Source organism: Cupressus sempervirens, chromosome 9 (assembly GCF_028749045.1).
Source record: "Cupressus sempervirens isolate cs-2001-9-10 chromosome 9, ASM2874904v1, whole genome shotgun sequence".
Taxonomy (NCBI): Eukaryota; Viridiplantae; Streptophyta; class Pinopsida; order Cupressales; family Cupressaceae; genus Cupressus; species Cupressus sempervirens.
Genome location: NC_143126.1, coordinates 197,681,314 through 197,753,402, shown reverse-complemented (window position 1 = coordinate 197,753,402; position 72,089 = coordinate 197,681,314). Strand labels below are relative to the sequence as shown.

The window sequence follows — 72,089 nt, the reverse complement described above, 5'->3', positions numbered from 1 at the left end:
CTTATGGAAGGCTAAGATGCACTCAAAGGGGAGCACATGGATTGTGCTTGTTTAGCACCAATCAGGGAGTGACACAAGTCACAGGGTCATTGGGTAGAGGAAAGGGCAAGGATGAGTCAAAAAAGGTGGCTCAAGGTCTAAAATCTTCATAAAGACCCTCATAATGGCTTGTAAGAGCAATGAAAGGGCTTGGAAGAGTCATTTATGGCCTAGTGAGCTTCATAAAGTTTTATGGTTGGGATATTTTGAGGGAGATGAGAGGAATTTCAACTTGGGCTTGATTAGGAAGGTTTTAAGCTTGCTTAGGATTGTGCAGATGATTAGAGGATGGATTAAGATGGTTTAGGATTAGCTTAGGGATAGGCAAGTGGACGGAATTTAATGAGGGTGGGTGAAGGAGGAGATATTTGTTAACTTTGGCTTGGGTTAGTAAGTCTTAACCCATGTTTAGGGAATGTGACAAGGTTAGGAGGGGATTAGGATTAGGTTTAAAGACATCTTCTAGAAAAGTCTAGACTTTGGATGAGGATAAAGACTTTTTAGAATAGTCTAGAACTTTCTAGGATGAGGATGAAGACTTTCTAGAAGAGTCTAGAACTTCTTAGGATGAGGATAAATTAGATTTTTAGGAAATAAATAAAGTTTTATTTATTTCAAGGGTTTGGGTTGAGGAGATATTTATTTAAAAAAAATTAATAAACAAGAGGATTAATATTTAATCTTAATTAAATATTTTGAGTTGGGATTAGGGGTAGGAAATGATGGGATTAGCCTTTAATCAAAATTAAAGAAGGATTAAAAGATTTTGGAAGAGGTTAGTGGTCTTAAGGAAATTGGCCAAGTTTTGGGCAAAAAATAAATTAATTATTTATTTTGAGATTTTTGGTCAATTTATTAATTAAATAATTAATAAATAAGGAAATAATTTTTAAATAAGATTTAAACATTTTTGGGAGGGATTGCTTAATTAAATATTTTTAATTAAGATAAAGGGATTTAATGGCATAAAAATAAATAAATTAATTAATAAATGATGATGTCATCAGGAATTTTTTCAAAAAATAAAAATACTTTATTTTCTAAAGGATTTAGGTGTCTACAATAGGCACACCAAATATGATGTCATGTAGAATTTCCTATTGTTCTTTGCTACCACCAAATGCTCACACAAATTTTGGTTGAGAGTAGAAGCCCAATGCAGTGGCATCTCTACTTTCTTTATTGTTTCAATAAAGTGCACCATGAAGATGTTCAAGTATCTAGCCGTCAACAGACCCATAACCCTATTCAAGAATATGATCGAGTATCCAATATCCTCCTTCATATATCCTCTTTCCATGTATACTTTGCCAATTTTCTTTCCCAAAGGAGTCTTCTCTATAAGGTACGAAGATTGGATGATCTTAGAAGCCTCTTCAACATGTTCCCAATACCATATTTATGCCTACTCATAGGTTAACCTAATGAATTGCTCTGCCCATGGAAGATGGAATACCTTTTCAACATGCTTGGGTTTGAGATCTAGAATGATCTCTCCCATTATGCTCTTAACAACCCTCTCTTCAGGAATAAAATGTTCTGCAAGTGTCATAATAAGTTCTAAAGATTGCATCGATACTAGGTGTGATGCTACATTGACGAGCCTTGATTGAATTAGTGTAGAGATCATTTGAGAACTCTACATTAGTTTGTTGCATATCTTTTAAAATTCTCCCAAATTTGTATCCTTGATCTTAGAGTTATCATCTTGAAAGTGTGATTTTGTCAAAATGCCGTAGAACTTAAACACTACTGGTTTTGGTGCCATTTTCTTGCCAAAGGAAGATGAGGAAGATTCCATTGTATCTACACAAAAAGTACATCCATTAGTCTAAAATTGAAGGATAATGGATCAACAATGTCTTAAATCTGACTTGCAAAAACCCAAAAATGAGTTCACTCTGAAAATATGAAAAAAAAACCTAGTTTAACCTCTAAAAAGTAAGAAAAATATTATTTAAAAAAATGTGGTGCACCAGACGCACCAAGAAGGTGCACCTAATGCGCAACATTTTCTAGAGTGCATAAGTTTTTTGAAAAGTTTAAGGTGCGCATCAGTGCACCTGGTTAGGTGTGTTGATGCACACATAAAATTAGGTTTAATGCATTGTTGTGTGTTTTTTTATTTTTCTATGTTTTTAACTTTGTTTTAAAGAAATTGGGTGCACATCAATGCACTCAGGTGGGTGTGCTGATGTGCACCTATCTTAGCTTTGTTATTTTTTAGCTTTGTTTGCTTTATATGCTTCTTGGTGAATATGGTGTGCATCAGTGCACCTAGGGAGGTGTGTTGATGCACACCATTTAACATATTTGTGCTTGCATTTTGTAGGGTGTCAGGTAGAATGGCGCACCTCAGGGATGTGCAGTAGTGGTGTTGAAGTAGGAGATGCAACTCTAAGTGAGGTGGAAGAGAAACTAGCAAGGTGAGGAGGAAGGGGACCCCCAATCTTATCTAGACTTGAGGACTATTGGAACAACTACACATAAGTTGAGCACAATGCTAAATTTGTAATTTTTTGGTGTACTATTGCACCGAGGGAGGTGCACTTGGTGCACCAAAAACCTTTAAAATGACTTGTTCCTTTAAAATTTTGATTCCTCAACATCTGGGTTTCTCCATCAGGACCCAAGACATGAATTAGGGGACTAGGTAAGACTTCAAAATGACTCAAATCCCAGACTAGGGATTTGAAAAGCCCCAAAAAAAGAAGTGGGGGTCCCCATTTCTAATTGAAATGGGATGTGCATTGTGGAACCACAACAAATAGCCTCGACAAAAGGAAGAAATGACAAAGCCATTTCTTCATCAGTAAACATTTGTCTGACATGTGTCAAACACCAACTACATCTCAAATATTTCCAAGCATATTTTGAGTCACTTTACAATGAAAACCTCATAATCTCAAGCTCCAAGTTCAATGTGTGCTCCATGTATTCATTTTGTTTGACATCTCAGGACGTAATTTATCAAAAAAAATTGACAACTTGGAAACAATCTCCCACCCCATCTGGCTCATTCGTCAGGGATCTCCACAAAAGTTATTTGTCAATCATTTATCTAACCAGATGCGAGAATCATTTTGAGGGCTCTTAGTAGGTTGTCACTTTTCATTTGAATTTCTTGGCAATCTTTCATAATGTTGCATTTTGATTCTTCCATGAAGCAATGTTTTGGTATTGGATAACTTATTTTGAGTACATATCCAAATCATTAGATTACCTTTCTCAGACCTTTTAGAATCCTTCATTCTTAACACCGTTCTTTTCTTTTATATCTTCTTTCTATATCCTAACCATGCTTAAACTGTGTGGCCAAGACATTGGTGTCATTTTCTAGATCTGATCTTTTGCGAACATCCTTTGCATTCCTCTTTTAAGAACTTTTGGAAATTTCATGCCAAACAACAATCTTCACAACTCCTTCGAGAAGACCTTTCTATTTGAACCAGTGGGGCTTGAATCATCTCTTGTTATCTTCAACCTTTCTTTAACAACACCTAAGACAATTGATCTTTAAATTTGCAAAGTGTCAAGAACTTGTTGATCTATAATCCTGAATTGAAGATTGAAAGTCCCCTATTACGGCAAGTGACATTCATTCCTCAGTTGGTATAAGACACAAAAATCATCAAAAATGTTTTGACAAAGAAATACCTCTTCCTAAAATTGGAACCAAAAGAGTAGTTAGTAAGATATGCACGTGACTAAAAGAAAACATGCAACTAAAAAGCAAACATGCAGCTAAAAGAAACACACTTGCAAAAAAGAAATGTTTTTTTTTTTTTTTAACATCTTTGAGGCTTCAAAGTAATGTTTCAAGAATTGGCCATTGATTGGAAATAGAACCAATTCCCCTTGTAAGGAACTTAGCCTAAAAGTATTTTCTCTGAGAATTTTCACGATCTAATAGGGACCAATCCACAAGTGTTGAAACTTAGTGTGGTTGCTCGGCTTTCTTTCACCTTATCCCAAAGTAGAAAAAGGTCAAATATTTTGAAAGATTTTATTGTGGCCCTCTTGTTGAACCACCTCTTGACTTGATAGTTAGCCATGTGTTCCAAAGCAGCTTTTTGTTTTTCATCCATCTCTAAAAGATTCATCAATCTGATTTATACTCTATCAACATCTTTAGCATACCTACTCATGAATTTCAAAACAAGAATCTTGAGATTAAGAGGGAATACTGGCTCTTGTCCATAAACCAAAAAATATATGGAGATGTTCCCAAAGCATTCTTGACTCTTACTCGATCTATCCATAGAGCATATTTAAGTTCTGTATGCCAATCTTTAGGATTCTCCTTCAACAAACGTCTTATTATTGTGATCAAGTTTTTATTTGTAGATTCTGCTACACCATTCCCTTGTGGATAATAATTTGAAGAGAACTTGATAATAACCTGCTTTTCCAATGCCCATTGAGTTAAGAATACTGATGCAAAATTTGATCCATTATCGCACACTAGGGAGAACGGCATCCCAAATCCAGTAACAATGTGTTCTTCCAAGAATTTTTATACCACCTTGGTTGTGCAATTTTTGAATGTCTCTACATATGTCCAGTGCATACAATAATCAGTAGCTATGAGAATAAAAGTGTGTCTAGTTGACAATGGTGGATTGACTGAACCAATAAAATCTAGCCCCCACTTTGCGAAGGGGCATATCTCAAATACCAATTGTAATGGCATCATAGGATGTCTTTCTATGTTAGCACTAGTCTAAAAAATGTGACAAGTGCAAACGTGCTCAAAAGTATCTTTAAATATTGTAGGCCAAAAATAACTGGATCTTAAAATCATATGAGTAGTCACTTCTACTAAACCATACCCTGTACCATACTTATCGTGAAATTTTTCCAAAACTTCTTTTACTTCCTCACATCCCAAGCACTTCGGGTAGATTCCTTCATAGTTCCTTTTGTATAACTTTCTATCCTATAGCATATAGGATTTGCATTTCATTTTGAGTCCCCTATGTTGTGAACTATTCATCCAACTGGGGTACTAATTTTGAAAAATATAGTAAACAATATCCTGGTACCAAACATCTTTTATTACACCTTGATCAATATCAACTTAAGATATAACCATCTTCTTTTGATCTTCTATATCTGTTTCATTGTAAAACCTGAATTTCTTTTCATCTTCAATTTGGTTATCTGCTATTCTTTTTGATAATCCTTGACCTCTAACTAATCTCATAGGTTGGATCTCTAGATCAAATTCTTGTAGTATTACCATCAATTTCCCTCATCTTTCACCAAGTTCATTTTGCATCAATAATATCTTGACTGCTGGATCAGGTACAATCGCATATACCTTGCTTCTTAGTATGTAATGATGGAATTTCTTTACCACTTTGATTAAAGAAAAAGACTATTTATCAAGGTTGGAATAATTTAATGTAGCATTTTTTAGGGGACAACTCATGAAAACAATAGGTCTTTTGTCTTCTTTTTCTTTCTTCTACATAAGAATCCCAGCACATGAATGTTCTAAAGAAAAAGAGTATATTTTGAAAGGTAGTCCATAGTCTGGACTTACCAGTACTGGAGTCGTGGAAATGGCCACTTTGATATCCTCAAATGATTTCTTAATCTTTGGAACCCATTCTATTTTAGCCCCCTTTTTGAGTAAATCATTAAGGGGACAAACTATCTTTGCAAATTTGCTTATGAATTTTTGCACAAAATTTATCTTACCAAAGAAAGACTTAAGTTCTTTTTGACTATGAGGTGGTGATAACTTCATAATAGCTTTAATTCTATCAGTTTCAATGGAAATTCCTTCTTTAGAGATAATATGACCTAGGAGCTTTCCTTTAGTGACCCCAAACAAACATTTCTTGGGATTGAGAGATATGTTGTATTTATGACATTTGTTGAATACTTGTCTTAAATCAGCTATGTGAGTGCTTTGATCCTTTGAAAAGATAGTTAAGTCATCCATGTAGATAATTATACACTTGTTTATCAATCCCTTAAAAGCTTCATCCATGGCTCATTGAAATGTAGCCCCTACATTAATCAGTTCAAAAGGAATTCTTATGTAGGAAAAAGTTCCCCATTTAGTCGTAAAGGTTTTATTTAGTCTATCTTCTTCATCAACCATTACCTAATTATATCTAGAATATCGATCCAAGAAAGACATCATCTTTGAACCATTTACAATTTGCAAAACCTCATCTAGTGAGGGTAGAAGTTAGTTATCCTTTTGAGATGCAAGGTTCAAGTTACAAAAATCCATGCAAAGATGAATCTCTCTAGTCTTTTTCCATATAGGAACCAAATTAGCCACCCACATGGAATGGTGGATGGGGAAGATGATCTTGGCATTAAGTAACTTTTTAACTTCCTTCATTGTTATTGGTTCAATGATAATATTAATAGGTCTTTGCTTTTGACATAAATGCTTTGCATCTGGTTTCAATGGAATGTCATGCTTAATAATCTCAGGATCATATGTTTTTAGCTCTTCATAGCTCCAAGAAATGACATCATTATACTCTAAAAGTAATTTAAGCATGTCTTCCCTTTCTTGTGTATTGCATATTTTCGTGATCCTTACCATTCTAAGATCATCATCAGTACCTAAGTTGTAGGAGCCACATTCTTCAATTCCCTTTTCTTTGATCATTTTTCATTTAAGTGTTTATTCATAATGATCAAAAATGCATTCCAACTCAACCATCACCTTAGAAATAGTGTTCATCTTCAAATTTAGGATGTCATCTTCATCTTCAATTTTTTCATCTTCAGGTTTTTCATATGGAGTGTCATCAATCTCTTTCCCTTTAAAGTGGCTATTGTACATGATAAATTTGAGTATATGTTGATCACCTTGAAAGACTTGAAAGTTTGTGATATTGTCTAGAATTGATGGAGTAGTAACCAATTCAACTAAAAATCTTTTCAATTTCATTCTTTCAATTGGTTGTAATGCACTTGGTAAGATAGCGAGAGCGTCTGCTACCATGTTTTTTCTTCTTGGAATGGACTTTATGTTCAAAGCTTCAAAATCATCCATTAGATCCCATACTCTTTTCCTATAAGCCAGCAACCTCTTATCATTACAGGAGTATAATGATTTCACTTGTCGTATAACCAACTAAGAATTTCCTTCGATTATGAGAGTTGTAATTCCTTTCTCTAGTGCAAAAAGAAGTCCTTAGATCAATGCTTCATATTTTGTAGCATTATTAGTACATCTAAATTGTAATCAATATATTGCATAGAAATACTTACCTTTTGGGTTGATCAACTTAATACCTACGTTGGTTCCCAATTTGCATTTGGAACCATCAAAGCAAAGTGTCCAAATTGCTTATTTGTCCTTAGTTTCTCTTTCACTTAGGCCTAGAAGGATTGTCTCTCAGGTACCCATTGTAGTCTTTTGCGGGGTGGACTTAGTGATTTTCCATTGTTATTCTTTGATATCGAGAGTGTATGTTTTTCTTATTTGTCTTAAATTTTCCTATAAACTCTTTAATTTCATCAACTTTGGGCTTTGGATGGATGACTACTAAAGTCCATCCTTGACCTTTTTTGTAGCATCTTCTTTTTTGAATTTTGATCATTCCTAGTGGAGGGGAAGACAAACCTCCACCATCTAAAGAGCTATCACTATATGATAGATTCAAATTTTTAATTTCTTCTCCAATATTTTCAACAAATTTTAATATGTTTATAGGAATTTGATTTTCTATGAGTTGGTCTTTTGGAATGTCACCACTCTTTACTCCCATCATCTATGTTAATACCTTAGGAACTACTTCTTGACACAATGAGCATTGAAACTCTAAATAGCTAACTTTATGTAGTTGGAAAAATCCTAAGAGAAGTAGGATATTGGGGTCAGCTTCTTCTCCTAAACAGTGTAAATCAACCACCATGTTATCTATGAATTGTGTCACGATCTCATTCCTTGGGATTATAACCTTGGATTTTTCATCTTGATCATCTGATGTTTTGGTCAAAGTTGTGACAAATGCCATTAGTTTGTAAGAGCCCAAATTTGATTATAGGAATGCCACCTCATTCAGAGCATTATATTTCTTAATCATTATTTTTTAACTTTGGCTCTTCATCTATCTTGATTTGATTGTTCAACCCTTTCCATGGTAACCATAACTGATTGAAATCTGTAGAGAACCACCCTCTTAGGCATTTCATCCATTCTCTACTTAGCATTAATCCATATGTTTCTAGAATTTTGACCTCATGTATATCGATGACATCTTGAATTTGAGGGTTGACTATCAATTGTATCCAAACATCTTTTAACACACCAATGACTTTCACCTTTGTTTTATCTAGTTGTATCACTATCTTATTAGAAGGTTGAGGAGTGACTCCCAACCTTTGCGATATTGATAGTGGCATAACATTACACAAGGCTCCTAAATCAATTAAGCAATTGTGAAGATTCTTCCCATATATCCTGATGCTAAGCAGAAATGGGGGCACCACAACCTTTTCTTTAAACATAGTTGGCATTGCCTCCAAGGTGTTAACTTGTCAAGATACTATCTTTTAAGGTACAGTATTTGTATTATGGGGTACCTTTGTATGATCCACAGTTTTGATCAGCACTTCTCATTGTTGGGGACAGTTTTGCAGCATGTTGAACATAGACATGTTGGATTTTGTCATTTCAAATCTTCCAACACATTATACTTTTCAGTAGACCAAGCAGGAATTTTCAAAATTGTTGGTACATTCCCTTGGTTTTGATTTTGTTGTCCTTCATATGGTGGCCTGATTGGTACTAGATTGTTACTCGCTCTCAGATTAGGAGGAGTTGGTTGTAGTGCTAGAGGAATTTTTTCTATCATAGGTTCTTTTTTACTTCTCAAATTGTATGTATTTTGATTGTCGTTACGAAAAGAAAACATTTCTTCAGGCTAAAGGTCTAGTTCCTGGTTAAATGGAAATGAGAATTCTTTGTTGGTCGGTTGTTTTGCCTGTATGTTTTGGGTAGAATCATAAGATTCTCGTAGCATAGCATTAAACTATATAGGAGGGACATTATCATTTACTTGTGAATTCTTATTCAACTCTTGGTTTCCATTACAGAATGAATCATCATTGTGAGCCATATTTTGACCATCATCATATTGATTAATATCGGTATACTAAACATTATTGTTGTTGTTATCTACAGGAACACTTCCATTATTCAGACAAGTGTTCCATTTTTTATTCTGTCTTTGGAAGGCATTGTTATGATCAGGAGGATTGGCATTGTTTCCTCCATTGTTATTCCCATTATTGTTGTTTCCATTGTAATTCCTATTACAATTTTTGCAATAATTGTTTTTGTAAGGACCAACGTTGTTTCTTTGAAAGTTGCTATTTTGTCCTTATAAAAACCTTAAACAATTCAATCCATTGTTCATCTGTGACATGGTCTTTAACATTTGGCCAAATTTGAAGACAAAATTGTTGTCTATCACAGTGGAAACTACTACCTTTTGTTCAAAGAAAGTAGCTTTTGGAGGTTCATGCCCTAGATATGTTAAAGCGAGATTTTGTAGAGTAAGTGCCTACTATAATGGAACTGGATTCATAGGTATGACTTGGCTAGGCATAATGGGTGCTCTAACAGGGTATATTGGCATTATTGTAATAGCTTGAGCTAGAAGCATCAATCCTCCTACATTAGGATTGGCTTGCTTAGTGAAGGTAATTGCTTCTGAATGGACTTTATCTAATGTGTCAATATCTATTGCCGGAAATCTTCTTAGAAAAGTAGCAGTGAGATGGTCCATAGTGTTTAGATAAATATGAATAGCAACATCAATTGGTATAGTGTATGGCATTTCCAACTTGCGGTATGCCATGTGAAAGTGATTGTTAAAGCATGACACTATCTCATTTGGATTCTTTTTTATTGATATGAATTGTTGATGTATCACAACTAGATTGATGGAAGTTTTAAATTTTTCTAAGAAATTTTTTTTGAAAGTAGCCCAATCTCCAATACATCTAGGTGGTAGATTAACATACCAATTAAAGGAAGCTTCCTTAAAGATTAGGGGAATAAAAAAAGAACCACATTCTTGTTAGTAATCTACTTTTGATTGAAAAATTCTTTGAATACTTTGATGTGATCTTCAGCAGTTCATGTCTCTCCATAAATGAACCTTGGGCAAAACTTCCCAGGATTCTTAGGAAGATCATTGAGTACACCTGTTAAGTTGATTAGTGAGTCTATAGCATTTGCAAAAAAGGCCATTGGAGGATTTCATGGACCTAGAGGTGGTTGTTGTGGAGGTGGAACTGTTAGGATATTTGGCAGTCCACCAGGTCATTGTTGTGGAGGTGCAGTTGAAGAAGATGATGAAATGTTAAATGGAAGTGGTTGAATTCAAGGTATTCCTTTATCACTACAGGGCTTTCAAAAATGGCTAAGCTCAAGGAACTCATGTGCACTTGATGAAGATCTTAAAGCTCACTGAAATGGGGATTCTGGATCAAAATCCTCTAGTTTGCATCAACTCTAGAAAAACTACACCTCTATAGAAGTACACTTTCTCACAAAATGAGGCACACCTTATAATTTAGCGCACCAACACAACAAGGTGTAACAGTGCACCTAGTGCACCAGTGCACCAATGTACCTCAAAATCTCAGAAAGTCAAAAAAAAAAATTAGAACTTGTAAAAAGTGGAGAATTTTGAAGTTTTGGAAAAAAATTCATCTATTCCAAAAGTCAAGGGGCCCTCCTTCTAGTGCCACTTCTATTGAGTTGTCATTTTGCATGATGCTTAATGGTAGGAATCCTTTCATACTACTCTCTTGAAAAGTCGATCTTGGGGATCAACTCCAAGGTTCCAGGCAATCTTGCGACCTACTGGAATCTGCTCAATTGAAGATAAATGTGAGTGTTCATGATGAAGCCTTTAATGGTTCTGATAAATTTGGATAAAATGTGAAATTTGTTCACTGCTTCAAAAGAATAAAACACACAAAAGAACTCTTTTTTTTTTTGTTTTATGATGAATGCAATCTAACAATGCAACTATATGAATTCCTAAATTAACCAAGGGGTTAGTAAAGAAAATAAAAAAGATAGGGTGACAAGAAGTTTAAGTAAATAACTTGATAGTAAAATCCAAATGGACATAAACTATGGAAACAAGGCATCTACGAGTTAAGCCTTCAAAGAAATTGGTGGGTAACCAATGAAAATAGTAGTGCTTCCTTAATTCCACTGATGCAATCATTGATGGGAATTTAGCAACTGTAAGATGTTTCACCTTTCATCAAATAGCAAGGCCACAGAAAGTGTGCTCATGCAAGACAAAAAGCTATGTAGGAACAATATGATGATCTCTTCTCAAACTAAATATGTCAGCAAAATTCGTAAAACTCTAGCAAATGCTAGAATTAAAAGATCGCACAACTAGAAATAATCACAATAAACTTTTGGCTCAATCACATTCTATGAAGATACATTCACAAAATGTAACACACTTAGGCAAGAATCAAAACACTCCAAATGCGAGCACCAAAACCATATATTATTGCTGCATAACGGCAGCCTTGATTACATATTACAATCTTGTATTTATAAGAAATCTTCTCCTCAGCTTGTGTTGAGAGTGAGAGATATCTTTATGCAATCATATGCTTCTAAATTAATAAAACAAAACTAATTATGTACAAACTTGCTCTCTAACTGCTGCTAAGTAGGACTCCATCCATTTTATATCATTAATTGGATGCATGAGCCTTTACATGTCATAAAAAAAATCATGAGAAAATAAGAAGAAGAGATCCTTCAATTAACGTAGGAATGTTTGGAAGTTCCAAAAATAGAAGCTCCATCTTTACTAGGCATTTGTTGAAGTTAAACTATTGTCAGAATGCATTTTTGATGCATGGAAAGCTCTAATTTTGGAACTGGCAATTAACTATTGGTGCACCTCTGAGTTCTTCAAAATCTTTGAAAATAATATTGCAAAAAGCACAGCAACGCACCTAGCGCACCTTAGAGACCAAAAAAAATGCAAAATTTTACCAAGTGTCAAAATTGAAATTCTAGCATCTAGATTTTGTTCCCCTTTATCCTAGAGCTATGTATGCATATTTTCCCTTGAATTTCTCTCTTATCTTAGTGACTTGAGCTCCATCTAGAAAATCTAATGCTTCATATTTATCTTTTACTTTTTGCTTGAAGTTATCCACTTCTATATGGGTTTTTGCAAAATCCCTGAGTTTCCCATCAAGCTCCAATATGCCTCTTCCATCTGGAATGCTTGTTTGATATCATCATCATTGATAGCTTCTTCAAAAGTCCTTCAAAATCTTGCAACTGCTACCTCTACTAGAATTAGTTTCTCCCGCACATCATCCTCAAAAATGTTTAAACATGTATCGCTAAAATGTTTCTCATCTTCCAAAATTTTCTCTTGGGCTTGGCCCTTGATCCTGTGGATCTTCACGTGCAATGTTTCCATTACTTTATTACCATCCACAATTTTCTCTATCTAGTCATCTATTTATCCAACTTCTCAACTACATATACATCCATGAGCATCTGATACCTCTGGCTTTTAATTTCCTATAATGCCTACAAGTCTTTCCCCTAGGTATGCACTTCATCCATTAAACCAAAATCTTGATTCAAAATTACTCCTAACTTGACTACATTATCCTTCATGATGTGTAATAATTTAAGATTCCCTTGGATAATCAAAATGCCTTTTTCTTCAAAAATTTCCTGCCATTTTTGACAATCAATCAAAAATGGGTCCAATTGCACTGCTCCCCTATCCCTTCTCTGAATTGTTGCATTTAGAGTTTCTTCAAGGTTAATGGGATCCAAAGGGCCAACAACTTTGCTCAAATATCCCTTAAGGATCTTATTCTATCACTGAAGTGTTATCAATTCTGCCCCATCGAGTTCTAGGCTTTTGAAAACTTCCTTCATCCCCGTCATAACCATCAACTTTGTAGTTTCCAAGGTTGTCTTCCCAAGCATGACCTCCTGGATCTAATAATCCCTAGGATTCAATTCTTCAACATTTGATTCTATAAGAGGGATAGCCATGTGAGAAAAAAGGTCATTATTCTGATCACTCATGACAAAGGCTAGTGCTCGTGCATCCTTTGGAGGTGAATCAGGTTTCCTCAAAACTTCTATTAATTCCATTATATCCTCCTCTTCAGTAGTGAACTTTTGCTTCTTCCTTCTTATTACTTCTTTCTAAGTCATCTTGGAATATTTTGCATCGGGGATTTTCCTTTAAAGGATGAAGGAGTTTGTTTTGCAATGCCTTCCCCTTATCACTTCTTTCTAGAGGATTTGACTAGTTGAGGTTGATTGGTGAGTGTGTCTCTGATCTTGTCCCTTACCAACTTAGTACCGATGGGCATAAAGTCAAAATCTAACATCTTAAAGATATTAGTGCCCTCCACATCCTATTCATTTATCCATTGTTTCATTTCATCCTCTGATGTAGTGGCTTGCAAGGGTTCATTAGGGATAGATGACGGTGTGATCATGGAACTTTTCCTTCATTCCTGCTTTGTGGCTCTGGCTAGCCAAGTCCTCTGAGTCAAAGGTAGATCATCCTCTTCATCCTTATCACCCTCCTTTTTTGTCTCTTCTAGAATAGGTTCGAGAATTGATGGGAAAGGAATTACTTTCTTGATCACCTTTTGTCTCCTCTTTACTGGAGTCTTAATTTTCCTTCTTTTAGGTGCTAAGGGGGAGGCTTGCTCTATTTTTCTAGGTAGGGAAACCTCTTATATCTTAGTTTCTATTTCTTCTTGGCTTAGTATAGTTGGTGGCACTAGGGGATCATCTGGGGCTTGTGTAGCCTCTACATTTTTTGGCCCCTATATGTTTTCCTCTCCTTGTTGTAGAGGTGTTAGAATATCTCCCTCTTCAAGTTTGGCTCATTGGGGAGAATTCATTTTCCTCTTTCCCTTGCCTTTACCCTTTTGAGCTCTATAATAACCAACCAGCCTATCAAGTTGGTGCACTGTCTTTGGAATTACTAGTGACTAAGTCCTAAATGTAGGGATGGTGATCTTTTTCCCTCTACCTTTAGCTAGACGAGCTTGGATGTGAAAGATCACTGTCTCTGACATTGGATCAAGTTTGAATGGTTTCTTGATCCAATCCTATGCCAATTTAATGATGTGCCTTTCCCTATGATTAATGTTCAAGTTCTCTTCTTTTTCAACCTCGGCATTCATAATAGGTTGTTCACCAATATTGTCCCTATTGAACAATGGATCAAGAAACTCCTCTGAGTCTTGTTGCAGCATCCTCAACAGAATCTTTATCTTCAAAGCCTTTTCTACCAAATACAAAGTCATCCTACAATAGTCCCTAATAGGGACATCGTAGTCATTTTTTATATTCATCCAATTATCCTCAATAGCCTCTTCATGTTGGAATGTTTTACCCCCTAAATATTTCACTCTCTCAATATTTTCAAAATATGGATAAGGGGAATTATATTCTTCCAAGGGATATTGATCTCATTCACACTCAAAAGGTGGAATGTCTTGTCTCTGGTCCACCTGAATAGGTCCTATAGTCATAGTCCATGTCCAACATATCTCATGTTGCTTTCAAACTCTGCCATATGCAGACAAGAGTTGTCAGGAGATCTCCAGGATGACGAGTCTATCACTGGGATATCTAGGGAGCTTCTTAGGGTTAATAGCTATACTTGCTTTCCTCAAATATGTGAATGTATGGAACTGGATGTAGTCAGCTCTAACTAGTAAAATTTGTGCAGCTACCTCCTTTGATATTCTTTTTGCATAATCTCCTTCTATAAACTGAATTATGGCAAAGATGAAAGAATCGTTCACAATTCTATATTCTTTGCTTTGCTCTAAAAGCCTCTTCTTCACCAACTGAGGGTATACAATATAGGGCCATGTATTTGCACCTTGCATGTTGCCCCTTTTATAAAGCCCTAGATAATTTTTAACCCTTGTGACTAATAGGTACACCAAATATGATGTCATGTAGAATTTCTTATTTTTCTTTGCTACACCAATTGCTCACACAAATTGTGGCTAAAAGTAGAAGCCCAATCCATAAGCATCTCTGCTTTCTTTATTGTTTCAATAAAGTGCACCATGAAGATGTTCAAGTGTCCGACCACCTACAGACCCATAACCCTACTCAAGAGTATGATTGAGTATCCAATATCCTCCTTCATATATCCTCTTGTCATGTACACTTTGCTAGTTTTCTTTCCTAGAGGCACCTTCTCTATAAGGTATGAAAATCGGATGATCTCAGAAACCTCTTCAACATGTTCCTGATACCACCTTTCTACCTACTTATAGGTTAACCTAATGAATTGATCTCTCTGTGGAAGATGGAATACCTTTTCAATGTTCTTGGGTTAGAGATCTAGAATGATCTCTCCCATTATGCTCTTAACAACCCTCTCTTTAGGAACAAAATGTTCTGCAAGTGTCATAATAAGTTTTGAAGACTACACCAATACCGGGTGTGATGCTGCATTGACGAGCCCTAACCGGATTAATATGGAGACCATCTGAGACCTCTCCATTCATTTGTTGCATATCTTTAAAAATTCACCCAAATCTGTATGTCCCAAATCTATATCCATGATCTCTAAGTTATCATCTTGAAAGCATAATTTTGTCAGAATGCCTTGAAACTTAACAACTATTGGTTTTGGTGCCATTTCTCGCCAAGGGAAGATGAGGAAGACACCATTGTCTCTGCAAAAAAAGGTATGTCCATTACTCCAAAATTGAAGGGTAATGGATTAACAATGTCCTAAATCTGACTCTCACAAAACCCAAAAATGAGTTTGCTCTAAAAACACAAAAAAAAAACCTAGTTTAACCTCTAAAAAGCAAGAAAAAAAATTTAGAAAAAATGTGGTGCACCAGGAAGGTGTGCCTGATGTGCAACATTTTTTAGAGTGCATAATTTTTTTGAAAAGTTCAAGGTCCACATCAGTGCACATAAACTTAGGTTTAATGCCTTAATGTTTGTTTGTTTTTCTTTTTTTATGTTTTTTTAATTTGTTTTAAAGAAATTGGGTGCACATCACCACACCCGGGCAGGTGCACTGATGCACACCTGACTTAGCTTTGTTATTTTTTTAGCTTTGTTTGCTGTAGATGCTTCTTGGTGAATATGGTGCGCATTATCACACCTAGGGAAGTGCCCTGATGTGCACTATTTAACATATGTATGCTTGTGTTTTGTAGGGTGTCGGATGGAATGGCACACCTCAAGGATGCATAGTAGCGGTGTCAGAGTAGGAGATGTGACTCTAAGCAAGGTGGAAGAGAAACGAGCAAGGTGAGGAGGGAGGGGACCCCCCCCCCCCCTCTCTTATATAGACTTGAGGACTTTTGGCACAACTGCATAGGTGTGCCAACTATGCAGCTACACATAAGTTGTGCACAATGCTAAATTTGTAATTTTTTGGCACACTAATGCACCTAGGGAGGTGCACTTAGTGTGCCAAAGACCTTTAAAATGACTTGTTTCTTTAAAATTTTGATTCCTCAACATCTAGGTTTCTTTGTCAGGACTCAGGATGTGAACTAGGGGACTAAGTAAGACCTCAAAATCACTCAGACCTTGGACTAGGGATCCAATAACCTCCAAAAAAAAAAGTAGGGGGTCCCTATTTCTGATCAAAAAAGGGTGTGCATTTTGGAACCACAATAGTAAGGATAATTTAGTTTTCATATTGAAGAAAGTTTATATGGCTTGAAACAAGCACCTCGGCAATGGTATTTGAAATTTGATAGGTTTATGCAATAGCAAGGATATAGCAGGTGTCATTTAGATTATTGTGTTTATTTTAAGAGGTTGGATGATGAAAGCTACATTATTTTATATTTATATGTTGATGATATGCTTGTAGTTGGGTCTAACATGGATCATATTAAAGGGTTGAAATACAGTTAGCACATGCATTTGCTATGAAGGATTTGGGGGCAACAAAACAAATCCTTGGTATGAAGATCTGCAAATTTGCAAAGATATGAAGAATAGGAAATTAATGCTATCTTAGGTTGATTATGTTGAGAAGGTGTTGCAACATTTATCTATGGAGAATGCTAAAGCTGTCAGCACACCTTTACCTGGTCATTTGAAGTTGACTAAGGAAATGTGTTCCAAGACACAAGAAGAGGAGGATAAGATGTCCAAGATACCCTATGCTTTAGTTGTAGGAAGCTTGATGTATGCTATGGTATGTACTAGTTTAGATATTGCACATGTAGTGGAAGTCATTATTAGGTATATGAGTCATCCAAGAATTGAGCATTGGAATGGAGTCATCTAGATTCTCAGATATTTGAGAGGAACATCTAGCAAGTGTTTACACTTGAGGGGCTCTACTACTGATTTACAGGGCTATGTTGACTCAAATTTGGTAGGGGATATTGATACCAGGTAAAGTACTATAGGTTATGTATTTACAATTGGTGGGGCAGTGGTGAGCTGGGTTTCTAGGTTATAGAAGGTTAATGCTTTATCCACTACAGAGGCGAAGTATGTTACTACTACAAAGGCAACTAAGGAGATGATATGGCTTTAGTTCTTCTTGGAAGAATTGGGACATCCTTAGAAGGATAATTATTTGTTTACCAATAGTTAGAGTGTCATTCATCTTGTGAAGAATTTGGCTCTTCATTCAAAGACAAAACACATACAGTTGCAGTACCATTTCATTTGATCTATGTTGGATGATGGATAGTTAAAGTTGGACAAGATGCATATAGATGACAATCCAATAGATATGTTTACAAAGCTAGTGACAAGGGAGAAGTTGAAATCCTCTTTAGCTTCGGTTGGTCTTCTAGACTGAATAGGATGAAGTGAACAGCATAGTCCAAGGTGGTTTGATCCAGTGGGAGCCTCATGTGGGAGCAGTATTGCTACAAGATCAGTCTCCAAGTGGGAGATTGTTGTCTAGTGTGGAATATGATCAATCCCCAAGTGGGAGATTATTAGTTTGTGGTGACTGATCAGGGAAGTACTATACATACTTCATAAATTCTTTGGGGCTCAAGGCATCGCCCCCAAAAAAAAAAATGGGCCCTATTTTATGGTATTTTGCACTGACATGTAATTATTAATTATAACCCTAAAGCAATAAAAATGCTTGTGTAAAAGGGCTTTGGGTTAGGGATTATTTCAGAGTGGTGATGCAAAAATTGGTTCTTGCAGTGATATTGAGCTATAAGGAATTACGAATTGTAATCAAGTTGTAATCACTAGATCATAATAATATTGGACTTGTTTGGTAGATGTAGCTCAGGGTTTGGGTGAACCACGTTAAATCTTGGTATCTTGTGTTCTTTTCTGTGTGATCTACTAATATGATTTATATTTGCATGTAATTGTTATTTCTATCTGAGGTTTAATCCTAGCAATGATGAAGAGGACATTGATCCAAGCACCCACAACAGTGGAACCTCCATAAAGGAAAACTCTCTTTGGGACCAACTACAAAAGCCATGGAAAGGTATGCAAGGTAGTAATAGATTCTAGTTCTATTAAAAATCTTGTTTCTAAGGAAATGATAGATAGTTTGAATCTAGAAAGAATACCCTACCTTAACCCATCCCATGTATCTTGGCTAACAAAAGGGTAGCAAACACTAATAAATGAATAGGCTTGGCTAGATTTTCAAATAAAATATTATAAGGATAGAGTCCTTTGTGACATTGTAGATATGGACATTTTTTGCCTTTTTCTAGGTCATCCATGGCAGTATGACCTTAAGGCCAAACACAATGGTGTCAATAATAAATATCAAATCACCAAAGATGGTCATAAATACAATCTCCTTCCCAACCCTGACCCTCACCAAGAGAAACCCAAAGAATAGTTAGTTTTATGGCAAGTGAAAAAAAGATGTTAGAAACCATCCAAGACTCTTAGATAGGGTATGCCCCAGTCCTCAAATCTAGGATGAAAGAATCCGCACAAGAAGTGCCTAAAGAGGTAAAGGATATACTACAAAAATACAAAGGGATAGTTGTAGTAGATACTCCAAATGAACTCACACCATTAAGGGGAATCTCACATCAAATATACTTCATACCTGGTGCTTCTCTACCCAATAAAGTTGCATACAAACTCACCCCTAATCATAATGCAGAGTATCTAGACAAATCAGTGATCAATTATCTAAAGGACTAATACAAAAGAGTCTAATCCCTTATGGAATCCCTAGTGTTCTAGCCCCTAAGAAAGATGGCAAGTGGAGGTTATGAACTGACTCTAGGGAAATCAACAAAATAACCATCAGGTATAGATTCCCTATACCAAGGATTAAAGATCTTCTAGACAACTTGAAGGAGCATGTTATGTTTCCAAGATAGACCTTAAAGCAGGCTATCACCAGATAAGAATAAGGCCAGGAGATGAGTTGAAAATTGCATTTAAAACCACTGAGAGGATTTATGAATGGCTTGTCATGCCATTTGACCTTAGCAATGCCCCAATCACATTCATAAGGTCGATGAATGAAGTGCTTCATGACTTCATCGAAAAGTTTTTAGTGGTCCATTTAGATGATATATTGATTTTCAACAGAACCAAAGAGGAAGATATGAAACATTTGGAGCAAGTCTTTAGAAGGTTACATGAGAAGAAACTTGCAATAAATATTGGAAAATGTGCATTTATGCAAATAGAGTTGAAATTCTTGGGATTTTTCATCTCAAAGGGAACTTTGAAAATGGATCTTGAAAAGGTAGAGGTTATCATCAATTGGTCAACACCTAAGACATCTAGAGAAGTCAATAGTTTCCACGGTTTGGCAACATTTTACAAAAGATTGTCAAAAAATTTAGTCATATATGTGCACCTTTACTTGATACCATCAATGGTGGTAGAAAAGTAAAATTTTAGTGGACTACATAAGCTGATGAGGAATTTGAATATTTGAAGGGAAGAGTGGCACAATATCCTATTTTGGCTTTTCTTGCCTTCAACAAATTATTCATTGTTGAAATTGATGTTAGTAACCTAGCCATAGGTGTAGTTCTCAATCAAGAGGGAAGACCAATTACATTTTTCTCTGAAAAACTAAATGATGTAAAGAAAAAGTTAGCACATATGACCTAGAACTCTATGCAATGGTCTAGGCCCTAAAGAAATGGAGGCACTACTTGCTTCCTAAAGAATTTATTGTCTACATAGATAATCATGTTCTGAGTTTCCTTAATAGCAAAGATAAACTAAGTTGCAAGCACATGAAGTGGTTGAAAAACTCTAAGCCTTGACATTATCAATCAAGCACAAGAATGGAACATCAAATAAGGTAGTAGATGTACTTAGCAGAAGAGTGGGATTGGTTGAAGAAGTTCAGATATAGAGTATGGGGATTGATGCCCTTAAGCACTTGTACAAGGATGTTCCAAATTTTGGTGACATCTATAAGGTTTTCTCTAATTCTTCTTATATTTACAATGCTACTTATTTTGAATATTTATTGTAGAATGGTCTCTTATTCAAAGGGGGATAGCTCTGTATAACCAAGTGTTCTATGAGAGAAAATCTTATCAGAGAAAAGCATTGTGGCACTCTAGGGGGTCACTTTGGAATTGATAAGACCTTAGAACTCCTAAGAAGGAACTATCATTGGCCTAAACTCCATATTGAGGTCAGGAAGTTTGTGGAGATGTGTACAATCTGTCAAAGAGTCAAAGGAGTGAAAACAAACCAAGGTCTCTACCAGCCCTTACCAATTCCAACAAAGCCATGGGACAATGTGAGTATAAATTTTGTCTTGGGACTCCCAAGGACAAGACAAGGTTTTGATAGAATTTTTTTTATTGTTGATAGATTTATAAAAGTGGCTCAATGTGTTCCTTCTAAGAGCTCAAATGATGCTTCACATATTGCTAACCTATTCTTTAAGGAAGTGATCAGAATTCATGGATTTCCAACATCCATTATCTAAGATAGAGATTTAAATTTTAAGGTCATTTTTGGAGGACCTTTTGGAAAAAGTTGGGAACAAATCTCTCTTTCAATTCTGCCTGCCATCCTAAAATAGATGGGAAGAATAAATTTGTTAGCAATTATTTGGGCAAACTTCTAAGGTGCCTAAAAAAATAGCATGGACAGTCTTGGGATGCTATCATTCCACAAGCAGAATTTGCTTTCAATGATTCAGTCAATAGATCAACAGGACAAACACTATTCCAAGTAAACTATGGAGTTCACCCTAGAGGAGTTATGGAGTTGAGAGACTTACTAAATGACTTCAAGATCAGTGATCAAGATAAAGAACTACCCACATGGATCAAATAGATTCATGATCAAGTTGAGGATACCTTAAACCAAAATAATGCTAAGTACATGGCACAAGTAAAAAAAAAGAAAAGATAGATTTCTTTCAATGTAGGAGATCAAGTTTGGGCACATCTTAACAAGGCAAGGCTACCAAGAGGACATACCAAGTTGTAGATAAGAAAATTTAGGCCATGTCAGATATTGCACAAATTTGGAGAAAATGCTTATGAAATCGCATTGCCTCTTAACATATCAATTTATCCTATCTTTAATATTACTGATCTCACCATTTCCAAATGTGATGCAAGTCCTAATGATGTCATGTAGGATACTGATGAGATTCAGGCAGAATAGATCAAGGATCTACCACTTAACCAGCCACTTCAGTTGGAGAAGATTTTGGATTCTAAGGTGATCAAGAAGACAAAGAAGAAGACCTATACCAACTATTTTTTCAAATGGAAGAGTCTCCCAGAAATTGATACTACATGGATGAGTGAGGAATGCATAGCAAAACATGGCACCTCTGTTCAAAAATTGCTCTCAAGTGGGACTTGAGTTTTCAAAGCATGGCAGTATGATGCAAGAGCACCTATCTCCTCTAAATAGGGCATCAAACCTTACCAAGGTCTTCATCAAACTAAACCCAAGGGTATTCATACCTAAGGGTCATACATAACATTTTCTAGATAGTTTAGTTGCTAATAAAGCCTAAAATGTAAGGCCAAGTCACCATTTGGTGTTTTATAAACCAATGGTTTTGACTATGGTCCATAGGCACATCTTATTCCTAGGTTAGGGTAGGTGTGTTTAAATGTTAGTTTTAATATTTTTAATCCTCAATATCCTTTAGAAAGGTCCTAGCAAGGGAAAAGTGTGCTTAAGACATACTTTGCAAAAAAGTTACATTTTGCATAAAAAGTTGCTTGACAATTTTTACAAAAAGTTGTCAAATTTTGTAATTCGAACTCCCAATGGTCACAATCCTTGAAATTTTGTTGGAATAGTTGGTAAATTTCTTCAAATATCCCTTATAGGCAGGTGGAAGAAAGAGAATCATACTTGAGCATTTTTCATTAATAAAAATCCCTAATTTTGTTTGTAAAATGCTACAATTCAATAGTGTATGGATTGGTATGGATTGGCACATGTGAATATTTGTCTGAGTTGGATCCCTAGTTAAGTCAGAAGATAAATTCACTTGATTTGAGGCCTTCAAGTTTCCTGAATCAAAATATATTAAAGGATCTCTGACTGGTGCACCAAATTGTTGTTTCAATTCGCAGTTTTTACAAAAAATGTTGTAAATTGCAATTCCACCCTTGAAATTCTTTGTTTCTCTAGGGTATGCAAGTGAGGACCATGTAATTTAAGATTCCAAAATCTTGGAACACGGGGATTGGATCTACTATTTTTGCACTCAAGCCCTAGCCCAAACATCTCTATGTGTTTGGTAATGTCTAAAGTGAATTAAAGTAGCAATAGCACTTCGAGTGTATATAAAACTAAAAAAATGGTGGATTGTGGTCTCGTATTGATCCCTTCAAGTATTCTAGAGGGTCTCATAGCCTAAGAAATTTCCTAGTTAGTAATTCCTATTACCATTTTTTATCATTGTGTAAAAATGGGTAGAAACATTGACCAGTATTTTCTCTAGGGTGGTAGCCTCAATTCACATTCTTCCATTGGTTTATTAAATTCCATGCATGCATGAAGGGGATATGTAAAAAAAATTATCATGTTTTATCTTTTATATCCCTAGGTTTTCTAACTTTTTGAATCTACATGTCTTATGTTTACAACCAAGCTTTATTAAAAGCTTTTAAGCTTTTGTGGGTCCTTGATCTTTCAAAAAATCAAGGGGCATCATTATATCACTTTATGGAGTTTCAAGGTCATCACTTATAGTGACATAATGACAAGAAGACACCTACTTTGTTGGACTTGTTTCAATCATGTGCCGCAGTGTAAGGGTGTCAGAATGAGTTGACGTAAGGAAAGGTTTTGATTTCTTTTTATCGTCTGATAATCCCAAGATCAACAGATGTCATTATATTTCTATTGAAAGCTACAAGATTATTATCCATAGCGACAAGGTGACGATACGACACATGGATAGGGTAGGACCAGCTCATGAGAGAAGTTACAAAGAGGTGTTGTCAGTATGAGGCTCCAACTATCAAGTTTCTATTCGATGCAGATATGGACAAAGGGAGAAAAAAGGTGTTTTTTTGGCTATTTGATCATCTATAGATCAATAGATATTGTTATGTTGTTATTGAAAAGTGCAAGAATTTTAGCCATAGTGACATAATGATGATGCAACATGTGTCCCAATGGCCCATCGGGTTCATAATATATCTTTTTTTGTTCCACCGTCAGATTGAAAATAGATCAATGGATTTCATTATGTCACTATTGAAAGCTACAAGAATTTTAGCCATAGAAACATAATGATAGTACGACGAGTGTCCTTTTTTAATCAGAGAATGGCCCATTTTCAAGCAAGTTTGAGGTTGAACCAATCAGGTGTTGACATGTGGCATATTCTAGTGATGAAAGAAAGGTCAATAGAAGTGGTAGGGATTCTTCTCCAGTGTATCATGAAATCATAACATTGTATCATTACATGTCAACCTTGGTCAACATAAAAATATAGCTTCGAGGATGTGAAAGGTGGCGAGTCCAGCCTATTAAAGAATGACACGTAGACCCCACTTGGAAGTCAGTAGATTTTTGACCCTAGGGTGGTAGAAATATTGATATAAAGAAAAAAAAAAAGAGTAGGATGTAGGTCAGCATTGAATAGAGGACTGAGTTGGTGACTCAAGCAGCACAATTTTAATGGAGATCGGATTTTAGTTGGAGTAAGGGTATGGTGGAAATCAAATAAAATTAGTTTCGTGGAACATCCACCAAGAAAGATGTAAATTCTTTAAAGGTAGTTGCAAATGTTTAGACTATATCGACAGAGGCAGTTGAAGAATTTGATAACTAAAGGAAAAAAAAGGGAAAATGAGCTAAAGACCCTCTTGTAGCAAGTATCACCTAGAAAACTTCATGATCATCTTCCTAGTTTTACAGAAATGCAGAGAAGGTAGAGTGTAAATTTAGAATGTAACTTTTTGAAATATCTCTAACTCTTCCAATAATCTTTTGACATGTGCCATCACATCTAAAGCTTGTTGCAATCTTTCTCTATATAAGGATTTCTAAGATGTGGAAAAGGGGTTAAAAATTTTGAATTTTTATGTAGAATAGTGTTGTTGATATTTCTTAAGAATTCTTGATGCTTTCGCTTTAGATGATTTGACTTCATAGTTAGCCTAGATGAATGTTCTGGAACTAGCTTTGAAGTTTAAATAAAGGAATAGTTTGAAAGCCCTCTTATTGTCTCATTTTGTTGTTTAAAGCAATGATCTAATATAAAAAAAATTATTTATCTTTAATCCCTAAGTTCTATGTCTCGGTGTTTATCTGTAAGTGAGGTTTGGAGTATTCATATAGGTTGCAAGTTGTGATGTTATGCTTTCTTTCAAGTTTTTTTGGAATTGTGAATGTTATCATTACCTTGAGCATCTTATCTAAAATATATCCTTCTTGTGAAACATTTATGTATGGATGTTTTGAGGTCAATATTGTGCTCATCTTAATTTTTTAGAAGTTTTTCATCGTGTTAGGCCAGCAATACTTTCATCTTAATATTCAGTGTATCGCCTTAGTTTACCTTTCAACATTTACTTTCAAGCAATCCTTCTATCCCTTTGGCTCTCAAGTTTAATTTTCCTAGCTAAAGAAGAAAATAGGTGAAGCATCATAAGGAATCAGCCTATAACCCATAGATTTTCTCCTAACCTTGGTACACCCACTACCCAAGAGTGTTTCCATGTGACTCGAAGTGACTAAATTGTAGAATTTAGTCAAAGCACAACTTTTAGAGATAACAATTCCGGCACACCCAATGGGACTAAGAAAAGTGCTTTTAGTCTTTTCTCCATACCTTCTTGTTGTTTTTGGTGTGTACAATAGTAAATTAACCTATTCAAAGGTAAAGAATATACAATTCTGGTGACTCTAACTATGGAAAGAAAGATTAGTGCATATGATTTATGAGAAAAGTGCAAACAAGAAGTAGTTCTACAAGTTTTAAATATAAAGAGTTGTCCCCACCTAGAAGGAGAGGTAAAATAGCTAAGAGAATCTGGGGTACCCTTGTTCATACAAGAAGTGCCAAATCTACTCCCCTACCAACAATTTATGTCATTATTGCAAAGAAAATCGTTGTTCCAAAGAGAAGAATTTTTCAAGCACCAATGGCAAGGTAGTTTTTTTTATTCCTTTCAATCAAGGGAGTCCACTACTTTTTTCTCAATATCATGATATTCCTCAAGCTTCTTTGAAGAGTTTACCAAACTTCACTAGAGAAGGCTAAATAATGACATTTGAGCATATCATAGATGTTGCAACATTATGTAATGTACATCATGTCACTAAGGAAGATGTTGTGAAGCTTCTTGTAGCCTCATTCAAAGGAAAAGCTTTACAATGATTTTGAAGCCTTGTTGTGGATTCAATCAATTCCTAGGATGCATTGGGATATGTCTTGACAAGGCATTTTGAAGACAAGATAGATTTTTTGTCTCTTGTTGAATAACTCACAACCATTAAGCATGCTCCTCATGAGCAGATGATGGACTTCAACTATAAATTGCAAAGAACCTGGAGCAAGATACCAATTTAGGTAAGGCCTTTAAAACAACATATTTTTCTATATTATTTGAGAAGCTTAAATAGTGATATCTCTGTCATGATACAATCTATGGGGGTTTCTCATTACCACAAGGTTATGGCATTGTTATAAGAGCTGAGAATAGTCTTATTCAAGAAGGTAACATTGCCCCTATGTCTCCAATACCCATATATCCAAATATCTAGACTAATACACCTCTAGTTGTACCACCTTTTAATCCATTACCGATTATTCCAAGCCAAGAAGTCACAGTTACAGGCCCTTCATCAAAATTGCAAGAGCTAAGAGATGATCAAAAAAGGATGGAAATCCTCATGCAAAACCTTACCAATGAGTTAGCTAATATTAAGAAATGAGGTTTTCAAGCTAGTCAGTTCCCAAATCAACCTGCCCAATAGCAATTCCAAAGTCAATATCCACATAATAGATAGAATAATAACCAAAGACCTTTTAGACCTTATAACCCTAATCCTTTGAATACTACTCCTCCTCTAAATACTATTAGAGATATGGTCCCTACTCAAAATAACCTAGTAGGAGATCATGAATGGTGTTACCCTTGTAATTAGCAACATAACTAGGCTACATGCTCCAATAGAGTGATGAATCAATCCTTAATGGTTCAAGGTGCTTCTAGTTCACAACCTCCATCCGATATTGATGTTGACAGATAACTAGAGGTTCCTTCTATGGATTCTACATTCATGAATTGGCAAGAAGAAGAACATTGTGGTGGTGCTTGCACTAGATGAAAGAATAGATCCCTACATAGTGACGTAGGGACACGTAAGGATGTATCAACCAAGAATTCATCCTCACTTCAGGGACAGAAAGAGAAACAAAGAAATCCTCTTATTACCACTCAAGAGTAGTCACAACAACAAGTCCATCATGTCATCCCTAAAATCCAAGCAAAGATGCATGCTACTATGCCATTTAATATTGTGGAAAACATGAAAAGGATGGGAATCACCATGTCTATGTGGGATTCTCTAGCTATTCCAGGACAAGTTGACTTGATGAAGGAGGCCTTGGTAGCGGATATTCCAAATCAAGTTGCTAATGAGCCTCATAGGGCTATATTCACAAATCAAGGAGTTTTTACTCAAGATAGCAGCAAGAAAGGAAAGCAAATCCAAGGTAAGGATGTAAAACCTCCACCATTTTATGTTTCATTGATTATTGGAAATAATTTGGTTCATAATTGCATGGTTGATAGTGGAGCCACAAGCTTTGTTATGCCCAAGAAGATAGCAGACTAGCTAGGTTTAAAGTATGAGCCCTTATAGAAAGGTGTAGTCTAACTAGATGGTTCATGTGTTAACACATTAGGGCTTATAAAGAATGCAAGTTTAACACTCCATGCATGTCTTATTTTCTATATTCCCCAAGATATCTTTGTGATAGATTTGCCTCCATATTTTTCCCTTTGCTTTTCAAGGGAATTTGTAACCAAGATAGGAGGTTATTTATCTATAGATTGGTCACACATGCTATTTAGGACTAGATATGGAACCAAAGTAACAATTAGATCTGAGTTACTTGCAAAATACCACATTGAACCTTACACACCCAGTGTGATCAATGTCAATTGTATTGCACTTGATTAAGAAAAGGACCTTGTTACCCAAGATACAAATACCCAAGTTGATAGTGTCCCTGATGTCTTGCTAAATGAGTGGGAAATAGAAAATATCTCAACAAAGGGAACAAATGATGTTACCATTGAAGATATTATAGAGGTTATTCTAGGAAATTATGTCTTCCAAGAAGTTGGACTAGTAATACTAAACCTTGTCAAAGATATAATTGATCTTGCTGAGCAGCAAAATGAAGTTTGGGAGTTATGCTTTGATGGCTCTAGGAGAAAGAATGGTTTGAGTGGGGGAGCAATTTTGATTTCACCTCATAAGGATAAATATTATGCATCTTTTCATTTTAGTTTTTCATGCACAAGCAATACATCTGAATATGAGGGGCTAATTCAGGGATTGGAACGGGCCAGAATGAGAGGTGTCAAATGCATAAAAGTATCTAGAGATAGTGAGTTGGTTGTTGACCAGGTGAGAGGGTTGCACATGACCAAAAATGACAAGTTAAAAAGCTACACACAAAGAGTTTGGGACATCATTGATGATTTTGATACTTTTAACATAGTTGCTATCCCTAGAAGATTAAATCAGCATACTAATAGATTAGTTGTTGTAGGAGCAGAATTTGATATAATTGAAGATATTAGCAAAGGATATGTACAAAAGCATATCAAAGTTGTGGTTAGACCCTCTATACCTGACAATGATGTTTATTGGAAAGTTTTTGACAATGATGAACAAATTTTGAATTTTCTGCTTGAAGAGGACATGCATTCACCTTTCAATCAACGTAAAGTGAAAGGATAATATGGTGATCATATTATACAACTGAGTTCCAATAAACTGCCCAAGGGGTTGGTTACTCTAGAGTCTATCTTTAACACTGATGACCAAGTCAAGAAGAATAAAACTAGCTTGGTGGTTTAGCAACATAACTATGAAGATCTTGAGATTGCAAAGGGGAAGAATTTAAATTTTGGAAAAACAATTCCTGCTAAAGAAAGGTAATCTTATATCCATCTTTTTCAAGAGTTCAATGATGTTTTCGCTTGGGGATATGCAAATATCAAGGGGTTTGATCCACACCTTGCCCAACATTCTATTGAGTTAGAACCCAATTCCAAACCCATAAGGTAGAAACAAAGGCTAGTCAACCCAAAGCTAGAACCCTTAATGCAAAAGGAGGTTTTCAGGCTCATTGAGAGAAGAATAATATTTCCTATCAAATACACAAGCTTGGTGTCAAATTTGGTTCCTATCAAAAAAAGGAATGGGGAGCTGAAATTATGTGTTGACTTTAGAGACCTCAATAGAGTGTCATTGAAGGATCATCACCCTTTTCCATCTATGGAACAAATGCTCCAATATTTTTTAGGTTCTAAGAGGTTTTCACTTCTTGATGGATATTTTGGCTATAATCAAGTTTTAGTGAAAGAGGAAGACTAGTTCAAAACTACATTCACCATGAAGTGGGGTACCATGGCATATAAAAGGATGCCTTTTGGCTTGTCTAATGCAGGGGAAACTTTCCAAAAAACCATACAAATGGCTTTTCAATAATTTGATATACAAATTTGTGTTGATCTATCTGGATGATATCACAATTTTCTCCAAATATGTTATAGATCACATTGAACATCTGAGGCAAATCTTAGAGAGATGCAAAGAGCTTGGCAAATCTCTCAATCCAAAGAAATGTGCATTTTTTGTGCATGAAGGAAAACTATTGGGATATGGTGTACCTAAGCAAGGCATCACCATTGATCCTAAAAGGGTTGTAGCCATTATGGAGTTGTCTTTGCCACATCATAAAAAGAGATTGCAAAGTTTCATTGGGAGAATCAACTTTTTCAGACGTTAAATCCCAGGTATTGCTAACTTACTGAAGTCATTGACCTCAATGCTTAAAATAAAAATATATTGTTTGTAGTTGGTCAAAAGAAGCCAAACATAGTTTTGAAGCAATAAAAGAGCATTGTTAGCTACTCCTACTTTGGCGAATCCTAACTTTTCAAAAGACTTTGTATTGTGTACATATGGTAGTATGGATACAATCTCTGTAGTGATGTATCAACATAATGATCAGGTTTAGAACAACCAGTTGCTTTCTTCGATAAGGGTTTAGAAGAATATGAACAAAGATACAATTTCATTGAGAAACATGTGCTTGTTGTGGTAAAAAGCCTCAAAAAGTTCAAATGCTTGGTGCTTAATAGCAAGATCCATCTTATGGTAGCTCATCCTAGTGTGAAGGAATTCTTGTTAAGCATGGACCTCGACGAGAAAAGGACTGGTTGGATAACTCAAGTTATGGAATATGATGTAGATATTCAATGACCAAGCTTGTTAGAGGTAAGTTCTTATGTAAGAAATTAGCTAATGAGAAGACTCATGCTACAGATGATATAGCAAAAATTGTCTTAGCTAATCAAGATATTCCCCAACAAGATTAATCAGAAAGCTAGCTAAAAGATACGGTTCATTTCTTACAAACTAGAGAATGTCCTCCATTACTTGACAAAGCCAAGAGAAGGTATTTTGGGTTTCAATCTATACACATATTATTTGATGGTCTTTTGTTTAGGAAATATATGAATGGAGTTCTCCCCAGGTGTATTGACAATGATCATACCAATAAGTTTCTGGAGCAATTCCATGATGCAAGAAGTCACTTTTCTCCAAAGAAAATAGCCTATAAAATCATGAGGGATGGATATTTTTAGCCCAACCTATTCAAGGATGCTCATACCTGGGAAAGAAAATGCAAACAATGTGCATTTACTTCTAAAAAGGAATGGTTGGCAGCCTTACCCCTGCATCCTATTCAGATTGACCAGCCATTTATGAAATGGGTATCAATTTTGTGGGCCCTATTAATCCAAATTCTAGTGTTGGACATAAATGGATCTATATTACTACAGACTATTTCATGCATTGGATAGAAGAAATGGCTCTAAAGGAGGCCAATGAAACCGCTATTTTGAGTTTCTATGATGATTTGATTTGTAGGTTTGGAGTTCCTAACTCTATTATATCAAATAATTCCTTGGCATTTGTGGGGACAAGGATAACTGAATGGGCCTTGAAAAATGGAGTATACCTCAATAGTTCATCAAACTATTATCCCCAAGGCAATGGCCTAGTTGAGAGTACTAATAAACACTTGTTGAGGATTTTGAAAAGAACTTTAGCAGAGAAAAAATTTCATTGGCATTCCAAGTTGAGACAAGCCTTATGGCTTGATAGAATCACTCCCAAACATATTCTTGGCAATTCACCTTATGTTTTGGTATATGAGAAACAAGAAAAGTTTCCTATTTATGTAGAGTTCCCTTCATTAGAGTTAGTTGGTCATCTAATTCTTTTTGAAGAAGATGATCGATTGAAGCTGAGGTATGCTAAGTTACTAGGGCTCAAAGAAGAGAGGAATAAATCATTGCAAATAATGGAATACCAACAGATCCAACCAAGAAGGTGCTTGACAAGAAATCCAAGCTCAAATTTTTTAAAGAAGGAAATTTGGTTCTATACTAGGATGTTTTAAAAAGTAGACTTGGCCACCATAACAAGTTTGATCACATGTGGACTAGGCCATTCATGATTTTAGAATGCAAAGAACACAATGACTACTAGCTATCAACTATGGAGGGAGAAGTTCTACTAATCCCTATGAATAGGATACACATCAAGCTTTGATTCAAGGTATGATCTGTGGGATATTTCTTATATATATCTATCCCACTTTCATGTTCCCTAAGTGTTGTTCTAGCACGGGTTTGTTTAGTTTTAGTTTTTCCTACTTTCAGTAAAGTTCCTAAGTTCCAACAAACTAGCAAGTAAAGTATGTTGCATGCAAGCTAGTGTAGGGATGCTCTTTTGCCACCATTTTTATCATCATACATGACCCAACTGCATATATCTGAGCATGAGCAACTAGTTTTGAAACCCATTTTCATTCCTGAGTAGACTTTGTGCCCAATAGATTGTCTAAGGCTACTAGTTTGATGTCTAGCAGGCAGCCATATCATAGAAGTCGCAAAAAGTGTTACTATTTTTTATCATTGTGCAAAAATGGGTAGAAACATTGACTCGTCTTTTCTCTAGGGTGGTAACCTCAATCCATGTTATTCCATTGGCTCATTAAATTTCATGCATGCATGAAGGGGATACAAAAAAATGTTTGACAATGTTTTATCTTTTATATCCCTAGGTTTTCTATCCTTTTGAATCCACATTTCTTATGTTTACGACCAAGCTTTATTAAAACCTTTTAAGCTTCTATAGGTTATATTTTAAGTCACAAAGTCAAAAATCATGACAGCCCTTGATCTTTCAATAGATCAAGGGTTGTTGTTATGTCGCTTTGCGGAGTTGCAAGGTCATTACTTATACTGACATAACGACAAGCAGACACCTATCTTGTGGGACCTGTTTCAATTGTGAGTCGCAAATGAAGAGGTGTCAAAATGAGTTGGCATAAGGCAAGGTTTTGATTGGTCAAGGTACTAACAAGGATGATAAACTAAGGTTTTCTTTTAGTCATCTAATTATCCCAAGATCAACAAATGTCATTATATCGCTATTGAAAGCTGCAAGATTGTTATCCATAGTGACAAAGTGATGATGTGACATGTGGATAGAGTAGGACCAGCTCATGAGAGAAGTTGTAGAAGGGGTGTTGTTAGTATGAGGCTCCAACTATCAAGTTTCTATTCGATGCAAATATGGACAAAGGGAGGAAAAAGGTGTTTTGTTTAGTCATCCTATCATCCCTAGATCAATGGATGTTGTTATGTCACTATTGAAAGTTGCAAGAATTTTAGCCATGGCAACGTAACAATGATGCAACAGGTGTCCCAACAGGCCCATCGAGTTCATAATATGTTTTTTTTTGTTCCACCGTCACATTGAAGATAGATCAATAGATGTCATTATGTCGCTATCAAAACCTACAAGAATTTTAGCCATAGCAACATAATGACAATACAATATGTGTCCTAGTTGAATCAGAGGATGGCCCACTTTCAAGAAAGTTTGAGGTTGAACCAATCAGGTGTTGACATGTGGCATATTTTTGGGATGAATGAAAGGTCAGCAGAAGTGGTAGGGTTTCTTCTCTAGTGTATCGTGAAATTGTAACATCGTATCATTGCAAGTCAACCTTGGTCAACATGGAAATATAGGTTTGAGGATGTGAAAGGTGGTGAGTCCAAACTATTAAATAATGTCACATAGATTGCACTTGGCAGTCAACTGAGTTTTGACTCTAGGGTGGTAGAAATATTGATATAAAGGAAAAAATAGAGCAAGATGCAGGTTGGCACTGAATAGAGGAATGAGTTGGTGACTCGAGCAACACGGTTTTAAGGGAGATCAAATTTTCAATTGGAGTAAGGGTATGGTGGAAATCAGATAAAATCAATTTTGTGGAATAGCCACCAAGAAAGATTTAAATTCTTTAAAGGCAGATGCAGATGTTAAGACTACGCTGGCGGAGGCAGTTGAAGAATTTGATAATTAAAGGCAACAAAAAGAAAAATGAGTTAAAGGTCCTCCTACAGCAAGTACCACCTAGCGAACTTCATGATCATCTTCTTGGTTTTACTCAAATGTATAGAAGGTAGAGTGTAAATGTAGAATGTAACTTTCTGAAATATCTCTGACTCTTCTAATAATCTTTTAACATGTGCCCTCACATCTAAAGCTTGTTGCAATCCTTCTCTATATAAGGATTTCCAAGATGTGGAAAAGGAGCTGAAATTTTTGAAGTTTTATGCAGAATTGTGTTGTCGAGATTTCTTAAGAATCCTTCATGCTTTCTCTACAGATGACTTTACTTCACAGTCAGTCTAGATGAATGTTGTGGAACTACCTTTGAAGCTTAAATAAAGGAATAGTTTGGAAGCCCTTCTTGTTTTCTCATTTTGTTGTTTAAAGCACTAATCTAATATAAATTTTGTGATTGATCTTTAATCCCTGAGTTTTGTGTCTCGGTCTTTCTGTAAGTGAGGTTTAGAGTATTCATATAGGTTGCAAGTCGTGATGTTCAGCTTTCTTTCAAGGTTTGTGGAATTGTGAATGTTATCATTCCCTTTAGCATCTTGTTTGAAATATATCCTTCTTGTGAAACATTTATGTATGAATTTTTTGAGGTCAATATTGTGCTCATCTTAACTATTCAGAAGTGTTTCATCGTGTTAGGCCAAAAATACTTTCATCTTAATTTTTGGTGTATCACCTTAGTTTACCTTTTAGCATTTACTTTCCAGCAATCCTTCTATCCCTTTCCCTCTCAAGTTTAATTTTCTTCTCTAAAGAAGAAAATAGGTGAAGCATCATAAGGAACTGGCCTATAACCTAAAGATTTGCTCCTAACCTTGGTAAACCTAGTCAATATGCCTAAATGTGGAAAGTTTCTACATTTTTGGTAAAGCAAATACCTAATAAGTCTAGAGTCTAAAAGTTTGGAATCTAAAGCTTTGTCCCAACAGATATCCATATATGTGAAATTTTTTTTGGATCCTTTGGAACATTTTCAAACTAAATCCCTTTTTCCTCGTTGACAGGGCTAGTTGGGGCTCCTGGGCCTAATAGGAAATATTGCAATTTTTGGTCTTTGGGAACAAGTTAGTCTAACCAAACCCACCAATTTGAGTTTGTTGGATGATAAGGAACCTTTCCAATCCCCTATAACCTCCTAGGTTCCATTCTCAAGAAAAAACCTACTATTTAGAGTTGTTGTGCTTTAGGACCTAGTTATGAAACTTTGGGTACCTAGGTCATGTATGTGAGTATGTGTGTTGTAAAGGTGTAGAGCCCTCCCTTGACTTTACTTTGGAGTGTTTGAAGTGTATCAAGGTCTCTCTCTCTCTCTCTCTCTCTCTCTCTCTCTCTCTCTCTCTCTCTCTCTCTCTCTCTCTCTCTCTCTCTCCCCCCCACCCCCTACTCTCACATCCCTACTCTCTCTCTACCCCTATCCCACCCTCTCCCATCCCCTAATCTCTCTCTCTCTCTCTCTCTCTCTCTCTCTCCCTCTCCCTCTCTCCCTCTCACATCCCCTATTCTCTCTTCCTTCCTCTCCCACCCCCTACTCTCTCCCCCTATCCCACCCTCTCCCATCCCCTAGTCTCTCTCTCCATTTTTCCCTCTGTCTCTTGTTATCCCACCCTCTCTCTCTCTCTCTCTCTCTCTCTCTCTCTCTCTCTCTCTCTCTCTCTCTCTCTCTCTCTCTCTCTCTCTCTCTCTCTCTCCCACCCCCTATTCTCTCCCCCCCATCCAAACCTCTCTCATCCCCTAGTCTATCTCTCTCCATTTTTCCCTCTATCTCTTGCTATCCCACCCTCTCCCATCCCCTACTCTCTCTCCCTCCCCCTCGCCCTCCCTCTCCCTATCCCTATCCCTATCTCGCCCCTCTCTCTCTATCCTACCCTCTCCCATCTCATAGTCTCTCTTTCTCTCCCCCTATCCCACCCTCTCTCTCTCTATCCCACCCTCTCCCATCCCCTACTCTCTCTCTCTCTCCCCTACTCTCCCATTCCCTACTCTCTCTCTCCCTATATCCCACCCTCTCCCATTCTCTACTCTCTCTCTCTCTCTCTCTCTCTCTCTCTCGCTATCCCACCCTCTCCCATCCCCTACTGTCTCTCTCTATCCCTATCCCTATCCCACCCTCTCCCATCCCCTACTCTCTCTCTCTCCCCCTCTCCCCCTCTCTCTCTCTCCCTCTCTCTCTCTCCCACCTCTACTCTCTCCCTCCCCATATCCCACTGTCTCCCATTCTCCCATCCCTTACTCTCTCTCTCTCTCTCCCCCCCCCCTCTCCCTCTCTCCATCTCTCCCCCTATCTGACCCTCTCCCCTCTCTGTCCCACCCTCTCTATCTATCACACCCTCTCTCTTGCTATCCCACCCTCTCCCATCCTCTCTCTCTCTCTCTATCTCGATCTCTATCTATCTCTCTCCCCCTGATCCCCTCTCTCTCTTCCCCTACTCTCCCATCCTCTCTCTCTCTCTCTCTCCCACCCTCTCTCATCCCCTCTAATCTCTCTCTCTCCCCCTACCCCACCCCCTATCTCACTCTCTCTCTATCTCTATCTAACCATCTCTCTCTATCCCACCCTCTCCCATCCCCTACTCTCTCTCTCTCTCTCTCTCTCTCTCTCTCTCTCTCTCTCTCTCCCACCCCCTACTCTCCCATCCCCTCCTCTCTCTCCCCTTATCCCACCCTCTCTCATCCCCTACTCTCTCTCTCTCTCTCTCTCTCTCTCTCTCTCTCTCTCTCTCTCTCTCTCCCTCTCCCTCTATCTCTCACTATCGCACCCTCTCCCATTCCCTCCCCTCTCTCTCCCCTTATCCCACCCTCTCCCATCCCCTAGTCTCTCTCTCCATTTCTCCCTCTATCTCTCACTATCCCACCCTCTCCCATCCTCTCTCTCTCTCTCTCTCTCTCTCTCTCTCTCTCTCTCTCTCTCCCTCCCTCCCTCCCTCCCCTCCCTACTCTCTCTCTCCCCCTATCCCACTGTCTCCCATCCCATAGTCTATCTCTCTCTCCATTTCTCCCTCTATCTCTCACCATCTCATCCCCTACTCTCTCTCTCTCTCTCTCCCCCTACCCTCTCTCTCTATCCCACCCTCTCGCATCCCCTCTAGTCTCTCTCTCCCCCTATCCCACCCTCTCCCCTTTCTATCCCACCCTCTCTCTCTCTCTCTATCCCATCTCCTACTCTCTCCCTCTCCCACCCCCTACTCTCCCATCCCCTACTCTCTCTATCTCTCTACTTATCCCACCCTCTCCCATTCCCTACTCTCTCTCTCTCTCTCTCTCTCTCTCTCTCTCTCTCTCTCTATGTCTCCCTCTATCTCTTGTTGTCCCACCATCTCCCATCCCCTACTCTCTCTCTCCTTCTCTCTCCCTCCCTCTCCCACCACCTACTCTCTCATCCCTTGCTCTCTATATCTCTCTCTCTGACCCCCTACTCTCTCCCCCCTATCCCACCCTCTCCCATCCCGTACTCTCTCTCTCTCTCCATTTCTCTCTCTGTCTCTTGCAATCTTGCCTCTCCCATTCTCTCTCTCTCTCTCTCTCTCTCTCTCTCTCTCTCTCTCTCTCTCTCTCTCACACACACACACACACACACACCATTTCTCCCTTCGTCACCCTCTCCCATCTCCTACTCTCTCCCCATCCTCTACTCTCTCTCTTTCACTCTCTACCCTCTCTCCCTCTCTCCTTCCCTCTCTATTGAAATTCATACTTACAAAGTGTGTGTGCACTATAGCTCGTACGTGCTATAGTACATCAACAATATAGTGTGTGTGCACTATAGAGCGTATGCACTATAGTATGTTAGAGCTATTTAAGCCTGAATTCGAAAATACTTTAAATAGCACATGCACGTTATTTAAAGCTTTGGATTCTACCAAGCCTAAGGCTTGGATTTTCTTTGGGGATCCAACCCAAAGGTTTGGAGTCTCTAAACTGGTCTGAGACGTGTTTTGCAGCAAGCATACAAAAAATGATTGATTTTTCTTGTGTGCTCTCCTTCAAGTTTCCTCCCGGTTGAGCATTGATGATATTAGGCTACATGATATTGTAGATCTCTATGTTAGCTATATAACCATATAATTTATTTTGAATTTGAACTATTTCAAGCCTTTCAACTATAATTTCTTTTGAACATATGTCCATTTTCTCTCAAAAACCAACATGTATTAATTGAGGTGTAGATTTTAGCTCATTCATTGAATTTTCCAACAACTTAATTTTTTAGAAACTACACTCCATTCTACACACTTTGAAAAAAAGAAGTTTCTATTTTAGATTAGTTTTCAATTATTTCTATGGGGAGCACACAGATATTTCATGTTTTTGGGATGTTTCCAATTACAAAATTCATTGAAAAAATACAAATTATTAAATTATACAAAAAATTCAGGATAAACTGCACAGTGTTAGGTAACTTTTGACCAGAGAGATTAAAGAATTTCAAAAATAAAAAGTTAAAATTTTTGGGGTGGCATACTTTGCACTATGTTATGTTTTTTTCTGAAAAACAATACCACTTTTTGTGGGCCTCTTTTTTGAGGACCTAAAACTAAACCATTTTTAGAAAAAAAAAAATAGTAGTTTAGAAACTAAATTCAAAAGACTACTACTTTTGTTTTTGTCATATCTTAAAATTTTGAGCATAACTATCTTCAAATTCTTGTCGAAGTTGAAAAATTGTTGATTTTAGAAAAAAAGAAAAAAGTGGCCACTTATACCCCTCTTTTGGCACAACTTGGTGCACTTACCCTTATACATTTTTATTCTGTATCACAGGTTACAACTACCTTGGAAATCTTAAAGGAAAGATTTATCTCTATGCTCAAACATGGAGCCATGGTCATATTCAAAAAATATATCTGGTCCTCTATTGGAATGGAGGACCTTGCTCATGAAAGCAATGTTACAAACAATTTTAGTCTTTATATGCATGATAGATCCAGAAGTACTCAAGAGGACAATAGCTTGGGAGATGGAAAATCTGAAGACAAACAATATGTTGAAGAAGACAAGACCGGTACAGGGAGTTTGTAGTCCTTTTTTGTTACAATATGTATTTGGTGATCATAGTTTTATAGTTTTGTATCTATCATTTTTTCTCAATCTATTGTAATTAAACTATTTCTCGATTATGATCAACATTTTTCCTATGTTTCGTTGACCCTTTGTAATGGTAGCTCTCTGCTAATAAACTTAATATATTATTGATGAACTACTTTTATATATATATATATATATTTCTTTTTTTTTTTTTTTTGTTAACTTATATTTATATTTATTTATAATATAATATAGATTTATTTTAAATATTTTAAAATGATAAGTTTATGAATATTTCTAAATTCATATTAAAATAGTTTAAAAACTACAAATATGCATATCTTATCATTTAAAGATATCCTAAATGGTTTTATTTTTAATCGTAAATAGTAAATTGTCTATCATAAACTTTAATACAATCCAAAAGTGAAAAATGGTCATCAAATTTTAAGATTGATGAAAGGCTTTAAAATGACCAAACCATAATCAAAAGTCATATGAGTGAGTACTGGTGACTTTCTAATGTGATCACTTACACATTTAGCTGACTAATAATTTCACAATTCACAAAAATCAAAATCATTCTATTTACCAAAATAATCTATGAACTCTCAAATACAATAGCATTTATCAATCAAATCTACAATATAAATTGTTCTACTTAATCTTACATATAATGATGTTAAAGGAGATGAATGTGAGGTGGTCTAAAAGCATTATTTTAAAACATTCTCTTGGAAATGTTCACCCAAAAAAAATAGTAGTTTTTTCACAAATGGACCAATTTGTAACGAGAAAGAAAAAATAATCAACTGTGATCAATTATTAGTACATATGCTATCATTTTTTGAATTTTTTTATCAACAATAATTGAAAGATCTATAACAATGAAGTGGCAGACACTCCACTAAATCTTAAATAAACATCTATACATAAAAAAGGGACAGACTAATCTCCAGACAAAATGCACCAATGACAAAATAAAGTCGCTTTTTTTTCCAGATTTAACAAACTATGCAGATCATGAAGATCAAATGCTGAAATTTTCGAAGAAATATCATAATGTTTTCGATTTTTTTAAAATTGATCAACTGTATCATCCTAAAAAAAATGGATCACTTCCCCAAATAAACGTTTTGTTTTATTTTTTTCCGTATCTAAACATTTCAACAGTCTCCTATCAAATCAGCAAACTAAAAGGCGCCCCTTACCGTGATGATGCTTGTGGAATCACATGAGCGAGCTCTTGTCGTAACCATAGCCTCCTCACTCCCTTTAGCTTATTACCTAAACAATAATAAAAAGATGTTCGAAATGATATTATGGAAACCCAATCTTTCCGTATAAGTAAAGGCATTATCATGAAATCGAGGGGTCATACTTGATCTTATAACTCCAAAGTACCTCAAAAGCCTCAATTCAATCCAAGGACATGGCATGATAACGTGATAAAAGAATTGGATCCCACTCAACAACTGACTTCCCTTCTAAACTAGGGCGTCTTCTGCCTATCTGTCTTTTCCACATGATTGTTTAGGAGCATCCACTCATGTATCATCAATGCTGTAATAAGTTTAAGTGTAGTCTAAGGGAATAGGCATGTGGAATAATTACAGAGCATTTTCTATTCGCCTGAGAATTCACATGAATCATAGAATATAACAGGGAATATTGATGAAAACAATTATATAACATCAGGTTACTGTCTGAGTACTTACTTATAAAAGATAATCTGAGTTTGAATATTAAAAAATTTATATATTGTCAGTCTTTGTTAATAAATTAACAAAAAAAAATTGGGTTCAATTATAAAGATTATTAGTTTGCTTTTTGGATTAGATTCTGAACAATTTTTATGGTCAATGTTTAGGATCCTTCTTGGTGATCTATCATCAAAATTCAAAAAGAAAAGAAAAGGTGGAAATAGAAGATAGAATGCCAAACAGGGATATCCTTATTCTTGGTCCACATGTCTTCCAATTCTCATCCTTCTTTTGCTCAATTCCCTGTCTGCAATCTATCTCATTTTCCTTCTTTAACATTTGCTATATCACTAGATCAGTAAGTGTGATCGGAAAAATTAATTGTACAAATTATTCACACAATCAAATTTAAAAAACACACTAATACTGATCTGATAACTCAAAAAATAGTCTTTAAAAAATTAACATAAGACGGACAATGGACACAAAACCCAAGTTCAAATACTTTTTTATACTGATTTTAACCACGTAAGCAACGTCCTTACAAAATACCGTTCAAATATGCACCACCCCGTGATCGTCAGGAATATACACATTATATATATTCACTACTACTAAACAGGACAGCGGACACTCCAAACACTCGAATCATTTTCCATTCAATTGCTGTGAAAATTACTGTGCTCCTCACCTCTTTTCTTTTGTCTCACCCTGTAATTTGAAAATGGGTTTCTGTCAGCTGACAGATTCCAGACACGTGATTCCCACCCCCTTTTGCACACTAGTAGTTTTGTTTTCTACATATATGGAATGATGCCAAACTGAAGGCACAATACACGCAGTTAAACAGTTAATAGGTATTCAAAAATGCGCGGCGGGGGCTCGATCCTGCGACAGTTCAGTGCCCATAGAAGCTCTGCAAAAGGCTCTCAGAAGGAATGGGAGAACACAGATTCGAATTCCAGGAAGAGGGTAATTGTGGCAGTCGATGGATCTAAAGAAGCCAAGCATGCTCTTTTATGGGCCCTCTCCCACGTTGTCAATTCATGTGATGTAATCACTCTCTTGAACGTTTTGGATATTCAATACAATCCCAACTTTACTTGCAGAGGTCGGGAAAAGAAAATTCACATTTTTTTTGTTTATACAAGTGATTTTGTATTTGACTTGCTTGAATGCTGTAATGGATGTTTGAATATATGTTTCTGAGTTGGTTTGGTTTTTGTTTTGTCAGATGGGTTTTCTGATGTGATTGATCATGCTCAACATAAGAGGCTGATTGACGCAAGAGAGTCTGAGCTCGCCAAGTCCTTCAAGGGTCTTTGTAAATCCTACAGACCACAGGTATATGGCCTGATTTTTCTACATTTTTATTTGGCATGTGGGAAGGTTTTTAACATTTTTGTTTTGAGGAAGGGGGGAACTACAGTTGAATGGAGTTAAGCTTGTTTTTCAAAATGAACGATGTTGGTGATCCCCTTGTCCAAACACGGAATGCTAGGTCGCTTAGTTATTATTGGATATGGCTTTTGATATCTTTGAAGAAAGGGATGGTGCTGTCTGCTTTTTATTTTTATTTTTTACTCTTTTTCGCAAATATGAAATATCTAAATAATGGTGTTTTCAGTCTCACACAATACAGAAGCTAATTCTGTTTGGAAGTCATTTTCTGAACAACATTTTAGTTGTTGGAATTTAGGGCTATTCTTGAACATTATCCATTAAGAAAAAAATTAAGCTTGAAAAAAAAACAACTTTGACTATTTAATACTTTTAATCTAAGAATCAAGTTTTAATGTGTGATGTTTAAACGACCTGAAATTGACTATGGACTCAAAAAATATATGCACCATATAAAACAGCACAGATTCATTGATGCATAGTCAGATTTTACATGCACATTTTCAACTATTTAATGCTTTTAACCTAAGAATCAAGTTTTAATGTGTGATGTTTACCATCTGAAATTGACTAGCTCGGCTCAAAAATATATACACCATGTAAAACAGCACAGATTCATTGATGCATAGTCAAATTATAAATGCACATTTTCTATAGAGAGCACTCTTTGTCCGGTTGAGATGGTTCCTCGGTTTTGTTCTTGCTAAATTCTTATATGAAACCTAGTTTATTTTGGCCACCTTCCACGGTGAGAAAATAACTGCAGCTATAGTTAACAGCTCAGAAGAAATGAATTACTAATTGACAGTCTTTGTAATGCAACACAATACAACGGACGAGAATTTTACGAGTATTCACCAGCACAATATGTGACGTCTCCTGGTACTTTGTGAGTGCGCACGGTTTAAATTATATTGATATATAGTTCACCATCCTTCAGAGAAATCCTAGATTTTGCTCCAAGTATTTGATTTTATTTTCATGCCAAAAGTTAGTTTATAGCATTAATGCTAATAGGAAATTTTCTTCGTGACATTTTCTTAATACTTATTGCCATTTCAGAAAGTTCTGGCGGGTACTTTTGGGTACATTTGTTTATTGGACTTGTTTTTGTTGCATTTTACCACGTGTACAGGTTTGTCTACCATTAATCCCGACTTGAAGGAAATGAAGGTTTTCTACTCTGCCTACGCAAAGCATTTTAATCGTCACTGTAGACATGACAGAAAATTTTCATGACAACTAGCAGTTGAAGGTAGAAATTGCCACCAAAAATAACTCGAATCTCGGACCACATGGAAGTGTATTTGTTGCTACTGTAACCCTATCGATCCAGTCCTGCACGATGAATAGTTGCAAATATTTGTTAATCGAGACACAATCAAGACGAAAAATTGAAGTGTGTTAATATTAACAGCTTAGGCAACAAATGTAGCTTCTTTACTACAGATAGGCCAAATTAATTGCGGAAAAAATTTATTACTAACCAAAGATAACTACAATAGCAGCTTCCTATGGTTCTTACTTAACATCATTATGACCTTGCACACTGGTAAAATATTCATACTAAACAGTTTCTAAAGTCATAACAATAGGGAACGGCTACCCTCAGACTAGTGTTAAATAGTCTTTAAGTCCTCTATATACAAGTGAAATACACTTAAAAGAAGTGCATATAAGTTGCACCGTAGACGGAACAGGCTACTGTGCAACTTATATACGGTACAACTTATATGCACCCAAACTAGTGTTAAATAGTCTTAATTCCTCTATATACAAGTGAAATACACTCAAAAGAGGTGCATATAAGTTGCACTGTAGACGGAACAGGACTAGTATTAAATAGTCTTTAAGTTCTCTATATATATGTGAAATACACTCAAAAGAGGTGCATATAAGTTACACCACAGGCTACCGTGCAACTTATATGCACCCAGACTAGTGTTAAATAGTCTTGAGTCTTCTGTATAGAAGTGAAATACACTCAAAAGAGGTACATATAAGATGCTTAACAATAGTGCGTGATTTAAAATGTTCATGAGAAAAAAGAAAACAGTTGAAATCAGAAGCTCAAACAACATAAGCTTTAAATAGTTCTCAGAATTTTTCAAACAAGCATGGGAAAGGATTGGATGATGATGATGACACTGCCATTATTTTTATATCAAGTGGCTGATAAACACAATTGTATGAATGGATACAAAATCTGTTGCCATGGGTTTTTTTTCTAACATTTGTTAAATACCAAAGCAATCAAACCAGTTAGGGACGGATTAACTACAACCATTTTGGGCTAGCCAATAAGACTGACTTTCATGATCAATCATCTCAAATTACTTACAATAACTTTGTAATCATTTGGACAGGCTGAAGTTGAAATCCTGGTGACACAAGGAGACAGAGCAACTACAATAGTTCGCCTAGCAAAGAAGTTAGAAGCTTCTCTTTTGGTGTTGGGTCAGACAAGGCCTTCACTATTTGAGAGGTATGCTTAAACATCATTAGGTCATTGCAGGAAACCAAGAAATAAGGATGACATGTTTGAAAATGATGCAGGATATTTGGACGGAAGAAAGGAAGCCTGGTCCAGTACTGTATAGACAATGCAGAGTGCCTGACAATTGCTGTGAGGAAAAAGAGTAAGAGAAGTGGAGGATATATCATTAATAGCCGCAGCCAGAGAAATTTCTGGCTTTTGGCTTGAAAGCAAGCAGTCACATTATGGTCACGGTATATATAAAATTGATGACTGATTGTGCAATGTAAAAGCATTTTTGGACTTAGCAATGTAAAAAGTACTTGCGTTGAAATGCCTCAAAGAAAATGTTCTTAACCATTCATTGTTAGATTGAAATTTTAATGGTTACATGCTTGGAAGAGATAACAACTATTCAGTCGATGTGAATCTTATGTTTGCAGTAGTTATACTAAATCTTTAAGAAGGTGATGTAATATGAAAATGCGAGGCCTTTACGAAGTGTTCTCAATTTTGTTTAATAGAAATTTGGCGAACAGGTCTGAAATTTATAAGGGCAAATAGTAACAGCTAAACAAAACCGTATACTATTCATATACAGAAAATTTGAGCGGCAATAGGCCATCCAGAGTAGGGTGGACAGTGTTACTAGACCCCAAATTACCTCTCATTGAGACCTTGAAATCAAATAAACACAATAGAGTCAGAGAAAGCATGAAGAAATGTCGCCTAGAAATTTGTTTCGACTGGTTTTCTACAAAAACATGTTTTTCAATTCTACCAAAAGCAAGGGTTCACCAGGATTGGTATTCCCGAATCCTGTTTACATGGAACACCCTGCCAAATATTTGAATGAAAGCCTTCTAAAGTGATGAAATATATGTTTACACGTGACAGCTTACATGTGTCTTATGTGGCAATGCATCCAACATGCAGTTGATGCCAAGAATCTGAGGAAAGAATCATCTCTCCAGATGGTCTTAAAGTTAAATGGCATTAAGAAATTTGCATACAAATTTGGCTGGAGTGGTTTTCTTTAAAAATGTGTTTGTTTTGCTTCAACGTGATTAATATTGCTTGCATTAACCCTCTCGCAAATATTTGAGTTCTAATATATAGATTGTACACTTGAAATCAAGAAATGTAATACCATTCATTTCTGAAGTAATGATTTCTCAGCCTACAAACAACAAATAATTACGGAATGTTATTATTGAAAAATTTCACCCAAAATTTTAGAAAGTTTTTTTGAGAAAATAGAATGCCTCACATTCTATCAAAAAAACAAGTAGCACGATATCTCTTTCTTTCACTGTAAATGTGTAATTCAAAATTAGCAAAACTGTTATCCAGGTAATGATTCCCATCTCCAAATGAAAAAAATATTTTAAGGATGTTAATATAAAAAATAACGGACTATTTGTCCATACGCACGTACATTCCTCAAACCTGCATGCTCCATGGCTTCAACAATAATGACACGAGTACTTCAATACTACACATGTTATAACATCTATCAATTTCTGAAGTAGTGACCCCACATCTAGAAAACAATACAATAATGCTTTAATGTTGGCTAAAAGTTAAAAGAGTTTTGAGTGTTGTCCAGAATTTTGCATATCTAAAGCGCATAGCAGACATGAAGGACACAATATAAAATATATTGCGAGATACAAAAGGGTAGGTAAAAGGCAAAATATACAGTGATCGCCAGAGGCAGATACATAAATATCATATTTGGTTATCATTACTCAACATAATTTGATTAGCATAGCTGATATAAACTACCAAGCTGGAGGGGTATCCAGCACAACACAATTATACAGAGTTCCTGGCATATATCAAAGTAAACAAAGTTTTTAACATATCATCCATGGAATTTTCTGATTTTTCATTGTCATGTCCATATTTCAATCTCAAATAATTTAAACCAAACATGTTCCTTAATGGCACTGGAGAAGAGCAGGCCCAAGTTTTCACTTAAAAGCAACAGGTGTCCGCCAATCTCTCACATTGCATCTTGGTGGATAATTAGAACTCATTACTTAGGTTATATTTTATACATTCCATGGTCCTCGATATGATCAAGATTCAAATTGGATGTTAGGTGTTATCTTTAGCTCTAATGTTAAGTTGCGCTTCCCCGCCATTACCCAGCAAATGCTTACCATCAAGCTTTGAAAAGCATGGAGATGAGTGTGGATGTTAATGCTTTTGAGGTTAGTACAAGCATTAACATTTAAGAATAAATTGAGAAAGCAGATCACTAAAGTATTCGCAAGATTAGATCTGAGTAAAAATTTACCCAACCAACCCTTAGCTAAATCTTCCATAACTATGTTTTATTCTCTCCAAGGTAATGGTGGAAAAATGTAATATTTGTGTCACGTGTTGCTTGGACAGCAGCAGATGATGATATTGATAAATTATTATCGCTTGCATGTAATAAGCCCAGTTTTATATTTGGTTCTAAAATCCATCTATAGTGAAACAATTTCTGCACAAAAGAACCACATAATTGCCATGTTCATTTCAGATTAATATGAAACAGTGGCAGATAATTTTACTACAAAACCTTTGCATCAGACATCTAGCGCCCATCCAAACATTCCATGGAAATTCAACAGTTTTCACTCTTGGACGAAAAGGAATTGGGAAACAATTCCTTCATCTCACTTCATTTGACATCTCCTGCTCTCTCATCCTGATGATGGATCACGTAGTGTGATTCGAAACGTTGATGACAAAAATCTCCACACAATCTAATCCAGAAAACTGATCAACATAACTAAAATGGATTGTGGAAATCTGATCGCATTAAGTGTTACAATTACTATTAGTCCCAAACAAGCTGAAACTAGCCCAACTTTGGGCATATACAATTTGTAAACAGTCTGGAATATCCCTTGCCATAAAGAATTAATTTAAGTTCAAGAGCATAATTAATCTCTTCAAAAAAGCCACTTAGTCAGTGCAACACTTAATCTTTTAAATATGAAAGCCCGTAGAGGTGTTGAAACTTTTTTTATCACAATAAACCCACTGTAATTATAACTCGGAGATGATATCTGGGGAGAAACTAAGAACTTGAACAATAACAACAGGCGTGCATTTACATGGCCATATCTAAGACATACTATGCCACAGCTTTGACAAGTTCACTCATTAGTAGTGCATATTATTTCTATAAATTTCAAGAGACAGTTACTAATCCCTTGTTAATTTAAGCTCAAAATGGCGTACTCACTATTAATTTAGCTAGTCTATATGATTCAAAAATGTGGAAGAAAATATAGATGTGCACTTCAGCCAGGACATTGTCACCATTCCTGTGATAATACTGTATTCTCCCACAGCTAGGAATGGCTGTAAACTGGTTCAGAACTTCAGACTATACTCACCATATCCCTGTGTGTGATTCTAAGGTAACGTGGAAATGAGGGTCTCATCAGACCACCAAATCTATCAGCCATATATATAAAAGTTCACACAATAACACAAGAACTTGCAACTTTTTAAAATCAGAGTATAAATTTACACTTGCTTAAGGGCACAACTGCGTATGCATAACAGAGAAGACATTCACCGACAAAATTTCCTCCTTTTTCAATCTTAGTCCTTGATCTTGTCCTTCTAAAAGATTTTTTTTCCATCCTTTACATGTCTTCTACAATCCAACACATCAGAATATTCAATTGTTATAACCAGCTATTTTAATCACTGCTTAATGACACAAGTAAGATTTCCTTTACAATTTCAAGAATTCAGACTAATTTTGGAGCATGTCATAATTTCCAGGTCTCAAAACCTTATTGGCTTCCAGCATGGTTTCAAACTAAGGACAAAAGGCTAAAATTCAAATTTTCTTGCAACGCATTTGTTGTGCCATCCTTAAAATCTTCCACTGATATTTTTTTCAAAGGTTGTGAGTTGGCCGATGCATTCCATAAGGTTTTGACAACCATGTAAAGCGCCAATGAGGTTGTGACCATAGTTTGAAGACTCCAGGGTCTCATCACTACTGACAAGCCCCGTGGCTTGCTAGTTGTCTTGAGAACCGAGACCAAATCCAAAGCTCGCATGTTTTTAGGAAGGACTCTAGGTGCCTGCTGAAAACACCGAAACAGATTTAAAATCCCTTTTTTATTTTTTCTTTGCCATCTCCTAAGTCGAACCTATTTTTTGTTGCCAAGTCCAGACCAAGCCCAAGTTTTCAAACTTTGGTTGTAACAACCTCGTTATGAGCCAGCATTAGTTTTGGAACCAACTTCAAATACTGATTCTGTTGTAATCTTCATGATGATTTTGTTGCTGATGCTGCCAAGAAGTCCTCTGCTTCACTTTCTGGGGTGGTTATGTAAAGTCTTCTGGCTTCCAAAAACATTGTGAGAACCTTGGAAGAGACTGCCAATCATTTTGAAACCACAATTGACCTCCAACACCACCTTCCAAGAAGCTTTCTTCAAGAAACAAATGAGTTGAATAATATTAATGGCAATCAGCACAAGTTTCTCTAAAACCTAAGATAAACTCTGAGGTAAGCATTTCTTTCAGAATAGAAGGGATTCTGAATGGGGTATTCAGAGCCAACAAGGTTGTGAAAAGATATGTCGGAAGCCAACACAGGTTCTGAAACCTCCCAGTTTTCCTGATGCGCCAAAGGCTGGCATGGGTTATGAAAACTCCTGATTTCGTTGATACCTCAAGAGCCAACACAAGCTATGAAACCCCTCAATTTCACCAGTGCTTTTAACTGGGAGAAATTTAACCAGTTTGAATCTGAAGATTCTCCAAAGCAGCTACAAAAATCAACAAGGGCACAACAAAACCAAAGTGAATTGAAAACAAAACATGACATTTTTTTGTTGATGTAGGATTGCTTGTGAATCCAAATGCTACTGCATCGAACTTCTAATACTCAATAAGGAACAAGCAGCTTAAGCATCGACCATAATCCAAATTGTGCTGCTACTTACCATTTCATGCATCTCATGTGTCGAGAGTATATCTTGGCATTGACAAGTAATACTGTGAATGTGAAATCTGTTGGCAAGCACTGGCATTGAAACATTGGACCCCAATTATTTTCCCATTGACATTAACTTGTCTCTGCCTATAATACAGTTCTTTTTTACAATGTAATACAAATTCAATATTCAAATGCAATCTGTAAAGCTCACGTACCAGAAAACATTAACATTCCTATGCTTTTGAACATATAGATGGTTTTCAAGATAGACTGTTATCCACAAGGAATGTCTTCCGAGATTGCAAAGCAGAAATTTCTTAGATGTAGCTAGTTAAAAGGATGCTCCTTTACAGTCAAAGGATATGTTCAAAAACAATAAATTCTTGAATACATAAGGTAATACTTTCCTTCAGCAATCAAAATTAATTTATGGAACAAAAAAAAAATCCCATCTTGCTTAAGTTATTGCTAAGTGTACCATTAATTCTTGTCAGAGATGGGTTCTAGTCAACCGGACATGAAACCTTATAGGATTATTATAAAAGTTGCATACATTGTCAAATTCTTCCACACGGTATTTAAATACTAGATCTGGATCATATTCATGGTGATAACTTTTCCCATAGAGCTGCAGTAACTGCCCAAACTGTCTTAGTCTAGATACATGCATGCCAAAATCTATTCAACTCTTGTACGCTAAAATTCAATATATAAACTAATTTCATACATCATTCAGGCCCAAAGAATTGAGTCGCCTAAAAACCAAACTAATAAAAGCACTTCAATCACCCAGCAGTAATACAAATTGTAAATTGAATAAATACTCATGAAGTTTAACAACCACAAAGCTCTAGCAAGAAAACTAAAATTGGTAATTTGTCTGACTGAACAGTACAGACATTCAGTAGTAAGAGAAAAATAATACTTCTTTTGATTCTGTCGGAAGCTCCCAGCAACCACTGGTACCAAAGGACACATAAAAAATACTCAGACACTTGTGATAAATTGACTTGTTCAACTAATCATAAAAGAAAATAATGAATTATGTGTTTTGAGTTCACCTGCTTAGCCCACACTTATATTCTACTTTTTTGAATTGTTAGGCCAGTGAAAAATCATATTAAAAATAAAACAGATTTGAAACATGACTTCCATGCCTTAAATGATTACAGATATGTCAATTATGCATGTCAAGTATCTATAAATTGAGCCTTGACTTAATTTTCTAAATATTGTAACCACCATCTTCAAACAAAGCAAAATTACTAAATATTTTTCATTGAAGCTCCTGACTTTCTTTACTTGCAAATTCTATTCCAAAGTTAAGAATATCATAGAATTCAACGAGACCAACATGAAGAGAAGCTTATACATCAATCATGCTTTCTGCTAATAAATGTTTATAGCTAAAAATATATGTATACGAGTGCAATATCTCTATACAAGTGTAGCACACTTCGTAAACTCATAAAGCATCTCTTGGCTATGGCAGAATCAACCTCAAATTAATTGTAGGGCTATACACTAAAATGGATTTACAAGTGACAAAATTTGATTATATCAAAACCAAAGCCTACAAGTTGTAGACCAATGGGGACAGACTAACAAATTCCACCACATTGATCAGTGCTAGCATTGTATCAAGTGGTACTGTAAAATAAAATTTAACAGTCCTGAATTTACAACATAAAAAAACACTAAATTGCATTGACCATCTCTCATCGTGATCATGAACAGTTGCAAGGAAGTTGCTAGTTCAAACTGGAGGAATGTTTGAGAAAGAGAAGCCTTTATAGCCCTTGTAAGCATAGTATGCAATCCTCGTATAGTAAAACCCTGGAAGAAATAGCAGTGCTCCAAGTATCATGAAAAATACTCCTGCCCCAAAAGCAAAATGTTAGATGAAGACGTAAAGCAACTACTAATAATGAGATCCATCTTGAGAACCTTCCCTTTCCTCACAAATTTATCATTCTAGTTTTTGAGACCATGGAAAGGAAAGCATCCCTAATAATACTTCAGCTTATAAATGACTCATCGGGAGTGGAGACAATTACTAATGCAGTATCAACATGTAGCCATTTTTTTAATTTAAAAGAAGATAAAATTTCAAAAAATAAATACAGAATACTATCCAGAAAATTCCATAGCTGCTAGAAACAGGAAATAAAGAATAGAATAAAAATAAACTTAAAGTAAAAACTGAGAGTTTTTAAGTGTTAAAAACAGGAATGCAAGAGTAATTAAATTTTAATAATCGTCATACAAATAATTGATTTTCTACAAGTAGAAAAGATGCATAATAAAGCAACTCACTGTTAGAATTGATTGGGATGAAAGGAAAAGCCTAATTAAGACAATCAGAAGCAAGCATAAGATACCCAAAAGCAACTTTGTACAGCTGAAATTTGTGCATAATCACATCCCAATAGAGACATCAGCATGACAGCTCTAAGACATTATCAGTATGAAGCATGGACAGATGATGAAATGGTTACTGGGGAATAATGGATGTGCAACTCTATCTTAAAATTTTATTTTTTGATTCATCAACTTGTTTATAAAATTAAGAAATGGAGGTTTCTGATTGCCACTGACAATTCCTTTTATAATAATAAAACTTTCCAAATGGTTGCATTTACAGTTAATTCCTAAATAATTAAATTTGTGAAGCACCAAATTTCTCAAAACATTTAATTTCACAATCAACTAAGTTTCTCTAACATACAAATTGTCCATTTTTTTGTAATTTTACCAACCGTATTATACTTTAATAAAATCCTTTATGCCTTGAAGATTATTTTCATGTCCAAGGAGTTTTTGATCAAGATTAAAGCATTAGGTTCTTGTCGCAGACACCCAAGTTCAAACCTCAAAGGGCCATCTAATATGGAATTACAAATTTTTACTCTTGGTCTTCCATAGTTGGCCTCTAATACAGAGGTGATTTCTAAATAAATGGATTTCTAAGTTGCGACTCTTCTTTTTCAATAGATGGTTTCTGGAGAGCCAATCAAAAGAAGCTTATAATAGTCTCCTGGCTGTGCTCACAAAAGCTTGTATTGGTCTCACTGTGACTCTCTGAATAAATTTCCCATACAGACCCTCACTAAGGGTTTCACAGTTAACTAAGAGTTTAAACTTTTGACGGTTCACATATGCAGACAAATACATAATTATTGAACCAATCATAAAATTCCTGATACCTAAAACTAAGGATTTTAAAAGTTTTCATATATGCAGACAAATGCATAATCACTGAACCTAATCACAAAATTCCTGAAAACAAAACAAATTACCAACATGAAAATTTCTTTTGGAAGATCAACCAAATACACCCCACAACATGGCCACTTTAATAAGAGATAATTGATTAATGTCACTTAAACTTATGAGTGGAAAATTGAGAGTTTTCTCTGCAAAAATATCATCTGTCACTTAAATAGGGCGAATGTGACCAAATACTGCTTAATTCATCACTTGTCGATGAAAAATGTAGGATTTTATCAGCACAAGTAGCATCCAGCACTTAAAAAGAAACAAGTCTAAAAATATATGAATCATTAAGTACAAGATATTTTCCACAGCAAATTAAGTTGCATTATTGCTATCAGGATTTAATTGCCTAGTTTTTGAGTCAAACTCATTGACCCATGGTTCATGAGTAGTGATTCATACACGAATCCATCTCTCATGAGAATAAGTGGAACACTTAGCACTCATTGGATCTAGGTGATGCTCATAGAGGTGAAGCACCGTGACTTCCCGAGAGGTCACCATCCCAGTACTACTCCAACTTGAGCACACTTAACTATGGAGTTTCCTCCATAGTTAAACTCACTCTTGCAACCCCATTTGCAAAACCTTCACCAATTCATTAGAAAGCCCCTTAAGCTCATCAATTGATAAGTAGGAGATATTTTCCACATTAAGTCAAATTGTGATATTGCTATCAGGATTTGATTGCGTAGTTTTTTAGTCAAACTCATTGACCCATGGTTCATGAGTAGTGATTCATACATGAATCCATCTCTCATGAAAATAAATGAAATTCTTAGCACTCATTAGATCTAAGTGATGCTCAAAGAGGTGAAGCACCGCAACTTCCCAGAGGTCACCCATCCCAGTACTACTCCAGCTTGAGCGCACTTAACTACGGAGTTTCCTCCATAGTTAAACCCACTCTACTTGCAACCCCATTTGCAAAACCTTCACCAAGTGTTGTGCCTTATAAACCATTCATTAGAAAGCCCCTTAAGCTCACCAATTGATAAGTAGGAGATATTTTCCAGAGTAGTCAAATTGTGATATTGCTATCAGGATTTACTTGCATAGCTTTTGTGTCAAACTCATTGACCCACGATTCATGAGTAGTGATTCATACACGAATCCATCTCTCATGAGAATAAATGGAACACTTAGCACTCATTGGATGTAGGTGATGCTCATAGAGGTGAAGTACCAGGATTTCCCGGGAGGTCACCCATCCTAGTACTACTCCAGCTTGAGCACGCTTAATTACGGAGTTTCCTCCATAAATAAACCCACTCTGCTTGCAACCCATTTGCAAAACCTTCACCAAGTGTTGTGCGTTATGAACCATTCATTATGAAGCCGCCTTAAGCTCATCAATTGATAAGTAGGAGATATATTCCACAGCAAGTCAAATTGTGATATTGCTATTAGGATTTAATTGTGTAGTTTTTGAGTCAAACTCATTGACCCATGGTTCATGAGTAGTGATTCATACACAAATCCATCTCTCACAAATTCCATTTTTTTAATTGGAAGTATTCACCACGGTGACTAATGGATTTCTTGTTTTCAATTGAGATTCATCAATATTTTCTACAAAAACGTTGTGACTCAAAAATAATTGCGAATAAGAATAATATTTCTTTTTCAAAAAATTGAGAGGTTCGCTAATAGAAATTAATTTTTTTATAGGAAATAATGACTAACTAAGATGACCATTAAAGAAACATGACGATATTCTAGTATCAACCCTTAATGGTCATCATCTAACTACCCTACAAAAGACTGTACATGTCTTGTGGTTACAAATTCTTCATAACATTATGCTATTGTTGAGATAACATTATGCTATTGTTGAGACCTTCCTTGGTTCTACAAAATTTCGATGGCCAAGACTAGCCAAAATTTGTCCAAAAAAATTAAAGATGGTTGTCCCCTTCCTCAAAAAGCTCTGCAACAAGAAACAAGAGCATACCATTGATTTTGCCATTGAGATGAGTCTGCCACTAACTCCTCTGCAATCTACAAAACATTTGACCAAAAATCATCAGAAAACGTCCAACATAATGTTGGATAACAAAGTTGTCCCTCCTTGTAGCTAGAGACACGCCAAGAACAACTGCCACAATTTTGAGGAAAAATCAGCAAATCCTTCAAATTTTTGTAGAAGATCATGATGCCCTGGAAGAGACTACAAAAAGTCATGATTTTTAAGGGAAATTTTGCTAAACCCAAAATTACAAATCATCGTTTGTTCAAAAAAAAGGTAAAAACCCAAAAATGAATCCCATAAAACTTTTGTGAATTATAGAATCCAAAAGCAATTCTTGAGGATATAATTAAAAAACCAAACAAATAGCTAGCACAAAATCCGAGACAAATCAAAATACAAAACATCAATTTTCAACCAAAAAAGATAAAACCTTTCTAGATACCAGAGAACCCTCCCTAAAAAGACAAACCCCTTTATTTTTAAGGATAAAATTATACACTCAAAATAATAAAATTCAAGGGACAACTTTTAAAAACCGCCAAAAATATTTTAAAGGGAAAAAAATATGAAAAACCAATCAAAAAAAATTTAAGGGAAAAAATTATGAAAACCCATTAGAAATTTTTGAAGGAAAAAATTATAAAAATCAATATGAAAAATTAGGGGGAAAAATTATGAAAACACATCAGAAATTTTATAGGTGAAAATTTATGAAAAATCCATTCAAAAAAAAAAATTTTTAATTTGAGGGAAAAATTATGCAAACCCATCAAAGAATCTTTCATGCAGAAAGACACAAGCCTTCACGTGGTAAACAACATATACAAGCAACATGCATTTCACAAAAAGTACATGTAACACTTGAAAATTAAAAACTATTGCTCAAACTAGGAAATCACACAATTGAAACCCTTGACCGGGCTTATGATTTTCAGCAAAAATCTTTGCAAATGAACCACAAAATTTTCATAAAATACCTCTTAACGATTTTTATTTAAAAAAATCAAAAACAAATTCTAAATCAGAAGAGGCTTGAATTTTTCTTTAAAAATTCGTCATTTTTTATGAAATCCCATCTACCAACTCTGCTGCCATGTTATGGTAAATCAATGTTATATTAAACAAAAGAGACGAAAGCTCCTTATATATATTTACAAAGGCAACAATCGTGAGTTAAAGATGAAAATAGAAACTACCTAATAAACTAAAGACTAAGATAACCATTAAAGGAACATGACAATATTCCAATAGTTTTTACACACTTTTTTTCTTTAGAAAAAGTGGATTTTTGTGCTTTTTGTTGATTTGTAGGATTTTTTTCCTAAAAAATATGTTTAGGTTTTATAAAAGATTTCTATAAAAAGCATTGTCAGGTTTTATAATTTTTCCCTAGAACAAGTGCTATGGTTGGTTTTCATGATTTTTTTTATGTTTAGGTTTTAGAAATTTTTCTTATGAAAAATTATTGTTAGGCTTTATAATTTTTGCCTAGAATAAAAATTATGGTTGGGATTTAGAATTTTATCCTACAAAAGTTATGTCAATTTTCTCCTCAAAAATTGTCCAGGTTTTCTGGGCAAGATTTGTTGATTTCTCCGCAAAATAATGGGTGATATTAGCATCACATCAAGGGTTTGTCGATTTTGCCCACAAAAATCGTGGTTTCTTGCAGTCAAGTAGGTCACACCTATCATTACTGGGGTGAACAGTGCTTATCTGTAAAAGTTATTGAGAATTTTTTGAACAAAACGATGGCTGATTTTCTGAAACTGTGAAGGGTTTGCTGATTTTTCCTCAAAATGATGGTTTCAATATGAGAAGCTGACCTTGATGTCTCCTACTACAGGGCATAGTTACCAGAAACGAGAAACGAGAAACGTAACCGCAACGACAACATGACAAGAAATGGTAATTTTAAAAGTTGCATATAAGAAACGTGATATATATATATATATATATATATATATATATATATATATAGTGAATTTGAATTCAAAATTACACCATTGAAATTTATTGGGTCACAATTTGAAATTTATTAGGTCACAATTTTAACTGTTTCTTTTCAAATATAATAAAAATAAAGACTAATAATATAATAAATTACTTTTAATTTTTTAATTTAAATTTTAGATCAAAATAAATATAATATTTAAATCACTATTGATTGAGAAAGAAAATACAATAATTAACAAACTATAGTTTAACAAATAAATATACTAACCATGAACTTATAACAAACTCTTATAATAAAGAGAACTATTTGTAAACAAAGATAATTAGTAAATAAACACTATATTAGCTAAAATAATTAGAATGTAAAAATAGAGATAATAATGCAACAAATCCTGACTCAATCTTAAAAACTAAATGTAAAAGACTTGAACTCGGGAATGACTACTTGAAACTACTACTTCGTCGATTTGTAAACCTGAGATGAACATTAAAGAATTAATAAAAAAATTTGGTCCAACAAGACACCTGTCAACGTCTTCCCTCCCTGCTGGAAACGGTCGTTTCTTGCGTTGAAACATGAAATGGCAGTCTGCTGTCACGTTTCTGGCAACTATGCTACAGGGAGGGAAAGCTTTAATACCCGACATTAGGTTGAAAAGATTGTGGTTATCTTGGTCGTATCCAGAAATTCTGCAAAATTGGAGAGGATCTCAACGGTAAGCAAATGACATTGAATGTTCTAAATAGAAGGAGAAGACCTACAGATTGTCTCTTTTGTAAAGTAGTTAGCATGACAACCATTAAGGAAGGGTGTTAAAATATTGTAATATCCATAATGGCCATCTTGGTTTAGAAAGTCTCCTTTCCTGCATTCTGTTAACAAGAGTTCCGTTTAGAAACATCCTCTTGTAATCTCCTATAAATAGAACTTTTCATCTCTACTGTATTTGTAGTTTTATAATAACAAATAAAACCTCAGAATCCATGTTCAAGTTTGGGCCATGCCATATGAAAAGGTAACATTTTTTAATACATACATAGTTGACTACATCCTTAGGTACATTGTTGTACATTTTATATAATATATATGTAAATTAACCATGCAAGCAAATGAAATTTTGACATATTTTAATACATGCGTCAACATGTGAAATTCCAAATCAGCTCTAATGATATGTGATAAGATACCACACCATAATGCATATGATGAATACTTTATGAATGTTATTATATGAATATTTGAAAAAAATTATATTTTTTAAAATTTCCCTATTATTGTGATTGTTGCTGCTAGCGGTTTCCTCCATACCCTAAACTGTGGCCTCCAAATAAATCTGCCGAGGTTTTAAACTTTCTCAGAAATTGAAACATGATTTGGTACTTCAAAATTGACTAAAACTGCTTAAAGATACTGCTCATGGATGCACGTGCTAATGTTTTGTCATCAAAAGCTAACATCCAGTACACCATAAGAATAGATGAAGATCGATTTACATCCTATGTTATTGGTTCTTCTCCTCCAGGGCCCAGATCAAGGTCTAGTTCAAAGCTTGTTTAGATTCAGGAACAATTTGCACAGGGATTATAACAGAGCACACAACAAAGACCATGGGTTCCTCCCCAAAGACTCTGTAATGAACCCAGAAAATGATAAATCTAAACAGTACACTCAGAGTGAAACTGCTAAAGAAAATGGCTGTCAAAACATTATTCAACTTTTTATCATTTCTTTGTCATCATCTGTGACTGACGCATAGAAAAACGCCAACGCAAATTAATAAGGCAAAATGTTTGTGAATTTCTAAATGATGTGAACCATACTCTGCTTCTCCAAAATCCGCAAATTGTTATGTTTTAATATGTTCTATTGACCACAATTAGCATTGACAAGTTGCTTGTTTCTCTTCTGCAAGTGGCCTCGAGTTCAACAAGGGTGGATAGGGTCTCGTGATATTAAACTCGGGCATGGCCATGATGCAGTTACAGAGAGATGCTTACATGGTTGCAGAGGAAAAACAACTATTGAAAGATAAATTTATCGAGAGTAGATGCAAATTCTAGGCCCCAATCTAAAGGGGAAATAAAAATATTTAGCTCTTCAGAATGGAAATGCCCTATATTAACTAAATCTATTGGCCGTGGATGGAAAAGCTAAGAAGTTTAATATAAAAAAACTAACAACATTTCACACTTTGAAAAGGGCGGTTGCTTAGATTAATTAACTCTGTATGGAAAATCTGAAGTTTTATAATGGGAACAAGGGTGACAATCAGCAAAATTGACTAAAACTTCCAAATCATTATGCAGAAAATCTAGGGTTCTGTCAGAAAAACTGACATCTAACAATTTTTTGTAGAGAAATTTGACTAAAATTGCTTAATTTTCTTTGTCGCGACAGAAAACTTGGGTTTTTATCAGCAATACAGGGCAGCTGACACTTAATGGAGAAAAACTTATGTAATATCTTAACTTATGGCTTGTGGATTATAACCGTACAGCATATCAACAAAACAAACATCAATCACTTAAAATAAGGAAAACATAAACAACATGTATTTATAAATCAGAGATTGGAATACTAGAATTTTATTAGACTAACCATAGTTACTGTACCAAACTTCTGAAGAGACCAATGTGAATTTTCCTCAGTGAACATCTTAAATCACCCTCCATAATCCATCATAAAGATAAAAGATTGTGATCTGAACTTTCAATTAATAGACACTCACAGAGGTTATTCCAAAAGATGGAAATATTAGACCAAGAGGCTCAAGAACTGTGAGAGATATAGTTACTTAAAATTGTTAATTGTAGTCAAGAGGCTTTTGACCTTCAGGTAAGGTTATTTGATTGACAAAGACCCGTTGGACCCCATTATTTCTGAGTGTAAAGGCCTAACACCATAATGTATAAGGCCATGTTCTATTTAAGGATGAATTTGATGAATTGGATACCCTTTATTTATTGGCAATGAGCTGAAGAAGATTGTTAATCTTTGCAACTGAGGCTGATACCAAATGGACATATAGCATTCAAAACTTTACCAATTCACAGTTTTAACAGGCAATTTAACACCTAGCACTTTGATAGGTGAATTCAGAGAGACAATTAAACACTTTGAACGGTAATTGCAAGGTTTTATCAGAAAAAAGGTAAAAAGACAGACTGCTAGCATTTCACCAGAGGAAGATTTAAGGAAAAGAAAAATCCATTGCTTAGATTATGCTAAAATATTGGATATTATCAACAAAACAGTTCAATAAGGTAAATTTACTAAATTTAATTAAAGTTATCGATTGAAAGTAAGAATTTTACGATACTATTATCAAAGCTAACAACGAGTACTTGGGGAGCTCAAAACTAACTGTAAGTGTTATAGAAAGCTTCTGGAAGAACCCGTGCAAGTTTCTTGTAAATGTTTTGAACATCCATTGTCCTGATATTAGTCACAGGGTTCGCCGAATTTTCGGCTTGAGGTTCAAAATTTGGCAAACCCATAAACAATGGAAAAAAATTCATCTAAATTAGTTATAATATTCGTATGAAGCGGGTTTTGGATTTCTGGGCAAAAACAACTTCTAAAACAATGCCCTCCATTTGCATATCTGAAGCTCAGTTGGGGTGAAAAAATCATAGACAGAAAGATTGTGTTTTTGGCACCGATGGAGGGTTGAAAGATTGTGTTTGGCGCCATTGGAGGGACACATCTGAAGCTCATGTCAGATCGCATTTTCCTGCTCCAGCCTCCCATTGAGTCTAGCCTCCTGTCGTTCGTCCACTCCATTTTTGTTTGCGTCTGCTTTACTCTGCATTCGTCTGCATCTACTTTGCTCTGTTTTTACAAACCTGTGCATGTAAACTTTGCCAAAACACTTCATCTGCAACAACCATTCACAGCCGACGGTCTCCACTAGAATAACAATTTTATTTATTTGTTTAGGTTTAAAAGTTTAATAAGATTATAATAATAAATGTTATGTTTATTATTTTTTTATGAACTGTAAAATATTTGTATCTATATGTATTTAATATTTATCATAGAAAAATATTTATATTCTTTGTATGTTTTATGAATATTTATGTATTTATTTATTATCAGTAAAATATTCATATTTTATATGTTTATTTATGATTATTAATTTATTTTTTATTACAGTAGTTTATTAATATTTTTAATTCTTTAGTATTCACAGCTTTAGTTTATTAGTAAAGACAAGATAAAAATGGACTATTCTTTTATTTTAATTTTCTTTATTAGCAAAGAAAACTCCAAAAAGTATCCTAGTCTATAGTTATTTCTACAAAGTTACAAACCCTCTAGAGTTAGGAATCAACGTTATATATTTATATATTTTTGAAAATTATATAAGGTGAATTTATTGTTGAATTTTTTTCAATTTTTTTGCCTTGCTGAACTTTATCCAAACTTCATAGTTGTCGAACTTGAACTCGAACTCGAACCCGAACCCGAACCTTGTGACTTAGGTCCTGATGATGTATGCTGGACCTGTGCAAGAGTTTTTCAATCAACATTTCAGATCACCCTCTGTGATATTGATGATGAGCAATCAGACTTGAATGAGAGATTTTGATTGACATTTTGGGTCACCCTCTATTATGCCTTTGATGGATAGTCAAACCTGTGCAAGTGTTTATTGATCAACATTTTTTATCACCCTTAAGATTAAAAATAAATAGCAATCCTTCGGTTGCTCTTCTATCATCCTGCTGATTTATAATAAAAACCCTATTATCCTGATGATGGTGAATGAAACACTCACCCAGGTCCATCAGACAGATTGGATAAGGTGATCCAATTTGTTGATTGAAAAAATATTGCGCAGGTCCACAACAATCATCTATTATTTCAATGATTTTGGATTGACCTCATCTTCAATCAATATTTTGGATGATTATCCCTTGTCCCAATGATGTATAGCTAGAAATGTGCAAGTGTTTTTCATTTTCTTTTTTAGTTACGCCAGAGGTATCCCCGTGACCCAGCCCAGCACCCAGCCCGCCTTACCTTGGTCTTGCTGCAACTGTGCAAGTGTTTTTCAATCAACATTTCAGATCACCCTCTGTGATTTTTGATGAGACTTGAATAAGAGGTTTTGATTAACATTTTGGATCACCCTCTATTTTTCCATTGATGGACGGTCAAACCTGTGCAAGTTGCTCATTGATCAACATTTTGGATCATCCTTAATTGGATTGAAAATGTATATCTAAGTTACCAGATTCTCTCCAGCAACCCTCAAAGTCTGGTTCAATTCTGTGCAAAGTCTGGTCCTTGTCAAATTCTGCCCAAATTCTCTTATAGAGCTATGAATTTGCTGCAAATTCTGTCAGAGGAACCCAGACAGAATTTGCAGTCAATTTTGAAGAATTTGCAGCCCAATGGGCAAACCTGGGCTTAATTTGGTGTGACAACAATTTTTAGGACTTTTTTAAAGCATTTTCTTTTTTGCCTAAATAGGTCTATTCAATCCTCCCAAACCTAGTGACCACGAAAAAGACCAAAAAACATGGTCTATATGTCATTTATGCATTTGTGAATGAAATGAACACTTGTTTATAGAAGAAATCCAAACTAACAATAGGTGACATCCAAATTGACGATTATAGAGGAATTTCTTTAAAAAATATATGATATCTTTGAATCCAGGGCTTAGAATTTGAAACTCAACTTTTGATCTAGCTTGGTTAGAAATCCTCTCACCAATACAAAATAAAAAAGAGGAATTTCTTAAAAAAATATATGATATCTTTGAATCCAGGGCTTAGAATTTGAAACTCAGTGATCTAGCTTGGTTAGAAATCCTCTCACCAATACAAAATAAAAATTCAGGTAACTGCACTAATCTTTTGACAATTCCTTTCCATGTCAAACTGTCCCCTTGGACCAAGCAAGTGTATCATGTTGTATGTAAGACTAAATGATGCTTAATATCCTATTGACCTGAAACATAGGTATGATGGTGTATTTTGCTATGTTGTTTTACTATTAGCATAAAGATGTATGGACTTATTTGTTGTTGCATATATATACACACACATGCATATTTTTAAAATACATATGTTTCTATAAGGATGAACCCAAAATGAATCCGAACCAAACCCCCAAAAAAATTGGAAGAATTTCGGACCCACATCTGTACCAGAATCCGAACCGGCAACTTAGATGGATATGAATGTTCTGGATCATCATCTATTACCCTGCTGATATAATGGAAACTCTATTATACCGACAATGGGTAATGAAACACTCACCCAGGTCCACTTGAATGATTGTAATGTAAAAGGTGATCCAAAATGTTGGCTAAAACCCTCTTGCACAGGTCCACAACAATCGCCTATTATTGCAATGACTTTGGATTGCCCTTGTTTTTTTCATCAATGTTTTCATTGTTTTGGATAAACATCTACTGTCCTAATGATGTTTAGCTGGACCTGTGCAAGTGTTTTCCAATCAACACTAATGATAAACCTCTAAGATTTGATGATGAGTAATCAAACTTGAATGAGAGGCCTTGATTGACATTTTGGATCACCCTTTATTATGCCATTATTCAATAGTTCTATGCTAGTTGTTTATTGATCACCATTTTGGATCACCCTTAATTATATTAAAAATGAATATCAATGTTTTGGATCATCGTCTATAATCCTACTGATGCATAGTAAATGCTCTACAGTTCTGATTCCCAATGATGGGTAATCAAACACCCACTCAGGTCCATTGGCAAGATTGTTAAAGGTAGTAAAAAATGTTGATTGAAAACCTCTTGCACTGGTCTATTACTTCAATGATTTTGGATTGCCCTCGTTTTAAATTTTATCAATGTTTTGGATCAACATCCATTGTCGTAATGATGTATAGCTGAACCTATGTATGTCTATTTCAATCAACATTTCAGATCACCCACTACGATTTTACTAATGAGTAATCAGACTTTAATAAGAGGTTTTGATTGATATTTTGGATCAACCTCTATTATGCCATTGATGTATGGTCAAAACTGTACAAGTGTTTATTGATCAACAATTTGATATCACCCTTAATTAGATTAAAATGGATTTCAACGTTTTGGATCAACATTTACTATCCTGCTGATGTATAATAAAAACTCTACTATCCTGATGATGGGCAATGAAACACTCACCCAGGACCATCAGCAAGACTGAAAAGGTGATCCAAAATGTTGACCAAAACACTCTTGCACAGGTCCATGACAATCATCTATTATTTCAACGGTTTTGTATTTCCCTCTGTTATCCTGACAATTTTGAATTGTGTCAGATAAAACAATTAGGCAAGTCCATCACCCAGATAATAAAGGTGATCTGAAAGATTGAAAAGAGAAATACAAAAGAGTCTGATTATAACTCATTGAGAGAATAAGATGACAATACAAACATTGATAGGAGAATTTGGACAGTAGAATTAGATACCTTGGATTATAAATGCAAGGTTTTATCAGAAAAAAAAATACAGCTAGCATTTCAATGGAGGAATATTAATGAAAATTGCTTAGATTTGCTTGTCGTTCACCAAATATTTTAAAACGTAGGATATTATCGACAAAACAAACATCCATGCAATTCAATAGATAAAATTTCATACATTGGAGGTACAGATTTTTAAGAATTTATAAGCAAAGCTAACATTAAGGACTTGGGGAGCTGAAAGCTACCTATAATTGTTGAACTAGCCTGCCGAAAAGACCTGTGCAAGGTGCAATTTTCTTATCAATATTTCAGGTCACATTGAATGTCCAAAGTATAGATGGACTATTGGCAGAGTACTCAGTGAGTTGCAAAAACTCCCAGAATTTTTTATGCCTGGCAAGTTTCTATGACTTTTACTAGTGCCAAACATTCGTCAAGTTTGCAGCAAAAACTGCACGAGTACTTGCCAATTTTTAGGCAAAACTCCAAAACTTGGCAACTTTTTATGAAAAACTCAGCTGCAGTTTCAAAACAGTGCTTAGAGGCAAAAAAGGGCTTAAATAAATTTCATTACATCATTCCTTCCCTTGTACTTTTCTGAGAGGGGGGAAAAATACTCTTCCAAACACTTGCAAACTGATTTTAATGAATTTGAGTGATATAGATCCTTACTGTGATTAGACATCACAGAAGCAGCCTACATTGTTTACACTAAATAATGTCAATGAGTTTGAGAAGCAATAAAGGATAAGGGGGGTCGATTCAATTTCACACTGGATGACATTGCAGAGGATGAATCAGATGAGGAGTCATTGCCAGTGCCAGGGGAATCTAGAGTCAGAGCTGCATCCAAGATGGAGGACAAACCACAGTGTAAGTCGCACATACCAAACGAGGAGGCACAGTCATGCCCAATATAAACTTCTAGGACTAGACCCTATAGTTCTACCTCTCCCTTAATTTTTACTAGAGATGGGAAGAGGAAGATGTAATCGTAATGATCTATTTACTTTTAGTTTTTCATAAACAATTTACTATTTTGCTTCCAGCCATCAGCATTTCTCACAAGAATGCAATTTTCCACCCACATTGTATTTAAATATATCTAGATGCAGCTTGTTTCTTTTGTGTTCTCATTTATTGACTCATTGGATGCATTTTCTCATTGACTTCGCAAAAAAAAGTATTTCTAACTAAATTTTAACAATATTGAAGTTCCCAAGTGTTTTGTCAAAAACTGGCTGAGTTTTTGCCAAATGATTTGTTTCAGACCTTGGCAAATTTTTGGTTTTGGTGAATTTAGCAAATATGATCCAAATGATCTATGGATGGACCCATGCAAGTGTTCTTTTATTAACCTTTCAGATCACCCTCTGTAATTTTCATGAAGGATAAATAGAAGATTTTGACTGGCACTTTGGACCACAATCTATTATACCAATGTCCAATAGTCAGGCCTGCAGAAACGTTTATTGATCAACAGTTTGGTTCACCTTTGGTCATACTGATGATGGATATCAGTATATTGGATCATCCTCTATTATCTTGCTTATGTATAATAAGACTCTATTATCCCGATGATGGTTAATAAAACACTCACACAAGTATCAACAAGATTATAGAATGGTGATTCAAAATGTCGATCAAAAACCACTTGCACGGGTCCAGGATCATCATCTATTATTTTGATGATTTTGGATTGCCCTCTATTATCATAACAAATTAGAATTGTGTCAGATAATAAAAACTCACTGGTCCGTCCTCCAAATATCAGAGTGTGATTTGAAACATTGACAAATAAATACAGAGAGTATAATTTCAAGAGAATAGGATGGTGATCCAAAGCATTGGTTAATCCAGAAGCTTTGTTCAAGTATGAGGGACTGTACAGGCTCAAAAAGAATACTAATTACAGTTAGTTAAAATTTATCAAAAACACTCTGCATCTGTGTTTCCAGAATCTTGATACAATTATCAGGGACTGGGGAGGCTCAATAATGATAACGACTATAGTTAGTTATCATTGATCAAAAACATAGCGCGGGTTTTTCCAGAAGCTTGGAACGATTATCACGGATTGTAGAGGCTCAAATACGATAACGTATCACACACAGAAAGCCCGCAGTTTTACAAAAAAGCTAACTTTTGGCACTTACTGGAACCCCTATGACAATTGAATTTGTCTGACTTGGGTGGAAAACTTGGGACTTATCAGAATTCAATATCTCGTACTTCGAAAAAGGGCAAATAGGCTCAAGCCGATCAAATTCATCGCTCATAGACTGCAATACGTAGGGTTTTATGACCTATCCAAAGTTTTAGACACAAATTTAAAAATTTAAATTAGAAATGGACGTAAAAAACTTGTTTACGAGACCCCTAATCAAAGTTTTCAACACAAATTAAACATTTTAATTAAAAGCGTAAGGGAAAAAACCGTTACCGTGACCCCTATCGCCCCCGATCTTATTGTACATCATGAAGAAACCCATGATCATGCCGAAGGTACCGACGACGAGCAGAGCTATGGCCAAAGAAATCTCCTTTACAGGGGGCTTATTATTCACAATATAAGGCCCCGACAATTCTTCATCTGTAATAGAAAACGTATGATCTACGTACGCCATGGATTATGACTACAAACCCTAAACAGATTCCCCTGAGTTTTAAGCAAACAATATCCGGAAACCAAATATATAAATTGCAGGATCGCTGACAAGAATCATCCGATGTCTGCGGCGCTATTCTGATTTTTGATGCCTCTGCCTTTGACTTCAGAGATTAATGAGACAAATTGAAAGGGTTGATTATTCTCAATCAGGCTGTGCAGATTGAATTTCGTCTCGTGGTTAGTTTTAATTTTCCTATATATATAGGGCGCGGCGATTAGGGAAGGTTGTTACGTCAGAGTGTTGGAACGGAGGGGATGATTAGGATTGGATGAGATGCGGAAATGTTAAGGTAAGGGATATCCAAGAATATATGTCAAGGTTCTAGATCTTGTTTAGGTCAAAATTAGCTCGTTTGCTCTCAATTTGCATATTCAGGGTAAGGTCACTTCAAGAGTATCTCATTACACAAAAAGAAAATAGAGATTTGGTCACTTCAATATTTATATTTAGAATTAAAAAGTTTGGAAATAAGCTACCATATTTATATTTAGAAAAATATATTATAGATTTTTATAAATTAAATTATCTACATGGGTAAATTTACTTCATTAAGGAAAGAAGTTAATATGTGTCACCTATATTTATCTTTAGAAAAATATATGAAAAAAATTATTATAGATTTCTATAAATTAAATTATCAACAAAAAATTGTCACAATCTTTATAAGTTGGGTAAATTTAATGTCATTAACTATATATATATATATATATATATATATATATATATATATATTCAATCTAATCTAATTTTGATTATATACAAAGTCTACTTTGTCTATTGTTAGGTAGTCATCTTTCGTAAGGTGATTAAAAATAAACCAAATCTATATGTTTTACTTTGCTTATTATTATTAGGTTTTTGCGCACAAAAGTTTATTAAGAATAAATGTGTCTCATGGGCTAAGTACAGCCTAAGTTGGCCTAGTGGTGGAGAATTTGTACTCTTGAAAGAGAGGTCACAAGTTCAAATCCCATTGGGGGGTAGGGTATGTATGCCTCGTTTGTAGTGCCAAGCACCTCTCGAAAAAAGAGTACGAGGTAGTCCCATATCACTGTCACCATATGTAAACCCAAAAACTATGGCATAGTGTCGTGGACTATAAAACCACCTTACTTTTTCTTTTCTTTTTCTAGTTTAAAAGTAAATCAAATTTAAAATTATGGTTACACTTTAATTTAAAATTAATTATCATACAACTTCATAGTCATGCTTTTGAGGAGACATGTGATAAAGAAAATGAAAATGAAAATTTCAATGTTGTGTTGTAGAAAAAAAAATTAATAGATTTATTTTGCTCTAACAAGAAACTTTATTCAATTATGCACATTTTGAATTACAAGTGTGAATATACTTGAGAAGCTATAGTAAAAAGTAATAAACAAAACAAAGAAAAACATGGTAGAAAAAAACTTGGAAACTATATATTATTTTTAAACAATAAAATATTCAATGTATTGTGAGATTCATTTCTTTTTTATATAGTTTAAATTTTTTAATTTAATTAATGTTTAATGTTGGCAATCTAAAAAGATAGGGTTTTTGGCAAATTACACAAGATTTAACTCTTAGTTGGTGTTGCATCCGTTGTCGGCATCCCAAAACCCTAGCAAGGAAAGGGAAAAGTTGGGGAGTATCCACACTGATCCCCTTTCCCTCAATTTCAAACACCCTGCAAAGTTAAAGTATGCTGTAAAAATGACGAACCCGTTTTCGGCCTTGAATGAGCCAAATGATCTAGAACAACCTAATGCACAGTAAACAAATTACAAAAAATCAGGGGCCACCTTTTTAGAGATTTCGGCAAACTATGTAGAGAGGATAAGGATTCAAATAGTGACAAAATTTAATGGGAATATCAGCGACCAAACTAAAATGGATTTGAATCAGGTCTCTTCACTCCATATCCTCCTAGATCAGAATAAGATAAGTAAACCTCTAGTAAACCCTCAAATTATTGATAGTGATTTCCCCAAATTAATCAATTCCTCGAGCCCGAAAAGTTTTTGACCTCATATCATTTGCTCTACTTTAAGCCTTGACAAACAAATCCGCTTTTTCAATCACACTAAATTTGCAGACCAAAATAAAAATTCTTTGTTCTCTCAACAGATAGGTTTTCTATCTGAAACCTACGTGGATTCCCCAAATCTCTGAAAGATTCATCCCTAGAAGACTGAGATCACAAATGTCAATCCTTCCTTCTTCACTCCTAAAACATATATTCCCCTTCATTGTAGGAATACTTTCTCCAAATCTCTCACTCATCCTGATATTCAGCCCCTCACAGCTCATAGACCCAACTCAAACAAATATGAGGAACAATTCCTAATTATTAGTAATTAGGATAGCAAAGATCAATGGTAGGATTGTCAAAATATTGGTATATTCGCATTTTGGAATGGGCCAAAATCAGAAATGATCAATCTCATTAATTGGCTAAAGGATTTATGCAAAAATCAGGTAAGTATCTCTCACCATTCTGATAAATTAGTGTACATTCACTGTAGCGATGAATATGTTAAAAAAGACTTCCTCTTTGTTTCTAATTGATACTTTAAAGGATATGCTATTAAATTCCAGATTGTAAGGAAGAAATGTTAAACTTCTTGATACCAACCTGGATCTCCCTTTAATCCCTCCCACCTAAAATAATGCATGTAAAAATTACCAAGAAAATAGGTTTTTCAATTGGTGATTTGATTGGAATAGATGTCTTTTTTAAATATTGCAATAATATCAAACTTTTGATCAACTGTGAGGCAAATAACATGAAATTCAAACCTATTAAAGTAATAACAAATAGATCTATCTATAACTTAAACTTCCATAGGTGTGAAGGTAAAACCTCAGAAATAATCAAACTAAATAATGAGAGAAAAATCACTTTTAAAAATCTGTAACCAACTTCAGACCTTAAAGATACCTTCCCTATATGAATATAAGAAACCAAAGAGAATACTAGAGGAATTCCATAAATGAGAAAGGCATCTTGAAGACTAATCATGATATAGCAAGGAAAGCAGTTCCAGAATTAGAGATTGGTGTAGTAAGAGAAGATAAGAACACTGTCAAGTCCATCTACAAAGATTAGAAGCAACCCATCCCCTATCTCCAAGAAAGATCAGAAGAAAGTAGTAGAGCTAATACAAGAGGTTAAAAGGAAAAAATCTCAAAGTAAAGAAAAGGAAAAGCTCTCAATATTAGAGAATAGTAAAGAAACTATTGAATTGTTAAATATGGGGGATTGTAAAGGAACTAGCCCTAATTTGAAAATGCATACTACTTGTGATGATCAAAGCCCCAAAGAATTCAACAAAGTAAAAGAAAAAACTAATCAAGATGTGGCTAACATAAGGCGGCAAAGTAGATTTATCAACAGCAAAAGGTTAAACAAAATATCAAAGAAAGTAAAGAAGGCCAAGAATACAAAAGTAATTAATGGGGAAGAAAAATCATCAGAAAAAGAGCCTAGGTCTCAAGACAAAAAGTCCCAAGGTAACATGATCAGTAGTCTTGAAGAAATAGAAAATAACCATCTGTTTTCTGATGTAGCTCCAGACCATAAAAAGGCTAAGTATATAGAAGAAAAAATGGAGACTTCATAGCAATAGAAAGAAGAGGCAATAAATCTATGAGGGAAACCATAATATCCAATAAAGAGGCAATAAATCTATTCACCAAGTTTTGGCAAACACCATCCACAAGAAAAGAATCACCTAATCACAACTTCAGTGAGCACAAGGCAAAGGAAATTGACCAGAGTAAGATAAAAGGAACTTTAACACAAGATTTTCATGACTTCCTGAATAATGATACGACAAGGGATGAAGACTTGGAAAAGGTAACTTCGGATGAGACTGAGAAAGAAAATTTGGAACTATTAATCAATGAACTGATCCAAGTATTTAACTTCGACAATATAGATAAAAGCAATGAATTACAGAAAGAGGATCTAATGTAGTGAGTTTTAAAACTAGGTGGAGACAACTACAGCTTTAAAGACTTAAAAAGAGATTTGCTAATCATTGAGGATGAAGATAAGAATAGTGAAGCCTTATAGGCAACCAAACATAGACCAATAATAGCACAAGGAGATGGTATTGAGGTGGGTAGTTTCAGGAAGATACCATTTTCAACAGATTATAGACATATAAATGATCAGACAACTCTTGCAGAACAGATATTGGAAGAATTGGAAAATGAAGATAAAGATGAAAAAGAAGAAAAATAATCTGAAAGTGCTTTCAATGCGTAGGAGAATGTAGAGCTGTTGGGTATTCTTATGAACCAAGAAGAGATAAATTCTCCCAAATATGGCAGATTGAAAGCTAAAAGAGGAAGGAAGTCTCTTAAGGAACTCATAGAAGCTGATGGGTAGGCAAAAGAGCAGCAAGAGATCAGTCAATCACTTAATCTAGGGAAGGGGGAGATCCTTCCCAAGGCAGCATGAAGATCACTATCTGGAATGCTAGGGGTTTAAATGCCACTAGCAATAAATGATTACTAAAGCAAAACCTAAAACAATTTAAATCTGAATTTATTATGTTACGAGAAAAAAAATTGAATAAGGAAGAAGGAATTAAGCTAGAAAAGAAATTAGGTAGTTAGAATGTTAACCTACATGAATCTAGAGGAGCCTCGGGAGGTTTAGGTATGATTTGGAATCCTAGGAAAGTTACTCTAGATATATTAAAATCAAATAACTCTTGGATGAGCAGCAGAGTTAAAAGTGTTAAAACTAACCTACAGTTCATCTTAATAAACATTTATGGTCTGATCTACAACATAGATAAAAAGTTCTTATGGGAAGAAATTAGTATATTTATTAATAACCATAGTAATGAACTCATTCTCATAGGTAGAGATTTTAATACTATCTTAAATATAGATGAAAAATTTGGAGGCATCCAGCAAACTTCCCAAGCATCTAAGGAATTTAAAAACTGGACAAACCTCAACAACCTAATCAATATTCAACTTAATAATGGGAAGTACACATGGAATAATAAAAGGAAAGACTTTTCTTATATAGTTGAGAAATTGGATAGATTTTTTCTAAAAGGAGAACTAAGTGAATTAAATTTAGATATCCAATCCTCAATTCTATCAATAGTAGGATCAGACCACTATCCTATTAAAATTGAATTTTTTGAACCTAATAAGCCCATTAGAAATCCTTTTAAGTGTGAAAAAATGTGGTTTTTAGACAAAAACTTCATAGAACTTATTAGAGAATGGTAGAATCAAGGCAATTTTAAAGTTTCTAAAATGTATATTTTTGTTTCCAAGATGAAAATGATTAAAGGAAATATACTTAAGTGGAATAAAGAACATTTTAATAATATATTTAAAGAAAAATTAGACATCGAGGAAAGATTAAAAGAATTAAACGCAAAAGTAATTTAAAAGGGTATGAATAATGACAATTTTTCTCTAGAAAAAGAACTACTTGCCAGGCAGGAAAACATCTTGGAAAAAGAAGAAGTCTTTTAGAGACAAAAGTCAAGAGAAAAATGGCTAGAAGAAGGAGATCGTAATACAAAAAAAATTCATAACAACACCCTATATAATAGAGCCAAAAGAAAATTAATAAAAATCTAAGATCCATTAGGCACTACCACTAAAAACCTTGACAAAATAGCTGAGATTTTTGTGAGTCACTTTCATAATATATTAAATAACTTTGATTGCTCAAATATGGCAACTCAAACAAAAATACTTGAAGTTATACCTAGAGTGGTCACTTTAGAAGATAATAAAGCATTAATTAAACCTATTTCCCTAGAAGAAGTCAGATTTATGTTATTCATCATGAATACTGACAAATCTCTAGGTCCAGATGGATTCCAGGCTTTCTTCTACCAAAAATGCTAGGACATTATCAGTTTTGATCTTTGGAAAGCCATTAAAGCATCAAGAAATGGTGGATAATTACTATCTAAAATAAATAACACCTTT

General features: G+C 35.1%; 2 protein-coding genes across 3 annotated transcripts; one reads left to right on the top strand and one right to left on the bottom strand.

Moving 5' to 3' along the window:
* Window positions 1–40,330: 40,330 nt before the first annotated feature.
* On the top strand, window positions 40,331–44,194 carry LOC149538162 (uncharacterized). The gene is made up of 4 exons (XM_089802319.1): window positions 40,331–41,068; window positions 41,192–41,301; window positions 43,725–43,843; window positions 43,915–44,194. The coding sequence occupies exons 1-4, from the start codon at window positions 40,825–40,827 to the stop codon at window positions 44,060–44,062; spliced, it is 621 nt and encodes a 206-aa protein (XP_089658445.1). The 5' UTR covers window positions 40,331–40,824; the 3' UTR covers window positions 44,063–44,194.
* Window positions 44,195–50,169: 5,975 nt separating this feature from the next.
* On the bottom strand, window positions 50,170–66,304 carry LOC149538161 (uncharacterized). 2 transcript variants are annotated; one of them, XM_089799546.1, is made up of 3 exons: window positions 63,174–63,610; window positions 56,533–56,697; window positions 50,482–50,681 (listed from the first exon to the last, which is right to left on the bottom strand). In XM_089799546.1, the coding sequence occupies exons 1-3, from the start codon at window positions 63,248–63,250 to the stop codon at window positions 50,594–50,596; spliced, it is 330 nt and encodes a 109-aa protein (XP_089655672.1). In that variant the 5' UTR covers window positions 63,251–63,610; the 3' UTR covers window positions 50,482–50,593. The 2 variants fall into 2 exon arrangements, with proteins under 2 accessions (XP_089655673.1, XP_089655672.1); XM_089799547.1 differs by lacking the exons at window positions 56,533–56,697; window positions 63,174–63,610 and adding an exon at window positions 65,903–66,304 and having other exon boundaries at window positions 50,170–50,681.
* Between the last annotated feature and the right edge of the window lie 5,785 nt (window positions 66,305–72,089).

Bases quoted from the DNA above. Each gene is read 5' to 3' on its own strand.
- LOC149538162 (XM_089802319.1), top strand. From the start codon at position 40,825: ATGCGCGGCGGGGGCTCGATCCTGCGACAGTTCAGTGCCCATAGAAGC. The intron at 41,069-41,191 runs GTCGGGAAAAGA...TTGTTTTGTCAG, and splicing joins TCCCAACTTTACTTGCAGAG to ATGGGTTTTCTGATGTGATT. The intron at 43,844-43,914 runs GTATGCTTAAAC...AAAATGATGCAG, and splicing joins AGGCCTTCACTATTTGAGAG to GATATTTGGACGGAAGAAAG.
- LOC149538161 (XM_089799546.1), bottom strand. From the start codon at position 63,250: ATGATTGTCATGGACCTGTGCAAGAGTGTTTTGGTCAACATTTTGGAT. The intron at 56,698-63,173 runs GTGAGTGTTTCA...CCAATTTTGCAG, and splicing joins AGTCTTGCTGATGGTCCTGG to AATTTCTGGATACGACCAAG. The intron at 50,682-56,532 runs GTGTCTTGTTGG...CTTTTGGGGCAG, and splicing joins GGGAGGGAAGACGTTGACAG to GAGTATTTTTCATGATACTT.